General features: G+C 46.3%; 1 pseudogene; it reads left to right on the forward strand.

Annotated features, from left to right (window-relative positions):
* The first annotated feature begins 13,400 nt into the window (after positions 1–13,400).
* LOC144820130 (F-box/WD repeat-containing protein 7 pseudogene) lies at positions 13,401–16,441 on the forward strand (annotated as a pseudogene).
* Positions 16,442–72,089: the final 55,648 nt, after the last annotated feature.

Genomic DNA, 72,089 nt, shown 5'->3' on the forward strand with positions numbered 1-72,089 from the left:
CATGGATGAGGTGGAAAGAGCTATGGAACAAGCTCAAGATGATGTAGTTAACTTAGAAGATTTGGTGAAACAACTAAACCTTGAGCAGAAACAGATATATGACGAAGTCACAGAACAGATTGAACATGGATTCAGTCATGAGAAAAAAGAGTGCTCATGTACATCATTTAAGCCTGTCCAACTGTACGTGAGTGGAGAAGCGGGAACTGGAAAAAGTTTTTTGATTAAAGCAATTGCAACTTATCTGCAGAAGAGGACTGAATCACCGCTGTCTTGTGTTGTTACCGCTCCAACTGGGCTGGCTGCACATAACATTAAAGGGATTACTTTACATAGTTTACTGATGCTGCCAGTGGAGCATGATAACAAATTGCAATATCACAAGCTATCTGGAGATGCGTGTTCCGAAGTTTCGAGAGTCCTGAAGAAAATGAAACTTCTTATCATTGATGAAGTAAGCATGGTGTCAAATATAATGTTTGCTTTTGTGCATTTGAGAATGCAAGAAATTCTTAGAACAGACTATGATGTCTTATTTGGAGGAAAACACATTATTGTTTTTGGAGATCTACTGCAGTTGACTCCAGTGAAAGGACAACCTGTGTTCAAAATGCTCACGCATGAAGATACCAGGAAGTGCCTAGGAAGCATTGGAAACGTTAACATATGGCTAAACTTCAAATATGCAGAACACCTCCAAAATATGCGGCAGGCAAAGGATGAAGATTATAAAAATATTCTACAAGATGTAAGAATCGGAAAAATAAGTCAGCATGGGAAAGAAGCTTTACATGGACGATTAATTTCTAATTTGTACCCAAATGAAAACATTCTTCCAGAGAATATTTTTAAGAAAATTAACGAGAAGAAATCTGGCATATGTTTGATGCCTACTCTGAAAGAATGTTCCATGTTCAACAACAAAATGTTGAAGTTAGAAAATGAAGAGATAGTGAAACTGGAAGCTATAGATAAAATAGAGCATATGGGAGCAACAATTATTTTGTCTGAAAATTTGAAATCAAACTTGGATTCCTTAGAGAAGAGTATATCTAAAACTGCTGGTTTTGAAAAGACTCTGAATGTGTGTTTAAATTGTCGTATCATTTTGAGAAGGAATTTAAATGTTGAAAGAGGTCTGGTAAATGGAGCAATGGGTCATGTTGTTGGTTTTGTGAATTACAAAAATAGAGATGGAATTGAAATTTTAAAAATTAAATTTGATGGCATTGACGAAATAGAACACATTTGTCGTTGTTCAGCTAGATTTTTGCTTGTGAAAGACTTATATGTTCGCCGAAAACAGTTTCCTGTTTGTTTGGCATATGCGGTGACAATTCATAAATCTCAAGGTTTAAGTGTAGATAGTGCTTTGGTGAACATTGGAAGTTCTGTGTTTAAAGAGGGTATGGCATATGTGGCATTATCACGAGTCAGAACTTTATCAGGATTGTACTTGATTGAGTGTGATGAAACAAAGATTTCTGCTGATCTAGATTGTGTTAAAGAATACAATAGGTTAAGAAGAGAGTATGCTCCACATTTGCCTCAATATCCTCTGTTTGAAAAACGTGTGGTCAGCCGAAAAAGAAGAAATGAGATTAATTGCAGTGAGGTACTAGCAAAAAGGCAAAAAGTAGATAAAAGTGTAATTGTAAAGAGAAAGAAAAAGGATTCTGTTGAAGATGTTGTTAGATTTCAGTTTGAAAACAGTTCTGGTGTCAACTGCTATGCTAATGTAGTAGTTAATGTTGTTTTTTTTCTTCAAAATTTACAAAAACAGATTGTTGAAAATCGGGATCAAACATTGTGCTTTTTATTGAATTCCGTGTTTGAGAAATGTACCAGTGATCGAGCAAAAATAGAAAGTGTTTCAGAAATTCGAAATCTTCTAGACATATCTACTGGTCAAAATCAATTTTCACAGAATATTCAGCAGGATTGTCAGGAATTTTTAATGTATATGTTTGATGTATTGCAAGATGAAGGAGTACATATAAAAAATCTTTTTAACCTTTCTTATCAATGGCAACATGACTGTGATAACTGTACTTCATCAAGTACTACTAGAATAGACACTGAAAGATTTATATATTTGACTTTACCAGACTGCAAATCAGTGTCTTTCAATAATCTAGTTAAAGCAGCTGATCACAATATGGTGTGTACCCAATGTAAGTCTGCAATGCTGTCCACATTATTTCTACAAAGTTACGGTCACTATGTCATTTTAATGTTCCAACGATGTAGACCAGATGGAACGAAATTGACAATTTCTATTAAAAATTTTGTGGCTTCTCAGTTATCCATTTCTGGAAGAACATTTGGAACTGTAGCTATTATTTATCATGACGGTCCTTCAACAACATCAGGGCATTACACATGCTATTTAAAAAGTTGCAAAGGTTGGACCCTTTGTAACGATACTCATTTGACTTTTAAACAACGTTTGCCATTTTGACTTAAAAAATTCATATCTAGTGTTTTCAGAACCGAAATTTAAGTAAAGGTAATTGGCGTATGAAGACGGGAGCAGTTAATAAAGGTTAGTTTGCTATTTAAAATTATATTCAGAGTAAAAGTGATCAAGATAATATAAATAATTGATTTGTTATATAGATACTGTAAGTGGATCTTATAGGAAGTGATATTAGTATTATTGGAAATGATGAACATGAGTAAGTCACAGATGGAATTAGGTAAATTTAAATATTATGAAAATGTTGTTTCAGCCTTTCTTTCAGAACGTCGTTAGAGTTAATTTGAAAATATACTCATACATCTGACACTATTTGGCCAAAAGGAAAGGTACAGGAATGAGTAAAGAGTCATGACTGAAAAAAAGGAGTATATGAAAATATTGAAAATATTTCAGATGTTCTTGGAGCTTTTCTTCTAGAAAGTCGATGAAATGGATTTTTTAGTGAACAGCAGAGTACTTTGCAACGAGAAAAGGATCTCCATGGTATACTATTTGGCCTCAAGGAAAAGTAAGTCAATCAAAGATTAGTGTACATTTGTCATTTGTCAGTATCTACGTTTTTTTTTAAAACACAATCTTTTAGATTGTGTTTTTTCACGGTCATATGATGAGTAATTTAAACTCACTGTTTTAAGTGAAATTCAATATATTCTGAGAACAGCAAAAATAAACTATGTAACATGTTGTACAACTTAATCTATATTTTGGATTGTGTAAATTAAATTGGATTCCCATTCTCTAACACTCACTTTCCTTTTTCCTCTCTCTTTCAGCTCTCTTTACTCACTCACACTGCCTTTCTCTCACTCTGTTTCACACCCATTTGTTTAATCAACTTCTTTCACAACCCCTCATTCTCATTTCAACTGTCTGCATCCACGCTCTCCCTTGCATAACTATTCAGCTTTCAGTCTGTCTGCTTTACTTTCCTTTTCCTTGTTTTCCTCCTTTGCTCTTTTAGTAATTTCTCTTTACTCACTCACCAGTATTGTCGCACTCTATCAATATAAATCATCCACTCTCCCTCGCTTATCTTTGTTTCCTCCTTTCTTTTGACCTCTTCTCTCTATTTTCTGTTCACTACCTCTATGTACTCAGTCCCTCACTCTCCTTGTGTTATGTTCACTTGTGTTTATCTACCTTCTATCATTTCTCTTACAACAACTTCACTGCTCCTCTCTCATCGTTCTTCAACCTATTTCTTTTAGTCCGGTTCCATTGCTACCCCTCATTTCCTTTCTTTCAATGTCCTTCTCTTTACTTTCATCACCAAATTAGTTTCTCTCATTACCACTGTTTTAGTCGTTTTCTCCTCTGTTTTCTTATTTTGTTCCCTTACTCATTTCATTTGCTCACTCATTGTACTCCACCTCACTCGGTATTTCTCTTAGTGTGTCTCTTTACTAACTTCCTCACTCCATTTCCCTCAATTATTGTATATTATTCTCTCTCTCTTCATCCCTTCACTCTATGACTGTTCTTCACTTACTCTCAGTTATCTTCTATTCCTCATTCTTCTAAATGCATTCTTAATTAGACTCTTTTCCATCTCTGTCATTATCTTTTTACTTACTACTGTTTCCTGACTTAGTTTTACTAACTCACATTGTTTTAGTATCTTTCTTAACTTCAGTTCATTTCTCTGTTCTTGTCTTCCTCTCTGTCAGTGAATCTATATGCCTTACTCTTAGTAATTTGCTCTGCTTCTATTTCTTTTCCTCTCTTTTTTTCATTCTACCTTACTTTATTTCCCTTTCTATGTCCTTCACTCTTACTTTATTTCTAAATACACTGTTATGATTTTTAACCTCTTCATTTGTATCTTTTAATTTAAAATACATATTTTACTAAATATAACTTATTTTTTCTTCTCTCTTTCACAGATACAAAGTGTAGTAAAAAAATGTAATTACAGTTACATTTATTATATGGTAAGTGTCACTACAAAAATTTAGTTTGTCATCACCCTTTGCTTTAAGCTCACTAATATTTTCTCAACCAACCTCACTCCTGTTTCTTTACTCTGCTTCCCTCACTTATTCTTATTCTCCTTGTTTACTCCCCTTTCCCTATTTCCCCTCTCATATTCAACTTCTTTCAGTCCCTATTCTTTATTTCACTTACCCTCTGTTCCCTTCCTTTGCTTCTTCACTCATTCTGTTTTTCTTAATTATTTACTTCACTCCTACATACACACCTCATCCCCCTCCCAACACATACACTCACCTTTGACATACACCCCACATACACACCCCAGACACACCTAATACATACACACACCTCCCCCACATACACTACTCTCACACACATACACATTCCATACACACACATACATCCCACACACATACCCCCCACACCCATACACCTCTCACACATATCTCACACACCCTCACCTCCACTCGCACTGAAATACCCCACACACCCACACCCATAGACACCCCTTACACACCCAGACCCCGACCTACACCCACTGACTCCCTATAAGTCACACATACTGCATTACTTACCTTTCTTTGCTCTGTCACTCAGACCCATTCTGACAGTCTTTCCTTTACAGTCTCTGTCCTTTCTTTTTATCACTCCCCATGTGTTATCCTAATTAAATTTTTCACACTCTTTCACCCCTCTTTACTTATACTCACTGCTCTTTCCTTACCCTCTCTCACCGTTGTTCATTTATCCTGGATCCATCACTACTCTGCATTCCCCATTTTTTACTGTTCTTTATTTGTCTTTAAAAACCCATTCACATTCTCTCACTATGTCTACTTTAGTCTTCTTCTCTCTTCCCTTCTTTCGCTTCCTTATTCATTTTCCTTTTCTCACTTTCACCCTATTACACCTTTTCTATTTTTTACTATGTGATAAACAATTCCTCTGTGTTTCTTCCTCTAGCTCTCTTTCTCTTAACATTACTCTCTTTGTGTTCTTCCCTCATGCTAACTCCTTCATAAAAAAAATTTTCTTTTTTTTTGGGTACGCCCCCCGGTGCGCGTACCCTGAGGAAAAGAATTGACAGAGATTCTTTAAAAATATAGGTTTATTTTTATAAAGTAAATGTAGTTCTAAAAAGAACTGTTTTTTTCTTCTTTTTGTTGTTTTATTTTTTTTATGTTTTTTGGAACATTTTGTACTTTTTTTGGCTTTTCTGAACACTTTTATACAGGGAATTGTAAATGGCTCAACTGGAGCATAAAAAAAACAGGAAAAATTAGGTTTTTTTTGTACACTTGTGGTTATCACCAGCAACCATAATAAGTTCGATGCTTTGCTCACCGTAGCAAAGTGTCTTGTTACAAAATTTGCATAAAATTTTGTAATTGCCAAACTTAGGTTGGATAGTATCCAATGTGTCTCTTGCCCCCGAACCCGATGGAGTGGGTTGTTTTGATGTTGAGGGTCTAGACGTTGATGGGGGTAGTTTACTGCAGAGGTCCCTTAACTCTGCATTAGCATAATTATTTGGATGCCAACGCATCATGTGGCGAATCATGGTGTGATTCCCGAAGGAATACTTTTTGTTAGGGTTCCCCCTAGACAATTCAGCACCACAAATCAAGCAAGTTACCTTTGCCGCGTTGACTTTCTTAAAACCCCTTGGGATTTTATAGAACTCCCATACAAAGTGTTCTTTCGGTTTGTAGGGCTGTTTATCTTCAGGTAAGTACTGCCTTCTTTGTGCCTCCTCTTCATCATCCTCCTCCTCTTCCTCTTGACCACCAAGGTAATCTTCTTGTGATCTTTTAGATGGTGGTGGTGGTGGTGGTGGTGAGGCAGATGCTTCAGCTGTTGCTGCTACTGTAGCCATGTTATTCAAGTAAAGAGTACAGATAGAACTCCAAACAGGTCTTCCTCAGTCAAAAGACAAAGTCAGAATAAAGAAAAAAGATGGGGCTTTCATTATTTGGAAAACAAAACTGTTCTGAACCAATGAAAAGTGTTATTTTCAAGTCACATGATCCAGGCTTTAATCATTTGGAAACCAAAACTGATGTGCACCAATGAAAAGTGTTATTTTCAGATCACATGACCCGACGCGCTTCCGCTACGCGCCCCGGGGCGCGCCCCGGGGCGCGTGGCGTAAGCGCGTCGAGACATTGCGCGATCGTATGCGATCGCGTGCTTCCGAGTGCGCTTACGCAGTGCGTCATATGACGCATCACGCGACTACGCAAAACGTCACGATGTTGTTTTCGTTCGCTGGAATAACGCTAATGGGAAACTACCCGGTACGCGCCCCGGGGCGCGCCGTAACATTGCGCTTACCCGTGCGTTCACCGGTACGCGCCCCGGGAGCGCTCCGGGCAAAAAATATTTTTAAAAAATTAAAAAAAATAAAATTACATATTTATACAATATAAAATTCGGCATAAAAAATATTACTTTTCATACCTATAGAGATTTGCTATTACAAAACCATTGAAATTCACTGAAAAAACCATAGGTTTCACATCAGTTATAGTTAGGAATTAACATTAGAAAAACCTATTAAATTCACTGAAAAAACCATAGGTTTCACACCTGTTATAGTTAACTGGAAATTTTACTCGCATAAAACCATTGAAATTCCCACGTTATAGTTAGTTGGACTCACTATAACTTGCGCGCCTGCAATGCACTGCTGATGACGTCACATATTACATCACTCATGACATGGTCAGTGACATCACTCACACAGTGTCTCTTAGTAATTCGGACAAAATCTGGCGTCAGCATGAGAGCACTACCATCCTGTGACAATGTTGTGGCCACTTCCGGAGAGCGGGACAGCAGGCGTATCCCTCGGCCGATGCACTGAATCAGCCTCCCTCACGGCACCAGATGTGGATAAGGCGGCGGACACCCGTGGCAGCGGTATATCCATGGGGGATAGTCGAGCAACAGTGGCGGTTGCCCCCATCGGAAGCCCGCGGGAGTCGAGGGCCAACGACTCTCGTAGAACCTTTAAAACTGAGAGGACGTCTTCAAGAGTGGGGCTCGTGCCCGAGCAGGCAAGCATTCGAGTTCCAGGGTAGTCCAGAGTCGTTCTAGTGGACCAGGCCCAAATCCGGGGAGTCGGCCGCCATTTTGAGCGTTCCGCAGCAACAGCCGCTCTTCACCCCGGCCACCGGAGCGGGTCCCCGGCCATCCAACCGAGTGGAACGCCAATGGCAGTCATGGTGCAGCTGACCGGGGAGTGAAACGCTAAGGGTCGCCCTGCTGCAGCTGACCGCGGGGACGGGCCTTGGCGCGTGGTGTCGCCCCCGGGCTATTTGCACAACGGTCCTCCACCCCTAGGCCGCCACCTATGCTACCTCGACAGGAACAGCGTCATGCATTTGGATCGATGTTGCAGCAGGCTGCCATGTAAATAGTTATTTAATAAAACGTTTTACCCTGTTACTTTGCTGGTGTGTTGTATATATTTATAATATTTGCATAGGGTTTGTCGTTATTTTGGGCGGGGTGGGCGGCGGAGCCGAGCTAACTTCTCTTATTTAGTCAGCACATAAATTGACTTACTGGTGCGCATTATTTTGGGTGTACATTTGGAATATCGGTTGGGGTCGGGTTCGTCGTACTGAAATAACCCTTCAAGTTTCTGGTGTAGGCTACTCTCCCATTCACTAGCTCCAGAGAGAGTCGTTCCTAAGTAAGGAAAGTGCTATATTCTTTTTCGTCCTTCACATGCGGATACCATGTTCGGTTTTATTTTTCTCATTCCATTAACCGTTCGATCAACGCCTCAGTCATACAAAAAGCATTCTTTTATTGACCCAGTCGTGCGCCACACATACGCATTCATACCGTACAAATCAGGGCCCATGCGCACATTCATACCATACAATCTTTCACGCTCCCAGAGATAGCTCGTACATATAATGTACCGTCTCACAGAGCTAGCCTATTTTTCCTCGCGTGGAACACGGTGCGGTTTAGGTCTTCTCCATACTTTAGCTGAAATTCCAATGTAACCTGCAGAAAAAGAAAAGAGGGGGGGCAGCGTTCAAAGCACATCAGCGTGCATAAACACGAAAATGTTTTTATCTACCACGTACTTGACTTATCTCTCTGAGATGCATTCCCTTGTGTCTCGGCAATGGTAGTCTGTTCATTACATAGATCGCCCGAGGGCGGTAGTACAGACCGCGCGTAGGAAAGGGTCAAAAGCCAGGGGTATAGGAGTATGTAACAAGCGAGCCATTTAATTGAAAAAAATAAACGTGACAAACGGTTGCAGGATCAGTGAAGGTTGATTTTTTATTCGAAAGTATAACAGGATCAGTTACAATAAAATCGTCCATACGCACACCAAGGGCGAGTATCATGGGTAACATTACTTCGAAGCTTTAATAATACAATAATCAATAATGAAAAACCGACATCAATAGGGTTGTCCGTATGCCCAGTCAGTACCCTTCCCCGCCCGCCATGTGCACAAAGACCGCATACATCCTTCCATAACGTCAAGGCTAAGTAACTAGAACGTCATAAGGAGTTGCAAGTCGCTCCCATACTGGCGCCATTTTGGTCGAGGCCAGGCAGGTCCTTTCAAGTGGTGTGGGACCTGCCTGGCTTGGGGAATCTTTCAAGTGATGTGACTGAGGAGCAAATTGTGGACCTCTTTAAAGACTTCAACCCACTACATGTCAAGAAATGTCAAAGCCGAATGAAATGCTTTGCATTTGTAGACTTCAGTTCGGCGAAGACCCAGCAGAATGTTATAAGTAAATGTCATGGCACGAAGTTCAGTGGGCGGTCTGTCATTGTGAAAGCTTCAATTAAGTTGAATGGCTGCAAGAGCCCCGATTACACCAGCAGCCCTGTTAATATGCCGATCTTGGAAAAAGTTCCTCTGTTGGATTGCAATGGCTGCAGTGATGGTCTTGGGAAACTGCTTCCGAAAACTCTAAAGGCCATGAAAGTTTGCTATGCTGTTTCTTTGGAAATGCGGTGCTGGGTGATGGAAGTTATTGAAGAGTTGGCAGTGGTGTTTTTTGTAGATTTTGGATGCTCTGCCACAGTCCTGGCTTCGTCATTACGAGCACTTGAAAACAAGACATTCTGGGAAATACCACCCTTGACGCAGCCCTTTATGCTACAAGATGGTGTCTTCCATACAGAAAATATTGTTGGCAGCATTTTGAAAGGAAAGATAAACGGCCGTTCTCCTAGTGAGTCTCACATTCTTACATTTATGAAGAATGTTGAAGAGTAGTATGTTGAAAATCTGAAGCCATCGTTCTACAAACTCTCAACCAGCCTTGGATGGAAAAATCCTGAAGAATGTACAAACTGAAAACCAGTTTTTGTCTGCATAGCATCAGCAGCAACACTTGAGTCAGCTTTGTGTGAAGACGCCATCTTGATCCAATCAATACCGTCCCCCCGCACACATTCAGGAACCAGGCCGCATTGCGAGGGCACCGCAGGACGTGTCTTAAGGGCAAACGGATTGTGGGACAAGGTCCAGAATGGAAGAGTCACCAAAAGGCTAAAAGTCCCGCCGGACCCCGGGAGCCGGCCGCCTATGTCGGGGGCGATCTCAGGCCACACCAGGGCAACAAGACTTGGGGAGGGGGCAGGAGCCAAGCGCCCCCTCCGAGTCCGCGCCACCACACCGCCCCTCGGGGGCCTGGAACAGTCGCCCGGTCCGGACGTGAGCCATGAAGAAGGGCACCAGCCGCCATCTTGATCCAATCAACACCGTCCCCCCGCACACATTCAGGAACCAGGCCGCATTGCGAGGGCACCGCAGGACGTGTCTTAAGGGCAAACGGATTGTGGGACAAGGTCCAGAATGGAAGAGTCACCAAAAGGCTAAAAGTCCCGCCGGACCCCGGGAGCCGGCCGCCTATGTCGGGGGCGATCTCAGGCCACACCAGGGCAACAAGACTTGGGGAGGGGGCAGGAGCCAAGCGCCCCCTCCGAGTCCGCGCCACCACACCGCCCCTCGGGGGCCTGGAACAGTCGCCCGGTCCGGACGTGAGCCATGAAGAAGGGCACCAGCCGCCATCTTGATCCAATCAACACCGTCCCCCCGCACACATTCAGGGACCAGGCCGCATTGCGAGGGCACCGCAGGACGTGTCCCCAGGTCAAACGGATTGTGGGACAGGGTCCAGAATGGAAGAGTCACCAAAAGGCTAAAAGTCCCGCCGGACCCCGGGAGCCGGCCGCCTATGTCGGGGGCGATCTCAGGCCACACCAGGGCAACAAGACTTGGGGAGGGGGCAGGAGCCAAGCGCCCCCTCCAAGTCCGCGCCACCACAACGCCCCTCGGGGGCCTCCGTCAAGCGGCTCAGGGAGGCACCGCAGGCTGCGGTTCTTCAGATCAGTGGCTCTCACCGGCAAGGCTCCCCTCCGTCAGCAGCGATCGTTGGCGCTGTGGTTGCGGCCGGAGGCCCCGCCTAGTCAACGCCCCGGCCTCTCCATCTCGTAGGCCGCAGAGTAGTCGGGGAGAAATCCCGGGAACGGCGGCATGCATTACACATCACTAAGATGGCCGGGCCTACGACCCTGGGTTTAAGAGTCTCATGCTCAATCGATTGAGCTGGCCGGATCAGGCAACAAGAAGGTGGGGGGGGGGTGGCGGCATCAGCAAGGCATCCCCCCACACAACTTGCTGGACATCATCTCTGGGTGTATTGGGGACGAGCCTTGGCGCGTGGTGTCGCCCCCGGGCTATTTGCACAACGGTCCTCCACCCCTAGGCCGCTACCTCGCCGGGTGATGGCCTTTGTAGACTTTCTAAAGCCCACATCCTACTAAAAAGTAGCCCAAAGTAGCCCAGCATTGCTACTTTAAGGAAGGAGGGACAGGAACAGCGTCATGCATTTGGATCGATGTTGCAGCAGGCTGCCATGCAAATAGTTATTTAATAAAACGTTTTACCCTGTTACTTTGCTGGTGTGTTGTATATATTTATAATATTTGCATAGGGTTTGTCGTTATTTTGGGCGGGGTGGGCGGCGGAGCCGAGCTGTCTTGCAGCCATCATGGCATCGAGCTCGGTTCCTCTCACTAGTTTCATATTTCTCATGAGGGGTTGTTCCTAATGTTTCTGTTTTAGCGATGTCAAAAAGAGATCCCATCAGTGGCCTACTGATTTTGCTTAATTCCTTTTGTTTTTTCTAACGATTTTTATGTTATAGTTTGCTTGCACGATACAGCGGCTAGTCCGCATTTTATATATATGTCCTTTTTATTAGGGGTGTCCTCCGGTGGAGTCGGATGATCTACCTCTAATAAACGGTCCGGGCTGAACCAACTACCAACAAACGGGGCAGAGATAGGCATGACGGATTACAAAGGGAACAAAAGTCTGCACTACCTATCCTTCACTATCCGCAAAGACTAAACAGAGTATTGCGACTCTGTGCTTATTTGTGAATAGAGAATCACCCAAAGAGAACCAATTCTGAACGATCAATGTTCGGCCAAACAATCAATCAAATGAGGGATAAAAATAGGCACAACGGATTACAACGGGGGCTAAAGCCTGCGTTACCTATCCTTCACTATCTGCAAAGACTAAACAGAGTATTGCGACTCTGTGCTTGTTTGTAAATAGAGAATGAACCAAAGAGAACCAATTCCAAAACAGTAAATGCTTGGATAACAATCAATCAAATGGAGAGGGAAGCAGGCACGACGGATTACAACGGGGGCAAAGGCCTGCGTTACCTACCCTTCACTATCTGCAAAGAGAGAATACTCCTAAAAGAAAAGAGGGGGGGGGGCAGCGTTCAAAGCACATCAGCGTGCATAAACACGAAAATGTTTTTACCTACCACGTACTTGACATTTTAAAGCTTTTGATATTTGCTATTAAAAAACCATTGAAATTCACTGAAAAAACCATAGGTTATAGACCATATATAGTTAGGAATTAGCATTTACAAAACCTTGAAAATTCACTGAAAAAACCATAGGTTATAGACCATATATAGTTAGGAATTAGCATTTAAAAAACCTTATTTTACTCACACAAAACCATTGAAATTCCATATATAGTTAGTTGCACTAACTATATATCGCGCACCCGCAATCCACTGCTGATGATGTCACATATTACATCATTCATGACATGGTCAGTGACATCACTTTTTTTTAAATGCTAATTCCTAACTATATATGGTCTATAACCTATGGTTTTTTCAGTGAATATATATATGTACATATATTTCCGCCAGTAGGTAGTTATATAGTTAAAACTTAGTTTCCATAGGAAATCCACAACATTCTATTTGGAATAACTTTGGCGCCGGTGGACGAATCTTTGCGAATTTCTCCAAGAAAATGGCCTGCTCTGCTCCGCTCCTTCCCTGAAAGTTTGGGGGTGATTCGTGAAGCGGGGGCCAAGAAAAAAGGGAGGGTCCCAAAACGTGTTTTCCCCATGCAATTTCCCATAGGACCTTTAGCCAGGGCTACAGCCCGAACGGCTGAACGGAATTACACCAAACTTGGCAAAAAGGTAGAGTTCTGTTCGCAGATCAAGCTTTTTGTTGAATGGTGTAAATCCGTTCAGTAGTTCGTGAGAAAATCATAAGTAAAATCATAGATATATATTGGAGGTGTTACGTTAAGCTTACTGTAAGCTTACTCTACTCTGTACCTTCCCGAGCACGAGTTGAATGCTAATTGGCTGTCAACTGTCTGTCAACACTCTAAACCAGAAAGTGTTGGCAGCCATCTTGTGCCTCGGTAGACTGAGGCACAGGAAAGCAGGGAAACAAAGGTGGAAAACATGCAAAGGGGGCAGGGTAGAAACACCTTGACCCCCTAGGCCTGCTCAGGGGTCAGAAAAATCGCGGGGTTTGCGTAGGTACGCGTACCCTGCCGATAATTTTTTTTTGCATACTTTAAAAAAAAAAAATTTGTACATGGGGATTCCAACTTGGCATACTTAGGCTCAATTAAAACAAAATAATAATAAATGCGCACGGAGGCCTGTAGGTCCTCGGAGTTTCCTGGCTGCGGTCGGAGTAGATTCCCGGGTAGAGAGAGCATGGAGGATCCGGAGCCGCAGCGGAGGAGCGCGGTAGACATCAACCGAGCGGGCATCAAGGAGCTGGAGGGGGCGCTGAGGGGTATCGGCAGGAGGAGAGCCTGGGGCATCGTGCGGAAGAGAGAGGAGCTGAAGGGGTTCAACTCCTTAGAAGATCGCCTGCATGTGAAGGGGATTACCACCCGTATTCTGGAAATTAACAGTGACCGCCTGACGTGCCGGAAGAGGCAGTGCAGTGGTGATACTGGCCGGGGTAGCTGCTTGCACAACAACACACAGCCAAGGCCATCCAGTTTTATAGGAGATGCGTTGAATGGCAACGTGTCTCAGGAACGTTCCAGAGGCACGGGCAGAGAGGAGGAAGAAGAGTCAGAGTTTCAGGCCGTTTGGGGGGAGGAAGAGGAGGATGAGTCAGAAGAGTCTGACCGCTCTGGCGTGCGAGGAGAGGATGAAGGGGAGGAAGAGAGCGAAGATGGAGAGGATGGCAGTGACGTCTACTTCTATTATATGATGGATGAGCGCTGGATTGATTATCTGGAGCGTACTGAGGAGGGGAACCTCATTCGTCATGTTCGGCCCAAGATGAAACAAAAGTCTGAGAATGGTGTTGATGTGAGAGCCCTATCTCCTGGAAAGAAGTTATGCAAAGGCTCAGAGTACAGCAGTTTTAGGTCATTAGCACAATGCATAAACAATGCCACAACGTTTGGGGACCTGCGAAATGCCAACTACCATGGGCATCAGCGTAGACGAATCCCTTCCATCGCCCCTCCAGCAGAGCTGCAGGACTGGCTGCGAACCTTTCAGAAGTGGACCGGTCCCGAGAGGTTGCTAGCATTGGATGAGCTCATCGATCACTGTGAACCATCTCAAATCAAGTATATGATGCAAGTCATCGAGCCACAGTTCTAACGTGATTTACAATGTTATGCAAATGCTGGCCCCTGAGGCCGAAACAATATGTAATTTGTACATTGTTATTAGTTTGTATATGATCCCGCATTAGGCATTTAGTACACTAGTTATTTTTACCCACTAGGGTCAAATAAGCTGCTAGCTAGCCAAATCTCGATCAGTAATGTATTTGATTATTGTTATATGTCTAAATATCCAGACAGTGTCACATGGTAGGCTATTTTTTATAAGTTTTTATTATGGCCCACTTGGGCGTATCAATCATATGTTTACTGAGAAGTGCACTGGTATGTTTAGGTATTTACTCAGATCGGCTGAACCCACTTGGGTTGCATGCTTGTAAACCGGTCTATATTGCCTATCTGACTGCTTTTCATGTGAACGGGGGCGTAGCTCAACCAGTAAGTGCATCTTTTGCCGTGGGTTTCAGCTACTGACAAGAGTTCGCAGCTCACCCCGAGACTTTTTTGATAAAACTTCACACTAATTCATTATTACTATTATTTTTTGGCACAAATGAACTTATGATGCCACACAACAAGGTGATCATATACCGTACACTATTTATGTGTTTTCTTTATGTATTAGACACCATTACAGTCAGCAAGCCGATGATTTGTAAACATTGTATGTGTTTATTATTATATTTGCACACTTTTATAATGATGATGATATGAAAACAGGAGGCTCTCTAATGAATATGAAACTTAATGGCACTTGTTCTATGGCCCAGAATTTGAGACATTCCCACCGACTTTCATGTTCTTTCTCCATATGTTTCGCTATTGTATTGGATTTCATCTCTTTACTACCCAAAGAGCTTGCCCTATACCTACTTTCCTTCTTAGAGCCCCGGGACCTTCTGCGAGCCGCTCAGACCTGCCACTACTGGAGGATCCTGGCTGAGGACAATTTGCTATGTTGGGAAAAATGCAGGGATAAAGGAATTGATGAGCCCCTCAACCTGAGACGGCGGAGGATGCTGACACCTGGTTTTATGTACAGTCCATGGAAATTTGGTTTCATGAAGCAGCACAATATAGATATGAACTGGCGAAGCGGGACATCAGGTCCCCTAAGGTGCTAAAGGGACATGGTGATCACGTCATAACTTGTCTTCAGTTCTGTGGGAACCGGATAGTTCGCGGGTCTGATGACAACACACTAAAGGTGTGGTCTGCTATCACAGGAAAGTATGTTCAGACATTGGTGGGGCACACAGGTGCCGTCTGGTCCTCTCAGATGAAAGATAATATAGTGATTAGTGGCTCCACAGACAGGACGCTGAAGGTCTGGAACGCAGACTCTGACGAGTGCATCCATACCCTGTACGGGCATACATCCACAGTGCGCTGTATGCACCTCCACGCAAGCAGGGTTGTTAGCGGCTCACGTGATGCCACCCTGCGGCTCTGGGACATTGAGACTGGACAGTGTCTGCATGTACTTAAGGGTCATGTGGCTGCTGTTCGCTGCGTGCAGTACGATGGCAAGAAGGTGGTCAGCGGTGCTTATGATTACACTGTGAAGGTCTGGGACCCGGAGACGGAGACTTGCATTCACACTCTGCAAGGACACACCAACAGAGTCTACTCCTTGCAGTTTGATGAGGAGCATATTGTGGGTGGCATCTTGGACACCTCTATCCGTGTCTGGGATGTGGAAAGTGGAAATTGTTTGCACACACTTATGGGTCATCAGTCCATGACCAGTGGGATGGAGCTGCGGGACAACACCCTCGTCTCAGGAAATGCCGACTCCACTGTGAAGATCTGGGAAATAAAGACAGGACAGTGCTTACAGACACTGCAGGGCCCCCAGAAGCATCAGAGTGCTGGCACTTGCTTACAGTTCAGCTCGAAGTTTGTGGTAACAAGCTCAGACGATGGCACCGTTAAACTTTGGGACCTGAAGACAGGCGATTTCATCCGTAACCTGGTGGCTCTGGAAAGTGGCGGTAGTGGAAGAGTCGTATGGCGAATCGGGCTTCCAATACTAAGCTAGTGTGTGCAGTTGGTAGTCGAAATGGCACAGGGGAAACAAAGTTGCAATAATAAATGTGTAAGTTGACTGCCAAATTCCGTTCCTTGTGCCTCTACTATTGTGACCCCGTCCCTCTCTGCTGTCACTCCTAGACCGCCAATTTTCGATATCCATCCAGCAACAATTTAATTAAATCAATGATCAGCACTGGGAGTCGGAGCCGAAATATCTCTCATCGCATTTCCTCTTCCAATCTCTCTAGTTCAAACTTCATTCATCTCTCAACCCGAAGAAAGATACATCAATCTATCCAGCACTGTTTGCATTCCAAGCCGCGCTATCAAAATTAGAGCAACTCTCACAGGCCAAACGTCACCAGTGAAGAATCTCATTTGCTGTACTTTCTAGGGATACAAAAGGGGGTGGTGATGGGCGGAGCATCTGAACCAATCATACACTCACACCCAGTCAAAAGATCTGGGTTTAATCCATCTCCATTCTTTAGCCCACTCTGCCACCCCAGTTCAGACATGGCCATATGCAAATCAGTTTGACCCTGTGCCTCATGGGAACAGGTCAGCCCGAACTGCCAAGCCATGCCTTCCCTGGACCGGAAACAAGCTTCCGAGGACCGGTTTCTGGCATGACAGCCGTCTCCAGCCCGACTTGCTTGAATCCAGTGGCAAAGTGAGCAAGGGACTCACGTCTGAGCATACCCTGACACACTTATGGCGAACAAAGCAGTACAAAAGGGGGTGGCGATGGACGGAGCATCTGAACCAATCATACACTCACACCCAGTCAAAAGATCTGGGTTTAATCCATCACCGTTCTTTAGCCCACCCTGGTACCCCAGTTCAGACATGGCCACATGCAAATCAGTCTGACCCTGTGCCTCATGGGAACGGTCCAGCCCGAACTGCCAAGCTATGCCTTCCCTGGACCAAAAACAAGGTTCCGAGGACCGGTTTCTGGCATTACAGCCGTCTTCAGCCCGGCTTGCTTTCTAGGGAGGCTGACCTCTGTCTTTTTAAAATGGCGCTGCCCTGAGTTTCTCAGTAAATGCTAGAACTGTAGCCCAGTGATGCCAGATTTGTTGTCTGTTAGTTGTGAAGTGTCTGTAGGTGCCTCGCAGTCTGTATGCATGGCCCTGTGCAGAGTGTGAAGTGTGCCATGGGGGTCTCCGTCTGTGAGCCCACCCAATAGCTCGCTAGCTCTGTCCTAAACCTGTCCTGACTCCTGCTGCAGACACCTCTCCTCTGATGCGGACACGCTCTCCTCTGGTGCTCTGGCAAACACGTGCCTCTGTCAGAGGAGTGCCCCTCAAAGTGAGCTTTGTGGCAGTATCACGACATACCGTAACCAGATGTAATGATTCCCAGCCTATTTACAACGGAAGGATGAAGGGCTGAGACGGTCATTGCCAGATTCAGGCTCGACATCTGCAGACCATAGTGAGCCCTGAAGTCACTGAGAGCTATTGCCGGATTCAGTCTCGTGATCTGCACTCCCGCCACAGTGATCACTGAAGTCATCGAGTGACATTGGTGGATTCAGTCTCCTGATCTGCAGGCTACAGTGAGACCTAAAGTCAGAGTGATATTGCTGGGTTCAGTCTCGTGATCTGCAGGCCACAGTGAGCCCTGGAGTCACTGAGTGATATTGCCGGTTTGCACTGACGCCCCTTGTTTGCCTGCTTTAAATGGGCTGGTGTTGTCAGGCACTGGGTGCTTCCAGTTCTTTCGTTTGAAATGGAGAGTTTCACATCTTCACTGCAGTGACACACTACTTTGAATTGGTGACTACAGGCACCTCTCAATAGTGATCAGACCCCCTGGGACACCAAGTGCTGGCGCTGTTACATTTCCGCTTCAGCCTCGGGGTCTCAGCAACACTGCTGAGTTCACCAGCTCACCCACCCTGTCAGGCCAGGAATATACAGTGCTACTTTGAACAGCATCTCAATGCTTCCCTTGCTGACCTCCTTCGGGTCAAGTAGTTGCCACTCTTGCTTTTCTCAGTTATCTTCTGACCAGGTCAGGAATGTCCCTTTGACCTCCTTGTCACAGGTTTCAATTCCGACGTTACCACTCAGCCCTTCATACTTCTGAAGTCGATAAAGTAAGTGAGTACCACCTCTGGTACTCGGCACCAAGATGCCCCCAGGGGTTAGCGTGCCGCACTCTATCTTCTAACTCCCATCCTTCACAGCTATACAGAACTGCTGCATGTTTCAAAATCTGCAGAACTGCTCTCGCATCTTTACAAACTCTTTCTACCCCTTCTCAACTTCATATCACTTCCCCATCCTTCAAAAGTGTAGAGCATACTTCACATCCATCACAAATCTACACCTCCAAAATATACAGAAATTTCCTCCCATGTTTTACAACTATGCATAACTCCCCCTAACTAATTTGCAGAATGTCTTCTGTTTTCCCACATCTGCTGCCTTTTACAGCTCTTGAGTCACCTCCATTTGTTCAGTTTCCTTAACAGTTGCACAGAATTCCCCCGTCCCTCGCAACTCCACAGAACACCGTTAGCAGCGTTCTTGAGCTCCTCTTGCATCCTTTCTAGTTCCATAGACCTCGCTTCTATTCCTCACAAATCCAAATAACTTCTCTCACATCTTTCACAACAATACAGAAGTCGCTCGTGTGCTTTGACACTACAGAACTTGGCTCCTATCCTTCAGCAACCTACAGAATTGTTACACTCTTTACAATTCACAGAATATTACTTGCACGCTGCATAAAAGCTCCTAATGTTGCATACATCCTCCACAGCTTTCCAGAACCTCCACTATCATCCAGAGTTTCATAGAATATCCCTTTGTTCAAAATGTTGTCCATCCAATCTCTTATCTGAGGAACATACTTCTTGTACTTCGCTACTTTTCAGACTTTCTCCATATTTCACAACGATGTAAAACTAAACTCTTATCCATCCTGATTCTTTAGATAGTTGCTCCACCCTTTGCAAGTCTTGGTTTTGGGCTGTCATCGATGGTGAGTCATTCTCCTCTCTGTTCTTTGAGCAGGGGCTGGTCATTACGTGCAATCTTACATTTTCACCTCTCGCCTTCGCACCACCTAGTATACAGCACGTGTGGACATAGGCTGTGTGTTCCTACACACCAAAAAGATGATGCTACTACCGTTAAGAACATTTTTCACAAAGAACATAAGCAGGCACGGTCTCAGGGCGTTCTCTGGGTCACAGCAGAGGCACAACAGTGAGAAAAAGGTAGAGTGAGTTAACAGTACTCAGGCTAACATTGACTGGTTTCACATGGAAATTTTTACTAACAGTACTCAGGCTAACATTGACTGGTTTCACATGGAAATTTTTACTAAGTGTGGAGTTTTGGAAGTTTAAAAAATTCCTGTAAAATCAGCCGAACTACGAATTTCGATTTACTCACCTGTTATCACGAGAGACGTCAGTGCTGCATCTTTGAGCCTAGGACGGACCCTGAAAAGTAAATGTAACCATACTTACAGTAACTTGAATTTCCTTCCATAGGCTAACATTGACTGGTTTCACATGGTAATTTTTACCAAGTGTGGAGTTTTGGAACTTTAAAAAATTCCTCAAAAATCAGCCGAACTACGAATTCCGATTTACTCAGCTGTTTTGAGGAGAGACCTTATTTCTGCATCTTTTAGCCCACTACTGATCCTGAAAAGTAATTCTAATCGTAGTTACAGTAACTTGAATTTCCTTCCATAGGATAACATTACCTGCTATATAAAATATATATAAATTAAAAAAATATATAAAAAAATATATTACAATTTCAATATTTTAAAAAAACATTTATTTTTCAATTCATATAAAAAATATGTAATGTAATTTAAAAAATAAAATATCTAATAATAAATAATTTAAAATAATGTAGTAAATCAGTATAAAAAAATATAACAATTAATACATTTAAAAATGATCATTTACAAAACCTTTGAAATTCACTGAAAAAACCATAGGTTTCAGCCACGTTATAGTTAAAAATGAGCATTTGAAAAACCTTAGAAATTTACTGAAAAAACCATAGGTTTCACACACGTTATAGTTAGCTGGACATTTCACTCATACAAAACCATTGAAATTCCCCTGTTATAGTTAACTATAACTCGCGCGCCCGCAATGCACTGCTGATGACGTCATATATTACATCACACATGACATGGTCAGTGACATCACTCATGACATCACTCATGACATCTCAAATGACATCACTGATGACATTAAGAGTTGGTATTTACCATGGATTGAAAGCAGGTGGTAACCAGGTGCAGGCTATAAAAGAAGGTCACAAAATGCAACCGTGCAACCAGAATGGCGGCATTCTACGTCATAGCAAGGCGGCTATGGCTACAGGCAGCAGGAGAGACGGTATGGAGAAGCGAGGAGCAGGTCTACAGGCAGAGGATAACGCTCTTCCAACTGACTGAGCCAGAGATACTGCAGAGCTACAGGCTACACCCCAGAACCATCCTGGACTTGATTGGGGACCTCCACCCACACCTGGATGACCCAACACCAAGGGCGCATGCCATCCCACCCCATGTGCAGGTGTTGTGTAGCCTACACCAGCTTGCCTCTGGGAGCTACCAGAGTGTGATAGCTGCAGTTGGTGGTGTGTCCCGTTTTTTCAGGAAGTTCCTTGAGGCCATGATGCAGAGAATGCATCATTGCATCCGGTTCCCTGACACACCTGCGGAACTTGCCAAGACCAAAACTGATTTGTATCAACTGGCACACTTCCCTCACATGATAGGCTGCATAGATGGCACCCACATTGCACTCTGTCCACCTGCAGCCACTGAACACATATACAGGAACCGTAAGTCAACGCACTCCATCAATGTGCAGGTGATATGCAATGCTGGCAACATCATTACAGACATTGTGGCTAAATTCCCTGGGAGTACCCATGACTCGTACATATTCCAGAACACTGGGATATACACACGCCTTGTTGCTGGAGAGTTTGGGGACGGATACCTGCTGGGTAAATAACTGTGACACCCCCTGATAGTCATAGCAGATGAATGTATCATGAGTATGTAACTAATGGACCTCTCATTTCAACCTAGGCGATAGTGCATATGCCCTGCGGTCCTTTGTGCTCACACCCTACCTCAATCCAACTACCAGGAGTGAGAGGCGTTATAATGTGGCTCACAGGTCTACTCACAAAGTAGTGGAGCGCACATTTGGACTCCTCAAGAGCAGGTTCCGCTGCCTCCACAAGAGTGGAGGTGCACGCCAGTATACTCTCATCCTGTGCTGCAAGATGATAGCGACCTGTGCCATGTTGCACAATCTTGCCACCAAGGAAGGCACAGAGGTGGAGCTCACACATCACGAGGATATTGATGATGACCATGAACAGGCAGAGCCCCATGCAACAGGAACAGCAGCAACAGATGGGAGATTGGGCAGAGATCACACGTCGATATTTCTAAGTAAGTAAGGAGACACAGACAGGCGTAGTATGTGAAGTATGTAGTTTAATTGTCACTACAGCATGTAAAAGATTCAACACCATGGTCCTACAATGTCTATGTCCATGACTGGGTGGTCGCAGTTCTCCTCACTGTGACCTGTCCTGAGGGTTGAGGGCATTTTTAACGTTTGCGCCCATGCACTATAGTGCGGGATGTACGGGGCTGGGTCTCAACACTTTCGGTGGTGCCTGGGTCAGAAATTTGGTGCCTGCCGCTCCCACGCATCTCGGTGACAGGAGTGCTGGAGCCACTCCTGCTGGTGGACCCTTCAGTTTCATCGACACCTGTGTCTCCAGCAGTGCCTGCCTGGTTTGTGAGCATCTGCTCCATGGCAGAGGTGACTCTCCCCATATGCCTTGACAAATCTGTGCAGCAGTGCACAATTGCATCCTGCATGGCGACAGAACGCCGGCACAGCAGTGAGGTTGCTGTGGCAAAGCGGTTCAGGGCTTTTGACTGCTGCCGCATATACTGGCGCTCCCTGCGCCGCTCAGAGTGGTCTCTATCTCAGAGTTGTCACAGAGAGCACTCATGTACTGTGTGATGTCTGTCATCCCCTTTGCAATTGACTGCATGCTCTCAGCCATGTTGCCAATTCCATGGTCAATGTTGGATATTTTGCAATTGATACTGCGCACCTGCCTGTGCACTGCCAACATTGCCTTCGCCTGCAGGCGCTGCACCTTTACCATGGTGGCCTCTAGTCCCCTCTCCTTCCTGGCCTTCATCTCTCTCCCGTGCCCTTCGGCCAAGGACACTGGCCCGCACAGTGCCTGCAGTACTCTGCTGCCTAGCCTTGTCAGCCACAGGTGGATTACTTTGCATTTCACCCTCCTCATCCTCCTCATCTGAGGTTTGCAGGATTCTCAGAGGGGGAACAGCAAGCCTCCTTGCCCTTTCCTGCACAGATGACTGTGTTGTAGGTGTTGGGGAAAGTACTGCTGGCTCCAACTCTTGTGTCCCAAACAACAGAGGTGACTGAGGCTGTGGTGTTGTGGGTCGCTCAGGTGTTGTGGCTTCCTGCGCTGTGGTGTTGTCTTCCTCAACAGCGCTGTGACCTGCTCTTTCTTTCTTCTTTTCCCTCCTCTCAGTTGTTGGTGGCCTCTCCTCCGTTTCTGGTGCTGTACTGCGTGAGGACTCTCCTGTGGACAGATATGGACATTGGTTCAGTGGTGTCGTTCACCTGTGTGTCATGATTAAATTACATTTCTATCACACAATGCCTAGTCTACATCAGCTTCTCAAAGTTGTGTGTGGCATGCCTTGCTGAATTCTATGGTGACTGCATTGAATGTATGTACCTATGACTACGTCTCCCATGATCCATTGCTGGACATCAGTGAAACCTGTTCTGGAGTGTTATGCTTACACACACAGTGGGGAAGGGGGACAGGGAAATGGGTGGGGATTACTGTCCATGCATCTTACCTTGCTTCTTTGCAGCTCTGGCAGAGCTATCAGCGTCACCAATTCCATGGATGCTTTCTGGCTCCAGGGTGGATTCCACCAGCTCCTCGAGGTCTGTTAGTCTTGGTGCTCTGTTTTTTCCTCCACCAGTGTCTCCAGCTTCTTTTCTTTGTGCAGCAAGTTTTTTTTGCATGATGATAAGCAGATCGTACCATCTTTTCTTGAGGTCATCAATCTCCCTGTGCGTCACCCCAATGGCATTGACCTTTGTCTGGATGTCAAGCCATGTATTACGTTTCACAGACTCTGCAACATGCAGAGACTGTTTACTGAAAATCTGGGTGTGGTGCTTGACCACCTCTTCGACAAGCACCTACAGTTCTGCTGGGATGAATTTTATTTTTCTCCTGCGCTCTGCTGCATCCTTCTGCCCATCCTGGGACTCCATTCTGGTGATCAGGTATGCTCAGGGAAGCCTGCTACTCCCTGTTTCCTCCTGCTCTGCAAAAAGTTCAGTTGCTCTGCACCTGCATGGGTGTGGCCACTCCCAGGTACTTGGGAGGGGGGGTTGCATCTGATTGGTTGGATCCTCTGTAGCTTTGTTGTGGGGTGTGGTAGGTGTTCCTGATTGGTTCACAGGCTCACATGTGTTCTTTTTCAAATTTCCGATTCGGTATTTACCGATTTGGTATTTACTGAATCGGTAAATACCGAATCGGAAATTCCCATTCATTCCTATGGGCAAGGGGGACCATAGGAATGAATGGGTATTACCGAATCGGTATTTACCGATTCGGAATATACCTATTCAGTAAATACCGATTTCATTTTCCGAGTGATACCGAATCGGTAATTTTTCCCGATTTTTTCCCGACATCCCGTTTTCTGATTTTTAAATACCGATTTGGTATGAGTCGGTATTTAAGAGTCGGTAATCAGGATTTACCTACATCTGGCCCCAAATCTTTTATTACTTGTCGTATAATATTGTATAAAAAGAGAGTACAACGTTTAATCAATCAATCAATCAATCAATCAAAGCATTTATAAAGCGCACTACTCACCCGGAGGGTCTCAAGGCGCTAGGGGAGGGGGGTCCGCTACTGCTCGAACAGCCAGGTCTTGAGCTGCTTCCTGAAGGCGAGGTGGTCCTGGGTCAGGCGGAGGTGGGTCAGGAGGGAGTTCCAAGTCTTGGCGGCCAGGTAGGACCTTCCCCCTCTGGTGGCTCTTCGGATGCGGGGGACGGCGGCGAGGGCGTGGCTGGTCGATCGAAGCTGGCGTGTGGGAGTGTAGAAGTTGAGGCGGCTGTTGAGGTATCTTGGGCCTTGGTTGTGCAGGGCTTTGTGTGCGTGGGTGAGGAGACGGAAGGTGATTCTCTTGTTGACCGGGAGCCAGTGCAGGTCTCTCAGGTGTCCGGAGATGTGGCTGCACCGGGGGATGTCCAGGATGAGACGTGCTGAGGCGTTCTGGATCCGCTGGAGTCTCTTCTGGAGTTTGGCCATGGTACCGTTGTAGAGGGAATTGCCGTAGTCCAGACGGCTGGTGACGAGGGCCTGGGTGACCGTCTTCCTGGTCTCGGTGGGGATCCAACGGAAGATCTTGCGTAGCATGCGCAGGATGTTGAAGCACGACGAGGAGACGGCGTTGATTTGTCTGGTCATGGAGAGGGAGGAGTCCAGGATGAAGCCCAGGTTGAGTGCATGGTCTGTTGGTTTGGGTGCGCTGCCCAGGGCGGGGGGCCACCAGGAGTCGTCCCAGGCGGAGGGTGAAGATGCCAGGATGAGGACTTCCGTCATGTCCGAGTTCAGTTTCAGGCGGCTGTTCATCATCCACTTGGCTACGTCTGTCATCCCTTCGTATAGGTTGGCTCTGGCAGTGTCGGGGTCGTTGGTGAGGGAGAGGATCAGCTGGGTGTCGTCGGCGTAGGAGATGATGTTGAGGTTGTGTTGGCGTGCGATGGCTGCGAGGGGGCTCATGTAGACGTTGAAGAGGGTTGGGCTGAGTGAGGAGCCTTGAGGAACGCCGCAGATGAATTTGGTGGCTTCTGATCTGAATGGAGGGAGGCGGACTCTCTGTGTCCTTCCGGTGAGGAAGGAGATGATCCACTCCAGTGCCTTCTCCTGGATTCCGACGTTGCTGAGGCGCTGCACTAGGGTACGGTGGCAGACAGTGTCGAAAGCCGCGGAGAGGTCTTAGAGGATGAGGGCCGCTGTTTCTCCGATGTCGAGCAGGGCTCGGATGTCGTCGGTGGCTGCGATCAGGGCGGTCTCGGTGCTGTGGTTGGCCCGGAAGCCAGACTGCGAGTGGTTGAGGGATCCGTTCGTCTCGAGGAAGGCGGCCAGCTGCTTGTTGATGGTCTTCTCTATGACTTTTGCAGGAAACGGGAGCCGCGAGATGGGGCGGTAGTTCTTGAGGTCGGTGGGGTCGGCTGATGGCTTCTTAAGTAGGGCGCTGAGTTCGGCGTGCTTCCAGCTCTCCGGGAAGGTAGCGGTGTCGAAGGAGGTGTTGATGATGTCCCGCAGGTGGGGTGCGATGACAGCGTCGGCCTTGTTGAAGACGTGGTGGGGACAGGGGTCGGTCGGAGATCCGGAGTGGATGGAGTTCATCGTGCAGACGGTGTCTTCGGTGCTTATCGGGGTCCAGGCGCGGAGGGTGGTGGTGGGGGGCGGTGGTTCGGTCGTGGCGTGCGTCGGTTGAGTGCTGAAGCTGTTGTGTATGTCCTCGATCTTGTTGTAGAAGTAGGAGGCGAGGGAGTTGCAGAGGTCTTGTGAAGGGGTGATGTCGTTGATTCCGGCGTTGGGGTTGGAGAGCTCTTTAACGATGTTGAAGAGTTCCTTGCTGTTGTGTGCGTTGTTGTCCAGTCGTTCCTTGAATGCAGTTTTCTTGGTGGCGTGAATCAGTTGGTGATGTTTTCGGGTGGTGAGCTTGAGGGCAGTCATGTTGTCCGGTGTTGGGTCTCTGCGCCAGGCTTTCTCGAGGGCTCGGCAGTTCCTCTTGGATCTCTTGAGTTCGTCGGTGAACCATGGGGTTTTCTTGCTGCCGGGTCTGCTAGGTGGGGTCCTCAGAGGGGCGAGGTCGTCTGCGCAGTTGCTGATCCACTTTGTGAGGTTGGTGGCCGCCTGGCTGGGGTTCGTTGCGCCGTTGGGAGGGTTCTTGCTCAGGGAAGTCGCGAGCTGGTCGGCTGTGATCTTGTTCCAGCTTCTGCGTGCAACCTGTTGCTGGTGGTGGTGGATCGTGGTCCTTCTGAAGCTGAAGTGGACGCAGCTGTGGTCCATCCAGTGGAGTCCGGTGGCATGGCTGAAGGTGATGTCCTTGCTGGATGAGAACACGGGGTCGAGTGTGTGTCCGGCGTAGTGGGTGGGGGTGGTCACCAGCTGCTTGAGTCCGAGGTTTGTGAGGTTGTCCAGTAGGGAGGTGGTGTTGCTGTCGTTGTTGTTCTCCAGGTGGAAGTTGAGGTCCCCGAGGAGGATGTAGTCAGCGGAGGGGATGGCGTGCGGGCTGATGAAGTCGGCGATGTCTTTGTAATGTAAATTGAGACAGTCCTCAGGCCTAGTGCCTGTAACTGTTCTCCCGGCAAGACTGTTTAATTAAACAAACCGTTCCTGTTTTGCCAAACACCTCTTGTCTTCTGTTTTTTAAGGAAACTCGATTCAAGCAACATTTTGGCAAGCTAGAGAGGAGGATTGTGACCTAGAATCTGAATGCAGCTGAAGGAAGGTGGATTCACATTTGCCAACAAGAAAGGTGGGCAGACACCGCAATTGATTGGAAGATCTGCTGAATCCCTAGGGTAGAGGTCCATCCAGAAGCAGCTGTCACAGAGGGTAAGAGACTACACCTGAACCTACAACATAGTCTAAAGCATTGGGCGTATGGCAAACTAGGGAGAAGTGTAAAAAGATAACCTGAGCATTCTGCCACTGACAGATACTGGCATATTATCTATTTTATATGTCCCAACTGTATCAGTTGAAAGGCAGCCTCAGAGTCACCTTTGCTTAAGGACAGACTGCTAACTAAAGTGAATATAGTGTAATACTGTGTATAGCCCTTGATAACTCCCAGGTAGGCGATTTTTGTGGTATAGCAAATCCTGATTGGGCGGAGTTGATACCTCAGTCTCATGGTTTTTTAGTTCAATGGTTTACCATTGCTAAAGTGGTTTCTTAACACCCGTACTATCTGGAAGAAATGCAGGAGGTGCATCTAGCTTGACCCTGGGCGCTACAGGGCAGAATTCGAGTAGGGTAAAATTGGACCCAGGAAACTGGGCGTAACTCATGAGGGGCCAAGAGGGGCCAATGATTCCAGAGTTATTACTAAACTGTATATTTGATTACCACCTTTGTCTAGGAATGGATAGTGGTAAACTTTTTGCTCACTTAGGAAAGTGTTCCAAGCTAGTCTTCTCTTGCTAGAGGATAAATTGTGATGAACAGACTACATTCTTTTGACAAAATAATGTTTTCTTTCAATCATTATTGAAATGTATTATTGTATGTGATGACATTGCATTGCTTGTCTTTCAAAACTGTAATATGTGACACTTTGAGTTCATGCAGGTTTTATTCAAACATATACCATATTCACCCTGTGTTACAAAACTACTATGCAGTCTTACCTTGTTTTAGTGAAGTGTACATTTGAACTGTTTGATGTCAAAAGTGTAAGCGCTGAGCTCATAGTACAAAATGTGTAAGGGTGCACCATGTATGAATTGACCCTACTATTTGACAAACAAAACTAGGACAATGTGATTTGAATTATATCATCCACATTACTAAAATTGGGGATTCCTCACTAAAGCACCCCAAACAGATATAAAGACTCAATACGTGTTGCTAAGAGTGGCACTTATACACTAAGGCACACACACTTACCTGGCCTAAAAAGGGAATAATTTGACACCAATGCAATTGAGCACACTAAAACACATATAAAAACCAGCTATACAGGCATCAACACCTCCCCCACCATATGCAGAGATGGATGTGCTCACACCCGCTCCCTCTGCATTAGGGTATGCAAACCTAATAATAGTAGAAGCCGACAAGCCCCCCACTGGAAGATGGTTAGAGAGGTCTAAGCCAGGGAAATCTAAAAGCAAGAGGGCCCAGACTCCTCCAGCACAGCCTACATTTCTAGAGAAGGTCCCTAAAAGCTTGACACCTCATCCACCACACTCGACACACCACATCTCAAAGCCAGGTAAAATGAGCATTCCCACTGGAGGGACCCCTGGGGGTACAGAGGGTAGGCCTGTAGAGCCACCTAGCATGAAAGTGAGCCTGTTACTACAGAAGGGCGTGACAGGGATTACATACCTACCATGGGTCCAGATGGATAATGAGGGGTTGAGAACTGAGTTACAGCCATTGATGGATGGGACAGGGAAGTGGACTACATGCTTCGAGAAAAACACTGCTAATTGGGGAGCAGATGAACACATTATTCCCATTCCAGCAAACACGCTAACAGATACCCAGCATGATTTGACCGTATTTAATATGCACCGGATCTGGACCGCCCCCTGAGAGAAATATTCTCTGATATCCCCAATGTAGGAGGGCTAATGGCAGAGGCCATGAAACCTGAAGAAAGTATAAACAGTTTCCTGACATTAAGGAGGGAAAGATGTGGTCAAGAAACCGGACAGCCATTGACCGATATGGGCCCACAAGTCACATTTTTTTCTAAAATAATCTTAAGAAAGGGTTACCCACCGAGATAAAAGCGAGCTGGATAGTGTAGTTAGGCTTGATACAAAACCCTGGCCGGATATACAAGCTCATATACTCCACTACCATAATAAGAAGCAAGAGAAGGATAGAAAGAAGCAGGAGCAGGCCTAAAGAGACAAAGCAAACCTAGTTCAACACAAGTTGAAAAAGACCTAATTTGAGTGGGCAGCGATGGGCGCAACCATGCAGATGGCAGCAGTCACAAGGGGGCTCCACCACAAAGCTTTGGAGGGTAACAAACTGGCAGTCAAGGAGTATGAACAAATTATGGTAGTGGAGGTCAGGAAGACTGGTCGCAACCAGGCCCTAGAGAGTGCTACTATTGCCACAGACAGGACAAGGTGTCAGATAAAGGCATACTATGAGCAGCAGAAGCAGCAGAGGTCAGGGAGCAGGGCCATCCGACACAAATTCCCCTCCTCAGTACAAAGCACAAGGTAATCAGAATGTACCATAGGCTCAGTGACAGGGTGGTATGATGGTCGCCACACAACTGCAGCAGGGATCCAGCAATTGGGTTACCACATTGCAGCAGTAGCCACAGGCAGGGAACCCAGCTTAACAGGGACCGAGCCACAACCTCAGCAAGGAGGATGACAGTGTGGGTAGTTAGCGCCTTCTCGCAATCACAGAGCAAGCATACACAGTAAAATTGTCCCCCACAGTGAATAAAACAGGAAATAATAAATAATACCAATAAACTAACCCTCAGCAGTTCACTTCCGATAGTAAGGACCAACAGCATCCCACTTCCCTTTTTTCAGAACAGAAAGGACTACAAACAGCATTGGAGGTTCAAAACATTTTCTGGCTTCCAGGAATTCAGGGCTGCTGTTGGCTGTGTCATCAAGTGTCCACATTAGGTCCAGCATCAATGATGAGGCCATGGGAACACATAACAATCTGGTTGCCTAAAGCGCTTACAGAAAACAGGCCCCAATCTGCTGGTGAACCCCAGGGAGGGGACGATAAATGTAGGTTAAAAACACGATCTGTGTACTCCTTTTGAAGGGATCAATGGACCAAAAAGTCTGTGACCCCTTATGATGGTAATTGGAAAATATCTCACTTTAAAACAGGGCGCTACTTGCACCATGGGTCTCGGGAGGGGGGTAGGAGCGTGCCCGGCACATCCTGTAAAGAAAGGAAGGTTAGACTGAAACCTCCGTGCGAACGGATTACCACTTAGCTTGTTTTTGTAGGGTAGCGGCGTTCCTGTAGAAGTGGTACACTTACGCCCTCAGCGCTCACAACCCACTGCACAACCTAGTAGTTGCCTCGATACCGGACCCCGACGATGGGGAGCGGGGCCGGTTGCTCTGTATTAAAGGCGCCAGTGTTCCGCGTTGCGCCCTTCAGGGTGGGCGTGTCCAACCAAGACGAGGTTTGGAACGCGCCCGCCCCCTCGGGAGAGGCGCGGCCGGAGTCCAGAGAGAGGCTTGGACTTGGGGGCCAATCGGGTTAGCGTCAATGTAGTTACCGATTAGTTAGTACTTAATAGATGTCACATTACATGGTAAATCTATCCGGTTGGATAAATGATAGCGCTGTTGGAAAATATAATATAAGACAATTTCAGAGGATGATTTTCCAAATCGCCTTTGCAGTTTATGAGGGCAAAACAGAGTGTGTCTGGTTGGTTAAAGAGAGGCACTGTTAAGTTGTATTAAACATTTTCCTGCATAGATTGCTAATTCGCTTTTGAAACCTGGTGGCAACAAAAAAGGGGGAAAAAAACATATCTCCAGGATGTTAACTTTGGGAGAGCAATATGAGAAAACCTATATGGAGATTCACATTAGGTTTAAAGGAAAATCAATAGAAGTTATTTCAGAAAGTGTGAATCACAACAGAGTGTATTCAGGAAAGGACAGAGTTCCACGGGATGTCGTCGTTCAGGCCGTTAATATTGGTACCCAAGCGATACACCCAGCGTTGCTCTTTCTCAAAGAGTCTCTTAGTTATATTCGTGGTTCCCCTCACCATCTCAATTGTCACCTTTCTACATCTTACATTGCTCCGGTGTTCGCATATACGCTGTTTGACCTTGCGTGTGGTCATCCCGACATAGCGCAGTTGGCAAGGGCAGGTAATCAGGTAGACAACATTAGTTGTATTGCAATTGGTATGTTCTCTCTGAGTCCATATCTTTCCTGCTTCTAGAGACAATGTTTTAGTTGCTTCTGTTAAGTGATAAACGCTGCAGTCAGAGCAGGGGTAGTGTCCCACGACTTTCGGCATGCCCCATGCTGCAGTTACTGTGGGTATCACAACGGGTAGCTTCTCTTTTGGGCGAGTGTGCACCAAGGCATCTTTCAAACTTCGACCTTTTTTGAAAGAGAAGAGGGGTTTCTCCCAGTTCTCTTTGCTTGATGTTAAAATACTCCAGTGTCTATTGATTGTCTTTTTCATCATATTAGAGAGACTATTGTATGTAGTTACACACGTGAGGGGTATTGTGTCAGAGTCATTACTCTTTTCTTCCAAAAGTGCTTCTCTTGGTTGATTCCTTGCTCTTTTGAATCCTTTGTTCAGGATAGGTGCTGGATAGGCAAGCCCGTCTGCGCCCGTCCGCGCCTGGACGGGCCCAGGGACCAGGCTTCATGAGGAACCTATTAGGTATTCCTCCCTAGAGCTGCATTCTCTCCACAACCCCACTCTTCAATCCCTGGACCCAACCACTCTCGCTCGCCTTAAGGCAAGTAACATTCTCCTTCACCATCACTCACAGGAATCGGCACCTATTCCTTCTATAATACCTAATAACAGTAAGCCTGCCTCAAAACCTAATTCCCGGACCCTCCGCTGCCTTTACCTTAACACCAGATCCCTGGCCAAACACCAACTAGATATATTCCTGCTCCTGACTGCAGATAGTCCTGACATATTTTTTGTCACGGAGACATGGCTCACTACAGACTCCCTGCCAGATATACTCTCGGCTTTACCATCAGATTATTACATTCTGTCTGCTAATAGAAAATCAGGAAAAGTCGGAGGAGGCGTCGCCGCCATCATTCATAAAGACCTCAGGTTTTCCATCTTACCTCCCCTAGACCTACCAGACACGGATAACTTAGTTATCAAATCCGACACGGAGACTGGCACCATGGTGCTAGCACTGATATACCGGCCACCTACTTCTATGCCCTCCTTCCCTACCTCCTTGCCTGAGCAAATAGCTGGTCTAGTCGTCGACTATGACAAGGTCATGGTCATAGGAGATTTCAATTATTGGTACAACGACCCGGAAGCTGGGCCTCACGCCACAGAACTTTTTGAACTCCTCTCCAATTTAAACCTCCACCAACATGTCTTGATCCCCACCCATGGAAAAGGACATATCTTAGACCACATCTGGTCTCGCAATATTCCCATCTCCTGCCCTATGGCATCACCATGCATCTGGTCTGACCACCACTTATTGCAATTCTCGATCACCATCCAGGGTCACTTTAACAACCATGCACCTCCGGGGGGGTTAGTCAGGAAATGGAGATCCTTAAATCTCCAAGATTTCCTCCTCACCCTGACCAACTCCATCCCTACCCCCGGTCCAGACATCAATCTGATGGACAAAGCACATACCGAATGGCTCTTCTCTGCATGCAATGATCATGCTCCCCTTACCAATTTCTCCCGCGCCCGCCGTATGGACGCCCACAAATGGTTTTCTGCCGACCTAAAAAAGCAGAAATTAGAACTCCGTCAACTGGAGAGGAAGTGGAGACACGGCTACCTCGCCGCTGACAGAGCACTTTACAAGACAGCTCGCAAAAACTACAACGTATCAATCCTATCTGCCAAAGCCTCCTTCTTCTCTGAAAAAATTTCCAACGCCAAAAACAAATCTCAAGAAATCTTCAGAGTCGTCAACGACCTATGTAATGACACCAGAACCTCCCCTTCTCAACCTGCCTCACAGGACATGTGCAATATGCTCAACAACTTCTTCAAGGAGAAAATTGACATCATAAAAACCAGCATCCAAATCAACCATACTGTAATAGACGACTTGGATATCTGCAGAAATCCTAACACTCTTCAGGATATCCCCCCCATCGAACCACCCAAATTACTGGAGCTAATGAACCGAGTAAAATCTGGCTCACCCAACGATCCCTGTCCTCCGCACATCCTAAAAGAAGTCTACACTGCACTCCCCCAGGGCATTCTCCCTATTCTGAACACCTCCCTTTCACGGGGAATAGTACCTGACTCCTTCAAAAAGGCCATCCTGGTCCCTCTTATTAAGAAACCAGGCGCCGATCCCTCCAACCTCTCTAATTACCGCCCCATTTCCCTTCTCCCTTACGGCGCTAAGCTACTGGAAACTCACGTAACCAGTTGCTTATCCAATTTCATCGAAATGTCTGATTATTTGGAACCCAACCAAGCGGGATTCCGCCAGGCACACTCCACCGAGGCGGTGATCCTCGCCGTGCAGAACACCCTAAGGACCAATGCCGATAGTGAAATCCATCAGGCCCTCGTGCTACTCGATCTATCGGCCGCGTTCGACACGGTGGACCACACCATACTTTTACACCGTGTCGAACAAGCCGGCGTCAGCGGCGCGGCTCTCTCTTGGATTAAGTCATTCCTGGCGGATAGATCCCAGGCTGTAAAGCTGGAAAATTTCATAGCCCCCACACTCCCTACCACATGCGGTGTCCCACAGGGTTCCTCTCTGTCCCCCCTCCTTTTTAATCTTTATCTCAAACCCCTACTGCACTCCCTGAAAGATAGGAAGGTCACCATATTCAACTACGCAGACGATTTGCAGCTGGTATTCTCCCTCAACTCTCCGGACTCTGTCGAGGAATTCCAAGAGACCATGCTGCACATCCAGAGCTGGATGGATCGGAACCACCTTAAATTGAACCCAGGAAAAACTGAGTTAGTACTCCCTAGCAACAGTGCACTCAGTTGGGGGCCCCACTTTTGGCCACCCTCGCTAGGTGCTCCTCCATCCCCCTCCCAGTCTGCCAAAAGTCTTGGGGTTACTCTCAGTGCCGATCTCTCACTGAAGACCCAGGTTGGAACTGTGATCTCCTCCTGTTTCTATCAGCTAAGAAAGATCAAAAAAATTGCTCACCTGCTGACCAACTCTGCCCTCATCCAGGTGGTAATCGCACTGGTTCTTTCCCGGTTAGATTTCTCCAACTCTACCTACCTGGGCCTTCCCCTCACCATCGCCAAACGCCTGCAGATTGCTCAAAATCAAGCAGCCAGATTAATATTTAAGAGCAATCGCAGGAAGTCAGCCAAACCTTTGCTGGCCTCCCTCCATTGGCTCCCCATCACCCATCGGATCACTTTTAAGACAGGCTGTATAATCTTCAAGGCTCTCCACGGGAAGAGCCCCAGGTTCATCAACCAACTTATCAACAAATATGAACCTACCCGTGAGCTTCGCTCCACCCATTTGTCCCTCCTCACGGTGCCGACTTTCAAAAAGAAACGACTCGGCGGATCCAGCTTCGCACATCTTGCCCCTAAGACCTGGAACTCCTTGCCCTTGTCCATCCGGAGCTGCACCAAGCTGACAGAGTTCAGACGAGCCTTGAAGACCTGGCTATTTAAACAAGCGTACGGTTAGGGCATTACACCATCTGCTCTCTCACTTACCTTTTACCATCTGCTTTCTTCAGCGCCATGAAACCCCTGGGTGACCGTGCGCTTAACAAATTCCGTATAGAATAGAATAGAATAGCCTCTGTCTTTCAGTTTTTCTGTGAGATTTACGGATTGTTCTTTAAAGTCAGAAAGAGTGCTGCAATTTCTCCTTAGTCGGAGATATTGACCATAAGGGAGATTCTCTTTTAAAGGACGAGGGTGGAAACTACTGAACTCGAAGAGGTTGTTTTTTGCTGTAGGCTTGTGGTGAGTTTTGGTTGTGATTCCAGTTCCATTCACTGAGATTACCACGTCGAGGAAGACAATGTCTGTTCTGCTTTTGGTATTAGTAAACCTCAGGTTGTGGTCTAAAGTGTTTATCCATGTCAAAAAAGTCTCCAGATCACTGTCATTCCCTGTCCAGAGAAGCAGGATATCGTCTATGTAGCGCTTCCATAAGAGCATTGACGATGAAAAAACTGTGGTGGGTGGTAGGATGTACTTGGCCTCGAAATCAGCAACATATAGCCCGGCCACACTAGGGGCAAAAATACTGCCCATAGAGGTACCTGAGCATTGGAGAAATAACTTGTCTTTGAAAGAGAAGAAATTCTCTTTTAGGGCTATGGTGGCACACTCGAGGATAAAAGACTTGGGTGTCTGATAATCCCATTCGATGGAATCCAAAGATGTCTCCAGGATTCTGATGGTGTCGTTCTGTGGGATGCTCGTGTAGAGGCTTTCTACATCTAAAGTTACTAGAGTGACCGAGTTCTCTGTGAACGTCACTTCCGATAGTATTCGTAGGAGGCTCTTGGTGTCTTTGAGGTAAGTGGGAGTTGATTGTACTAGGGGTTTCAGGAAATAGTCACAGAACTGTGACAGGGGCTCGAGGAGAGATCCAATACCTGACACGATGGGACGCCCGGGAGGTGGCAATCGGTTTTTATGCATTTTGGGCAGTGTATAAAAGTATGGTATAACACTGCTTGTGTTCATCAAAAACGCGGCTTCATTTTTAGATAAATGACCCCGTTCCTCTGCATGTTGGACCAAAGTCGTGATTTTTCTGGTCAGTTCTGCAGTAGGGTCTGTTGTGAGTGGGATATAGTTTCTAATATCCCCCAGCATATCAATGCAGGTTTTTTCATAGTCCGTCGTATTTTGAATGACAATGCCCCCTTCTTTGTCCGCCGGCTTGATGGTTATTGATGAGTCATTCTGCAGTTGTTGTAGTGCTTGGTATTCAGCAGTGCTGAAATTCCCAAATGTTTTAGGATTGTCGCAGGATTCCAGATCTTTGTATACAGCCTGTTCAAAGGCTATGATAGCCGCAGGTACAGTATGTGGAGGAGGGGTGAAAGTTGAACACGGTCTGAGTCCAGTATCACCTTTCCTGATTGCCTCATTTGGGTCGTCTTTCCCTTCGAAAAAGGCTTTCAATTTAAGTTTTCGAAAAAACCCAGCAAGTTCGCAGTGTAGCTTGAACTTGTCAGGTCTGGATTTAGGTACAAAACCTAAACCTTTCTCCAATACCAAAGTCTCAGTGGAGGTTAGTACTCGTGTAGATAGATTGGTCACTAGACTCACATCCCGCTTGTTCCTGGCTGTTGGTTGCTGCGGGTGTGATTCGCTACTGAGTCGTCCTCTTCCCAGGATACTCTGTTGTTTCCTCTCCTTTTGCCACGGCCCCTCCGGCCACTCTCTAAAAAAGGCTGTCTGTATTGGTTCGGAAAATTTGCTGGGGGCATGAAGCCCGGATTCCAGCCCATAAATGGGAATTGAGGTGGTTGGAAGGCATAGGGTGGAGGGGCCATCATCATTTGTGGTTGGTGCCATTGTTGATGTAGACCCTGGTTACCTTGTCTCCCCCTATTGTTCCTATTGCCGCGATTACCTCTTCCCTTTGTTTGTTTGAACGAGTTATTACTAGAGCCACTACTGTTGGAAGAGTCGTCATCTGAATGATCAGATTTACTGGCATTTTGTGTTGGTGGGGTAAAGGTTGCAGCAGAGTAAGGGTACACCTTTTCAAAGTCAAATTTCTTCTGATCTTTTTGGAGTTTGGTTGCTTTTGACTGCATAAGGTTGTCTTTATACTCATTGAGTTCTTTATTTAGTTCGTCCAGCCGTTTCTTGAAACCAGTGATTGTTGCCTTAAAGTGGGATTCAGTTTCCCTGATTTCCACCATTAGTGCCTCCGATAGTCTGAGTGCTGTTTTGATTATTAGGACCAGCCAGTCGCGTGTACAATGCCACGCGATCATGGCCCAGTCTTTTCTAAAGGTGGCGTCATTAAGAAAGATGCGGGGAGCATTCGTGACAAGCAGACCTTTAGGTGCTGAGTTGGATACCAGATATTGCTTAAGAATAGTACCGTGAAGAATGGTACGTATGTGCTCTCTTTTTTTCTCTGTGAGGTTCTCCCATTCAGTGGTATTGGCTATTGCTTGCGATATTTGTGGATCTGCAAATATTGCAGGGTCCGATATTAATTCCTCTATTTCTGATTCAGAATATGTCAGGCCCATGTTCGCCATGGTGAAGTATAAAAGTGAGAATAAAGGAGTATGGGACTCTAAAAAGCAGAGATTGAAGGTTTATCTTGCTTTCAGTAAAAAAACTCTCACAGCTATGCGCTGCTGGGATACATAACAACAAAGGGAGAGGTAGGGAGAATCAGGACACTCTCTCAGTCCCCGGTTAAATGCAAATAAACAAAAACAGAGAGGTCAAATCAGTTTCAAAAAACCACAAAGCGGAGTCAAAATGAGGATCACACACCCACTTTGGGTGGGAAAGAAAGCCCTCACACACCGACCTAGTCAGTGTCATGCTTCATCATCGGGCCCCACCAAAGAGGCCGAGTGCCTCTTTAGTGTGCTGCGACGCCAGAAAGACTGCGGAGCTGGTTTTGTGAGAAGGGCGTGCTGTGAGGTAAATTTCAAATTAAAATTAAAAATGCCTGAAAGGGTATCGGAAATATAAATTTTAATTAATGATCCGTAAGGCACAGAAAAAAAGTATTTATGTGTATGAATTTAGCTGCCAAGGTATTAGGATTGGTTAAATTCATAAATACATTACATCAGTCAACATGTTTCTGCCATATGGGTGGTTTCAGTTTACCAAGGCATTCATCAGGACTAAAAAAGGAGAGGAAACAACAGAGTATCCTGGGAAGAGGACGACTCAGTAGCGAATCACACCCGCAGCAACCAACAGCCAGGAACGAGCGGGATGTGAGTCTAGTGACCAATCTATCTACACGAGTACTAACCTCCACTGAGACTTTGGTATTGGAGAAAGGTTTAGGTTTTGTACCTAAATCCAGACCTGACAAGTTCAAGCTACACTGCGAACTTGCTGGCTTTTTTCGAAAACTTAAATTGAAAGCCTTTTTCGAAGGGAAAGATGACCCAAATGAGGCAACCAGGTAAAGGTGATACTGGACTCAGACCGAGTTCAACTTTCACCCCTCCTCCACATCCTGTACCTGCGGCTATCATAGCCTTTGAACAGGCTGTATACAAAGATCTGGAATCCTGCGACAATCCTAAAACATTTGGGAATTTCAGCACTGCTGAATACCAAGCACTACAACAACTGCAGAATGACTCATCAATAACCATCAAGCCGGCGGACAAAGGAGGGGGCATTGTCATTCAAAATACGACGGACTATGAAAAAACCTGCATTGATATGCTGGGGGATATTAGAAACTATATCCCACTCACAACAGACCCTACTGCAGAACTGACCAGAAAAATCACGACTTTGGTCCAACATGCAGAGGAACGGGGTCATTTATCTAAAAATGAAGCCGCGTTTTTGATGAACACAAGCAGTGTTATACCATACTTTTATACACTGCCCAAAATGCATAAAAACCGATTGCCACCTCCCGGGCGTCCCATCGTGTCAGGTATTGGATCTCTCCTCGAGCCCCTGTCACAGTTCTGTGACTATTTCCTGAAACCCCTAGTACAATCAACTCCCACTTACCTCAAAGACACCAAGAGCCTCCTACGAATACTATCGGAAGTGACGTTCACAGAGAACTCGGTCACTCTAGTAACTTTAGAGGTAGAAAGCCTCTACACGAGCATCCCACAGGACGACACCATCAGAATCCTGGAAAAATCTTTGGATTCCATCGAATGGGATTATCAGACACCCAAGTCTTTTATCCTCGAGTGTGCCACCATAGCCCTAAAAGAGAATTTCTTCTCTTTCAAAGACAAGTTATTTCTCCAATGCACAGGTACCTCTATGGGCAGTATTTTTGCCCCTAGTATGGTCGGGCTATATGTTGCTGATTTCGAGGCCAAGTACATCCTACCACCCACCGCAGTTTTTTCATCGTCAATGCTCTTATGGAAGCGCTACATAGACAATATCCTGCTTCTCTGGACAGGGAATGACAGTGATCTGGAGACTTTTTTGACATGGATAAACACTTTAGACCACAACCTGAGGTTTACTAATACCAAAAGCAGAACAGACATTGTCTTCCTCGACGTGGTAATCTCAGTGAATGGAACAGGAATCACAACCAAAACTCACCACAAGCCTACAGCAAAAAACAACCTCTTGGAGTTCAGTAGTTTCCACCCTCGTCCTTTAAAAGAGAATCTCCCTTATGGTCAATATCTCAGACTAAGGAGAAATTGCAGCACTCTTTCTGACTTTAAAGAACAATCCGTAAATCTCACAGAAAAACTGAAAGACAGAGGCTATCCAGCACCTATCCTGAACAAAGGATTCAAAAGAGCAAGGAATCAACCAAGAGAAGCACTTTTGGAAGAAAAGAGTAATGACTCTGACACAATACCCCTCACGTGTGTAACTACATACAATAGTCTCTCTAATATGATGAAAAAGACAATCAATAGACACTGGAGTATTTTAACATCAAGCAAAGAGAACTGGGAGAAACCCCTCTTCTCTTTCAAAAAAGGTCGAAGTTTGAAAGATGCCTTGGTGCACACTCGCCCAAAAGAGAAGCTACCTGTTGTGATACCCACAGTAACTGCAGCATGGGGCATGCCGAAAGTCGTGGGACACTACCCCTGCTCTGACTGCAGCGTTTGTCACTTAACAGAAGCAACTAAAACATTGTCTCTAGAAGCAGGAAAGATATGGACTCAGAGAGAAGTCAAGTCAAGTCAAGTCAAGATTTATATAGCGCGCTACATACCCATAGGGTCTCAAGGCGCTTGAGAAAGGGTGGGGAATTACTTGTCGAATATCCAAGTTTTGAGTTGCTTTCTGAATGCTAGGTGGTTCTGAGTAAGGCGAAGGTGGGTGGGGAGAGAACATACCAATTGCAATACAACTAATGTTGTCTACCTGATTACCTGCCCTTGCCAACTGCGCTATGTCGGGATGACCACACGCAAGGTCAAACAGCGTATATGCGAACACCGGAGCAATGTAAGATGTAGAAAGGTGACAACTAAACTAAGTCGTCACTACCTGGAAAATCACCACACACCTAATGACATGAGGTGGACTATAATTGAGATGGTGAGGGGAACCACGAATATAACTAAGAGACTCTTTGAGAAAGAGCAACGCTGGGTGTATCGCTTGGGTACCAATATTAACGGCCTGAACGACGACATCCCGTGGAACTCTGTCCTTTCCTGAATACACTCTGTTGTGATTCACACTTTCTGAAATAACTTCTATTGATTTTCCTTTAAACCTAATGTGAATCTCCATATAGGTTTTCTCATATTGCTCTCCCAAAGTTAACATCCTGGAGATATGTTTTTTTCCCCCTTTTTTTGTTGCCACCAGGTTTCAAAAGCGAATTAGCAATCTATGCAGGAAAATGTTTAATACAACTTAACAGTGCCTCTCTTTAACCAACCAGACACACTCTGTTTTGCCCTCATAAACTGCAAAGGTGATTTGGAAAATCATCCTCTGAAATTGTCTTATATTATATTTTCCAACAGCGCTATCATTTATCCAACCGGATAGATTTACCATGTAATGTGACATCTATTAAGTACTAACTAATCGGTAACTACATTGACGCTAACCCGATTGGCCCCAAAGTCCAAGCCTCTCTCTGGACTCCGGCCGCGCCTCTCCCGAGGGGGCGGGCGCGTTCCAAACCTCGTCTTGGTTGGACACGCCCACCCGGAAGGGCGCAACGCGGAACACTGGCGCCTTTAATACAGAGCAACCGGCCCCGCTCCCCATCGTCGGGGTCCGGTATCGAGGCAACTACTAGGTTGTGCAGTGGGTTGTGAGCGCTGAGGGCGTAAGTGTACCACTTCTACAGGAACGCCGCTACCCTACAAAAACAAGCTAAGTGGTAATCCGTTCGCACGGAGGTTTCAGTCTAACCTTCCTTTCTTTACAGGATGTGCCAGGCACGCTCCTACCCCCCTCCCGAGACCCATGGTGCAAGTAGCGCCCTGTTTTAAAGTGAGATATTTTCCAATTACCATCATAAGGGGTCACAGACTTTTTGGTCCATTGATCCCTTCAAAAGGAGTACACAGATCGTGTTTTTAACCCCCATTTATCGTCGTATTTTAAAGACACCTCTAGCACTGCACTTCCCAGAGTTAACGCTATTATCCATACAGGGCTATTTGGATGGTGTTAAAATTTAGCGTCTACTATGGGAACACCTCGTATGCCACATTTTTATGGAGCACCATGATCAAACATTAAGGCTGATACTGATTGTTTGTTTGTTGGTCTATGTTTGTTTGTGTTTTTCACTTTACAGGTGTTGTTTGACTCTACAATTTGGAGTTTTTTGGGATTGAGCAACCTGCTCTCCCCCTTTTTTTCAGCACTTTTTCACCTTTTTTTAGATTTTCACTTTCACGTCCCCAGGTTAGGGTGGACGATTAGAGAGTCCATACCGCCGGGGTTTAGTCCTGATGAATGCCTTGGTAAACTGACACCACCCATATGGCAGAAACATGTTGACTGATGTAATGTATTTATGAATTTAACCAATCCTAATACCTTGGCAGCTAAATTCATACACATAAATACTTTTTTTTCTGTGCCTTAGGGATCATTAATTAAAATGTATATTTCCGATACCCTTTCAGGCATTTTTAATTTTAATTTGAAATTTACCTCACAGCACGCCCTTCTCACAAAACCATTACCCATAGTACTCCTACTAAAAGCCACAGTTCCATTCCTCCCTTTACTAATGCAAACAACCTCACAAACATGGATCTGATCACCCAGAATAGAAAAGTTGAAGGTCCAAAAACCACCCAAGTTGGATTGGGAGGGCTTATAAAAATAAGATTGACCTATAGAATAACAATAACCCTCACTCCTCGAATGCCTAAAAGAAATTTTTGAATAGGGTTTGCTTAGAAGGTGGATGGGATTCCACCCCTGTGGCAAAATAAAGGGTCTCCGAAAATCATCAATAACGGAGCACGTTTGACAAGCTGAAATAAAAACCAGCATAGTTCTTTTCGTTCAAAACAGGTAACAATGAAATCAGCAAGTGCACCAACACCATTTTCTTTGTCAGCTTCCATGACCCAAAATGAAAAAGGAAATTTTCAAACTTGCGCCAATGGAAGGAGGTAAAACCCATGGGCCATCAGCGAGGGGTCTGCTTAATAGCCGCCTTGGTGCACTGTCCCAACACACAGTTGGACCCTTCAATGACAATAACTTCTTGGACTAAATTCTGCGTTCATTTTCATACTGGTCAGAAGAGGCACAGCCACTGGAGGGGCACAGAGGATGGCCACTGGATCCACATCTCAAATTACAATATTACGACAAAAGTAAGAATATGCAGGCAGGCAATGAAAGCATGCTTTGAAGGTGGGGATGTTCAGCTAGCCTGCCATCTGGTCCGGTTTATGTGTATAGCAGTAAAAATTTTAAATGCTGGCACTCAGGTAACCAAATGGGCCTCCATAGCAGGTACTATACCAGGCATCTAAGTTTCGGCCACTGCTATGGTAGCACCCAAGAGACTCACTTTGCCCACTGATGTTTGTTCTAGCTGCTGGTAGCCCTGTAGTTTTAGACCCATTTAATTTTAACAAATCCTTTTATAAGTATTACAAAGCAGCTTAGGCTAAGACTAATGGCAAATGTTGGCACACACCCAAGGGTTTTAACTCTGACCCTGTGTTTTGTACTTTTTTATCTATGCAAAGGCTTTATTTTTAATTTACGCTACGGCCCTGTAATTTGGAGAATTTGATATGGAAAATATGACTTACTTACTTACGACAAAAGTTATGTTTATTTCTGGGTATATGTACTCTCTGCCTACTATGGGTAGCCTCACACTTGAGGACTGCCAAGGAAATTCCGAGTCAAAAAAGATTCACTAATGGGGAACTACAGCGCCCGGGTAAGGACTTTTAATATGTCACCTCCAATTACACTAAAAAGAACACCAGCATCCCACATGCCCTGCACAGTGCCCTTTTACATAACGCCTGGTAATTAGATGTTTGCTCATTGATCCCACACATGGTAGTCACAGATAGGCTTTAACTGTCCCAAGACGTAGCACCGGAGAAAGTAAAATGCCTCATTCACCTTTACGAATGTAGGAAAAAAGCCAAGACCCAACCCAACAAGATAGAACCACACACAGTAGTTGTCAACCTGACCCAATACAACACCAACCCAACACTGTTATACCTCTTCACTGAGCCCACGGATATCCAAACAAAGCTGGACAGGATGTGCAGGAAGGGCAACATAGAGGAAGACACTATTTGGCCCTGAAATTTCCTGGAGAAGAGATTCTTGAGGTAGCAAAACCCCCAATACAGTGTACAAACCTGTCGGCTCCAACATCCATCTGTGGAGCAAGAGGGGCTCGTAGTGTATCTGGGGTGATCTTCTTTAACAACAAGTGGTCTTCCGACATGGAGTTTCTGAGTAGGGCCATCCAGCTTGGGGATAAACAAGGGTCACACGGGGGAGGGTTTAATGAAAGCATGGCTAACATATGTCAGGAAATCTGGGTCACTGAGGTGGGTTGGTACACTTGGTTAAAAGGGAAAGGTTAACCCCTGATTGTATGAAAACGTACACTGTATTCCTTATGTTTCATATGAAAAGGAACGCTTCCGATGGGCATGAATGTTAACTGCGGAGTGATTCTACATATTCCGGATATCCAATGGAGTACATTCATGCTTATGGATTATTATTGGCAGTGTGGCGAGCATGCCTATACTCAGATGGTTCCTGGGTGGAAAGGCTTATGCTCCTTGGTAATGCTGCACACCCCAATCCTGGTCATTCCTGGAGAAGAGCTAAGAAATGTACTAGCACCATCAAAAACTGGCCTGCTAGCACCTTGAAAGAATCCGGAGGAGGGAGTATACCGATATGGAACAAAATGAATACAAACTAGGCTTAGCTCAGTATGAACAGTTGCTGAAAAAATTAACTCAGCAAAAAACTCCACAAAAGAACTGTTTAAAACTGTAACCACCCTAGCGTACCCAGCCCCTCACTCTTCCGGCGAGACAGAAACTGTGAGAAAATAGCAAAATGTTTCTTCAACAAAGTTGAGGCTATTATTTTGACTTTCACTGGGTCAATGATTAAGAGGTCTTCGGCCCACATAATAGACTCTAAGTCAGGAAAAAGCTCTCTGCAACAGTTTGATACATTTGCCCCAGTTACTGCTATAGACATCTGTAAGCTTCTCATGACGGCAAAATCGGGCTCACCATATGACCCATGCCAACACTCTATACTAAAACTAGCACCCGATCCAGTTACAATGTCACTGACTTCCATCATAAATGCAAAATTTGCGGAAGGGTACTGCCCCAAAATATGCAAAAGTGCATCCATACTGCCACTGCTCAAAAAACCGAGTCTGGATCTTAAAGACTTTAATAATTTCAGACCCATCTCTAGACTCCTACTCCTAGCAAAAATTTACAGACAAGATCATGTATACACAACTTAGTCTGTTCCTGGAAGAAGCTCAGGTGCTGGATCCCACCCAATATGGTTTCCAGGGAGGGGGCACAGCACGGAGACCGCTCTTCTTAAATCCACTGAAGAAATCAGGGCTATACTCGACCAGGGAGGAAAAGCTGCCATGATCATGTTGGACCTCTCAGCGGCCTTTGAAAATTATGCTATTTCTACACATAAACAGACAACAAACAGCTATCACTGCTCTAGCCATGTCTAAACTGGACTATTGCAATAGTCTCTATATCAATATCCAGGAAGGGTTTATGAACAAACTTCAACTTTTGCAGAATGCAGCTGCCAGATTGCTTACTGACATTCCAAAATACGCTTCAATCTTGGCTGAGATTAGAAGGCTTCATTGGTTGCCCGTTAGAAAGCGTGTTAAGTTTAAAGCCCTATGCATGGTACATAAAGCCCTTCAAGGAACAGAGCCCAATCACCTAAAACTGCTATTCCACTGGTATACACCAAAAGGAGCACTAGGCACCACAGAAGCAAAATTGGTGTTGGTACCCTTTGTAAAGAGAGTTACCTGGGGTGGCAGAAGTTTTGTGGTTGGTGCAGCCAGGGCATGGAACAGCCTCCCGTTGCATCTCAGACACATGACAAATCTGCTTGCCTTTAGGAAGGCCCTCAAAACTTGGCTTTTTACTGGTTGATCATCTTCATTACTCGTCCCCTGCTTAGACCTCGGTAGGACTTCAATTAGCGCCAGGACACCTACGGGTAACAGTTGCGCTCTAGAAATATCAATAACATTAACATCCTCTAAGGAAAAAGACCATCTTGCTGCACCAGGCTCCTGAAAGGAGAGAAGTGGACTATTTTGGTTGGGCTCAGTTCATGGACATCCCAGAAGAATTGAGACTGTTCACAGAGGCACAACTGAGGGCAATTGAGTCAATACCATTCTTCACCCTGAAGACAAAAGCTAATGCTCACTGGCTTCATATCACCTGGTGGGAAATTCTCAAAATGAAGAACAGCACTGAGCACGACCTCAATTCAATCAAGGAAGAAAGGCAAGCAATCCGCCTCATGGTAATGCAGCACCGTTATGAGTTGGACTTAATGACTTCAATGGAGGGAGGGGTCAGAGCCAAGATCATTGCCGCCCGCTACACATTCATCCCAGGGAATGACATGGACAACGGAACATTGACACTTGCCACCCAAGCACTGCATAATTTACATAGAAGCATGTGTGAAGAGGGAGGTGCCCCTGAGCAGGAGTGGTTTTCAAATTGGTTCTTCAGGCTCCCTTGATTGATACCCGGTCTATGTAAATTACTGTTGCCAGTTATCATCGTGCTTCTATTGGTTTGCTGGGTTATACAATTGGGGATCACCTGCAGTAACAACACAACCCTCAAACTACATAGGGAGCAGCAGGACCCTAATAAAGTAATGGTATAAACGCACGAGCTAGATAGTGTAGTTGAAGAATCACCTTGAGGGGAGAATGTTAACATGGATATCAATACATTTATCGATAAAAATGAACTATTGCCCTTAATAATATAAGTGCTTGTTGCGAACCCCACATCTACCTCGACACACAAGTATGTAGTCAGGTAGGCCCTGCGACCTAGGCCCAGGATTACAGATTAATGGGTCACAGGTGGGAGGGTGCATAGCTTACAGGCACACAATTGCACAGATATGTGCAGAAACATTGCAGTGGTCAGGGGAGATCACCCCAATAAAACTCACATGGCTGAGAGGGTAGGTGCATTCCTAAAAACAGCATAAAGTAAAATGCCACATGAGTTAGGAACACATAGCCAATCAGGGCCTAGCACACTTAAGGTACTATTATACTGCCGGTCAGACAAGCGCCCGACTGGCACCGTAGCAGAAGCGGGACTGCCTGACAAGGAGTCGGCAGACCCGCTTCCATTATTTGTTTGTGACCACCTTCATGGCAGTCGGAAAGTGCATACTACTGCAATAGAAAATATACACTTACGAAACATCCATGCACCGTATGGCAAGCAATATGTGAGTGCCACACAATGCATGAATGTTGTACACCCCAGGGCCCATAGCAACGGGACTCGGGGGACAGGGGCCCTTCTAGGTGCCACAAAAAAGACCCTTTCTGCCAGCCTTTTCATGTCGTAATGACTGCCATGAAAGTGCTGGCGGAAAGGTGGATCATGGAACGGGGATGATGGAACCGCCTCCATTGTGGGGATTGCAATTAGACAGACTGACTCCCCGACCGCCTCCTTGAGCCTGCCGGAAGTTGTCTAACGGTCCCTCCACTAAAGAGAGCCGACCGGCAGCATCGTAATGCGGCGGTCTTACCACGGCCTCAGCTTTCGGTGGGACTGACACAGCGGTACCATCGGTCGCGGTCTCACCAATATCATAATGAGGCTGTTAGTGATCACGCGCTCCCCATGCAGAACATCTGGACACATTCACCACTGGCCACACTGTGTCCACGAAGGTTAAGACCCACCTGTACTAACCATTGACCATTAATGTATGATTCTAAAGGCAACAACCAACATTCCTCACCATATATGGTACGCCAGAAACCTTTTACTGCTTGTTGTAATATTGTATATAGAGAGAGTGCAAAATCATGTACATTGAGACAGTCCTCATATCTTGTGCCTGTAACTGTCCTCCCGGCCAAACTGTTTGATTAAACAAACTGTTCCTGTTTTGCCAAACACCACTTGTCGTCTGTGTGTTAAGGAAATTCTGATTCGAGCAACAAACATATGCTCGACTGATTTCAAGAATGAGTATGTCTGGTGGAAGATATCCTTATAACAAATGCCATAGCACATTTCTCCTCCATGGGAGTCACATTAACCACTCCCTGCGTGAACAATGCTTGCAGAATTTGTGGTTAGTGTGTGGTTCCTAACTAGGCCTACATGTGCATGCTTCTTTTTCTGCACTGGCCTAGAACTGCAAAGTGACACTTGTCCACTCTTGCTACAATCCTCAGAGTTGTATGATACAACCTATGAATGTTTACTGCTTAAACCATAAAAACCTAGGGCCTCATTTATGTTTTTTTGCTGTAGGGCAGCACAGCAGCCCTTGCTGCTGCGCTACCCTACGGCAAAATAAAAGAGCAGGAATGCACCGTCTCTACTAGATACTGCTCATTTCTGTCTTTTTTCCCTGCACTGGAGCACAATGGGCTGCCGTGCGACTACTCAGGCACCTTTGCATCATGGTGCAAGTGTGCCTGAGTTGCGGGGTGATTATTTTTGTGTAGTAAGGGAAACCTTCCTGCACAAAAACAATCACAAAAGGCTTTTTCCTCTTTCTATATGTGCTGCAAAAGGCAGCACACATAGAAAGAGGAAAAACGAGGAGAAATAAAAATGTTTCTCCTTGTTGTGCCTCCCTTACACCTCCTGTAAGTTTTTGGCTCGCCTCAGACTTATAATTTTTTTGCAAATCAGGGGCAGTGTCGAAAAACTATGGAAGTTGCTGTGAACGCCACCAGCAACACTCCTGAACTCCCCTTTCATGCAGTATTCTGCGCGAAAGGGCCGCATATTCATAAGGCAGTGAAAAGCCACGAAAATTGGCTTTACATGGCCTTATAAATTTCCCAGTGGTACATTGCACCACCTGAACGTCCAAAAAGTGTCGTTCTGGTGACGCAATAGTGCCGGTAGTGCATCTAGGATACCGAATGACGTCAAACTGAGGATTAGAGAAAAAAAACAGTGTGGTTCAGCAGATGGATAATAGACATGTAAATAAGACACCCAGCCATCCACTACCGCTTTGCAGTCTCAGGCACACGGTACTTGTGACATCACTGCTTATAATAATGAGGAAAAAGATCCTTGCATTAAACTGACAGGCAGTAGTAGAAGGAATGAGAAAGGAGGTTACAGTATCACGTCTGGCTGAGGCAACTTAAACTTGCCACAGTTATATATATCACTTACAATTGCCAACAGGTGGTACCAATTTAAATCTGTACCTGAGCAAAAGGAAGCCCAGACTCTGTAGTCATAACATTATCGCACTATAAGCAGGGCCTATTCCCTTTCTCTCGTTTTCATTAAGGCAGCATGTCATGAAATGGCCGTCCTCCAAAAGCTTATGAATACACACACATCGTGCTCAACGGTTTTACTGAGGGCTTTTGTGATAAAAGCAAAACAATATACACTCATATTTAGCCGGTTTAATGTATACGTAGATCTACATTGCTTGCTGCACAAACAGCATAGGCATGGCGAACGGTTCCAGGGCACACACCACCCCCCTCCCTGCTCCCCCAAGGCCAGGGCCTAATGTTTCATATCACCGTGCAGAGGTTGCACTAACCAGAAACATCTGCTCAATGCTTCAGTTTCAATCCACGGGCCAGGCAGTGAGTACGGCTGGCTTCACGTGGGTTAAAAAACAGAGACAACTGACGTCTCTCTGCTGTTTGCTGGGACTGACTGAAACAGGAAGGCCATTTGTCAATGATCATAGATTCCTCGACCGAACGTTCCTTTTTCATGAACCTTCGTTTAAGTAACATCTTACATTGTTCTATATGTGTTTATAACTGTCCTGAACGTGCAGAGTCGGCCGTTTCTCTCCTAAATATTAAGGAGAAAGACCGGATTTTTGATTTCGAAGTTGCTATATCCAAAGTAGTTAAAGTAGCTGAAGATTTGGAGTAAGCATTTCTGGACATTAAAAATATCCAAATTTGAAGGACGTCATTGACATGAATGCCCGCAATTCAAACAGATAAACACGATGCGATGAAGAGTTGAAAAGGAAAAAAAGATTCCGAGGGCATCACAAAGTTGCTAAGTTTTCAGTTTGCCGTAGTGTGACATTATCCTGTTTTCAGCGTACCTACTACCTATGTGTGATATTTACTACATTATGGGGGATTAGCTTAATGCACCTCTTCTTATCGCAGACTATTGCGGGAAAATAAATCTCTGTTAACGTAGCATTTACAACACGGCTCTATCATGCGATAGGCCCACGATAACGCGTCAAATGTCCGCGATAAACTCAACGTGACGCCGCAAAATGCAAAACATGAATGCAATAAAAGTTGTGATAAGGCCAATCGCTATACAAAAATCAACAAAAACCCCGACAGGCCTGCAATACACACACGTCCAGGGTGGGAAAAATCACTATAAAAGTAGAAAAAATGCCAAACAACAGCGAAGCACAATGGATGCTGCCGGAGCAAGTACGGAGGACAACCAGAACCTCACAAGCCCCCTGGAGGACCAGCCTGGGACCTTGGGGTCAGAGAAGGCCAAGGAGAAGAAGAGTAGGAAGGAGCGGTTCAGTCTGCAGGAAAACAGGATCCTGATAACGGAGGTGGTAGAACACCATCAACAAGTGTTCGTAACCTCCACTGTTTCATTGGCAACAAAAAATGGACTATGGCAGTCCATCATGGACAAGGTGAATGCAATCGGAGTGTTTAAGAGGACAATAGAAGAGGTCAGGAGGTGCTGGAATGATGTCAAGCGCAAAACCAAGCTGAAACTCGCCAACAACCGGAAGGCAGCAATGCAGACTGGAGGTGGGAGTCCTGCACCACAGGAGGAGCTGGACGAGATGGAGGAAATGGTGTCCAGAGTTATCAGTGGGGAGAAGGTGGCAGGAGTTGGGAGACCGGACACAACAGCACCAGGGTGAGTAACGACCAGGGACTGGGGAGATGGGGAGGGATGGGCACAATGGCAAACACTTACAATTAAGTAGAGCACATCTGCGGACAAACCATGCCCCAGCCCCCAACTCCCACCAAGAGACAAATGTACCCAAGTATGCAACATCTCAGCACTGTGCAAGCACAGAAGTCAAAGGCACACCTCATGAAAGGGATAAGGGGCAGCAAAATCAGAGCTGCAGGGGCGCCTCTCCCGATATGCTGCACACACATACATAATATGCAAAGCACATCAACGTAGACAACAATGTGGTACAAACCGTAACACGTCCACAACAGAGCACAGGACACAACTGGTGCCTCTTGTGTGTAGAAACTGGCCAATCACATTTGGCATTGCAGGAAAATGTCAGTTGATAATGTACAAGTAAAAACACACATCCGTCATGTTGCCAAATTGTCCTCTGTCCCCCATCAAATAGGCAGCTCCTCCCAAACAGCTGCAATGTACTCAGTCATGTAGTCTGTATGAAAACATGTACAATGCGACAACATAAATGTGAACAAATTGTTAAACTGCATCTCCCCTTCACATTGCAGAGAGAGAATCAACACCTCCTGTAAAGCAGCCCAAACCTCTCTTCTCTGATGACGTAGAGGACCACCACAGCTTTGACTCCGATGCCCTCCAACAGCTCGTGGAGAGCCTGCGCAGCACACCTCCAGGAGCAGGGCAGCCCAGCTGTTACGAGGAGACCCCACCCCCTGCACAGACCACACAGCAGGCAGCACCCACCACCACGGCTACCTCCCAGGACCCCCATGACGAACACATGGCCTTCCAACGCCGTGCGTTGGTGTGACAGGAAAATCTGGCTGAATGTGTGCGGGTGGCCTTCGGCCACATGGCAGCCAAACTAGGTGCCATATGTGGGTGTCTAAGTCCCATCAAGGAGCACTCACAGTCCCTAACGGACACCCAGAGTCCACTCCCTGCTCTCCAACGGACCATGGCTGACATCGCTGGAGCCCTGACTCAGAGACTAGAACAACTGTCCAGTTGGCGTGGCTCTAGCAATGTCAACCGGGTGTTGGGACACATGCAGCGGTTAATGGAGACCATGGAGCAGATGCAGGCAGAAAGAGCAGCTGCCATGGCTGCACACCAGCGAGAGATAGCTGGGTTTCTCAATGACCTCAGGATCATTCTCATGCCATTGATGCCACAAGGCCTGGCGCTGATGCATGCTGCTGCTACTACTCCATCCACATCTCCTCCCCCTGAAGTGTCAGTACCACACAGTGTGGCAGACATTTCACCTATGGCCCCTGAGGTATCACAGTCACACAGTGCTGGAGACAGAACACCACCACCCACACGTGAGGCACATGAAACAGCAGAGGACGAAGATGCTGATGAAACCGCCTTACCGGTAAGAAGAAAACTGTAGCATTCATCTCCACCATATGGCCTGTTTCTGCTTGGTTCTGCCCTATGCATCATCATCTTCCACTGTCCCCCGATACACTCTGCGACACTCACCTTGTACCTCGACATGGACTGCCATATTCTGTTTGATCGCCAATGACACAGCAAACAGACTGTGGACTGAACTCTTTCTCTACCTTTGGACTTGTCATTCCCCGAAGGACTCTGGCTGGCCCTCCATGGGGCAACATTGTAAAATGGGGTTTACATGGCCCTGTACTGCTTCCAGTTGCAACACTCCACTGAATGTGCATTAAACATTCATAATCACACAGATGTGTCATGCCTATGATCTTTTAAGTGTGGAAGTATGGATGAATGTAGGGTCAGTGATTCCCCCTTACGTCTATGTTGCTCATGTCGTTGGACTTGGGTCACAGGGTGCAGTCCAGGTGGACCTTGCACAACAACAGGGACACACACATTAGTTACTTCCTTGTCCAGCCCAGTATGGAACCACACCCAGAGCCCCGGAGTCATTATTCAAACCCTTACGCTGGACTGGCATACGCCAGGCCAGCCCACTCCGCTCACACTCACAGGGGGGATGACAACGCTACATGTCCCAGGTCTTCCCTGTAGTGATCTGCTGATCTCAGGTCTAGTTGTCAGCATGTCACAGCCATTCCCTCATGGCTGGGTTACACCCACACCACACCCATCCAGCACACGTGTCACAGGACATGTGACCCTTCCAATAAAAAGGGCCGGGTGTACGTGCTCGACGCCATTTCCACTCTCTATCTGGGTGAATCCGTGTGCTGTTCATGTAGGCATGAGGGCCTAGGGCCCTGCAACATCACAATCCCCAAGGTCGGAGGTGTTATGATGTTGTCCGCACCACAATACTCATTAGTAGAGGATCCATGACTTTCGTGACACAGACTTGGTGGCACCGGATACACTGCGGCCAGCACAGGCACACCACCACAGGACGGTGACTTTCGGAGTACTGTGGTAGGGGCACCTTAAGTGCTGAACGGGTGTGCAGCCTGCGATGATGCCCCGTCCTGGCGGTCCGGACTGGTGACGATTGTTGTGAGCCCTGATGGACCGCAGTATAGGCCTGACCCAGAGGGCAGTGTGGGCCTACCGCCACGTGACGTTGCCTAGTGCGTCACAGAGTTAGAGGTACTTCAAGGGCTGAGCGGGTGTGCAGCCTGCGATGATGCCGTGTGCACTGGTATGTCCTCTGAAGTGAAGTTGATGTGACATCGCTTTGCCCAGGGGATCCCGAGGGGGTCCTGGGGGTGGTGGCAGTGGTTGTAGTGGCCCTGTTGGGGCTCCCAGCTGCATGATCAGTGGGTCCATGGCATCTGTTGCCCTTCAGGTGTGGCTCTGGCCTGGACTTCCTTTTCTGGTGCAGGGTGTCGTCCGACTTTACACCAGGTCAGAGCAGGTGTTCATTTCCTGCTGCTAACGCAACTTATCGACTGTTTAGGATCGGATCGCCAATCTGATTGGTCGTTGAGAATGTTGCGGAGTGGTGCTGTTGCGGCTTTTGGCACGGGAACACCTACTCTGCATCTCATTAGCGATAGTTGCCGGGGTCATCTGTGGCGATGTTTTATAAATGGGGTGATAGTTTTATTGCCACTTTGACTGCAATAAAGTGCCGTTAACTCGGCGATAAAACCTTGAGAATATGCTCCAATGTGTGACACTGGGGGATAGTTACAAAAAAAGTCAGAGTGCGATATTACTCTACAATTGCTAACGCCACGCTCCGAAAACATTTTAAGCACAGGGATGCGCGGTAATTCTAAAAATACTGCGCACCCCTGAATTTACCCCAGCGCGGACGCTAAAAAAGCTGCCCAGCGCCAGCACAGGTACCTTTGCACCATTTTGCAAGGGTGCCTGTGCTGCAGAGGTGATTGATTGCAAAATAAAGGGGCCCCCTGATACTGGTGAGAAGTAAACCTAGACAGGGAAAATACATTCATGTAAATATTCTAGGGCTACATCAGACCATTAAATACCTCAAACCATTATGAGGAGAAGAACAAACAATGGTGACACTAAAGAATTAGAAAAATATTAAAAAGTTTATTTGTTATTTGTCTTTTATCTTTTTTTTAGTTAATTATAAAAACATATATTAGATGTACAAAAAATTCATACAGAGACTAGCAAATATACACAACATTCTGATCACATTCATTCACAACCACACACATACTACATACACATAATCATATTTTCGTCAAACATGATAGAATTTATAAAGGATGTTGCGAACAAACAAGAACAACACATTAATGAATGATTGGCTCTTTTAGGTGGTTTCCAAACTGACTCTACGCGCGTTTCAACAGAAACTCTGCCTTCATCAGGAGCTCCACCTCAGAAAGTTGTGCTCAAGTAAAGATAGTTAGCGTCCCTTAGTAGAAGATGAAAAAAGTATTCTCCAGGATATATGTTCAAGTCTGTCCTGCATATGTATGCAGGCAAAAGAGCTGTTTGAATGATACAAGTCGGGAAAGGATCTTGTGGCGCCAAGAATATATATTTGTCACCCAAGAAGCATCTAAAGGTTTCTTGTGCAATAATGGCCTTTCTTAAAAAGAGATGTTTAGTATGGTAACAGATTCTTCAAAGACGAAGGCCCCGCTTGATAAATAGTGTCCAAACAGGACAGACGAGCTGCTAGTCCTTACCTTTTCTGCCGCTCAAGTAGATTTTTACTCGAACAGCAGCTTTCTCAACGCAAACGGGTAGTTTCTCAACGTGAGCGGTGGCGAGCATACAGGACCACTCCCAATGAGAAACCTGACCCCCCCCCCCCTTGTGTTGGGAAATCTCGCTGGGAGGTTTATTTTCCACGCTTGCGCTTGCCAACATCATGTTGGCGAGCGGGGAAAAATCTCGCCGGGAGGTGGATTTTCCTCACTCGCCAACTTGACGATGGTAAACGCAAGCGAGGAGAAAAACTCTGTTCCGCTGAGCGAAGCGTAGTTTTTCGGAACTCCGCGAGCTCCGTGTATCGCAGAGTGTTAGAAACTCTGCAAACTCGGCGAGCGGAGCGGAGTTCACCGCCTAGGGTTACTTTTTATGGCATTCTGTTGGCGATAAGCCCTTTGCTTCATTTACAAGGCAGCGTTAAGCCACTTACGGTGCCTTAACACCAGCTTGCAATTAATGTCCCTATTCATGCGGCACTTAGTGTGAAAGGGGCGTGTAATGGGTGTTGCTGTGGGCGGTCCGCCGTAACACCTATTGCTTTAGATGCTGCCCCCTATTTAAAAGGGTGTCGTAAATATCGGGCAGCACCAAAAATAAAACCAGGGAAAACCTGGCCTTAACCTGGCGAAACGAAGAGGAATGATTACTTTCTCCTTGTTTTTGCTGTTTCTATTTATGCTGCGTTATGCAGCACACATAGAAACTGCAAACCGCCTTTAGTGATTGTTCATGTGCAAGAAGGTTTCCCTTCCTGCACATAAACAATCATTTCAAAGAGCTGCAACATTTATGTTTTGTACAGAAAGCAGCACACATAGAAATTACGAATCGCCATTGCGCTTTGCATGGTGCTTTCGCAATGATTGCACAGTGCGGACAAGCATCTGGCACTGGGCAATCACTGCAAACAGCATTTGTCTACCATACTATTCCGCTTGCGAAGCTCCTCATAGTGCGGCGGAGTTTTTTTCACTTTGTGTAGCTCCGCCTAATGCAACTCCGCGAAGCCTAAGGTTAATAAAAATTGACATTCTAGTAGTGATAAGCCCTTGTAAATATGGCCCAGGTATTTCCTGGTCTTATTTTTGGCGCTGCCCACTACCTTGTAAATATAGGGCAGCGAAAAAAACAATGCGTGTTGCTACGGAACAGCAAATTCAGGCATTTTCCCCCTACCAACAGGTTTTTCTAACAGGCTAAAAGCTTCCTCCAATGCATATCCCCTTTGCCATGTCAGTGCACATGATATATGTTGGAGTCAAGGCCCAGATTTACGCCAAGACTGTTCTGTCTCATCTGCCTTTCTGCCCACTGAATGAATGAATGACCACAATCCATAAGAACAATCCTGATGCTTCGGGCCAGAAACCGAACCTGAAAAACATTAACGAACAACTGGCAAATAGCATTGATTCAGCATTCCCCTCTAACATACCGCTGGAAACAATTAGAAGACCATCTACCTAGACCCATAATACATTCCCTACTCCAACCTCTCCTACCTGCTTCTGTTACCATACTGATGTGGAATGAATGCGCCCATGATCTCTTGCATCAGCTCCTAACTGTGCCCGTGTATTGCATAAAATGGTAGACTGTTGGAATGCTGTTACCGGTCTGCCATTTACGTGCTGATAGATTTTACCTACCACCAAGTGATTCCGAGCCCGCAGGGAGGGATCGAAGGGTACCGGGCAAAACCTGTCCACTGGATAACCTAAAGTAAGACTGTCCTATGCTACCCCCTCTGATGTGTCTTTGACTTGTATGGCCAAACTTGGAGACCCTCCTCACACTCATGCACTTCCTCCCACAGTACCCCCCTTACCCACTTTTGGCTCTGATACCCGAAACACACCAAAGAACAGCCATGACATCAAAGTAGTGAACAGCACAGTTTCATACTACCCCTGGTAAATCCCAGGCAAAACTAAAAGCGCTTCTCATAGCAGACCCAAAGTCAGAGGCACCCTCTTCGGCCCGTCTCGAACTGCCTCCCTGGACCAACCTTCCAACATCCATCTCTCCAATCCTCCCACTGATTGCATATAGCCCCATGGGAGATTCCCCATAAAAGCTATGCCCGATAGCTTTCCTGAAATCGTGACCCTCGACTGTCCTTTCTAAATTAATGCCAACATGAAATAAACCACATCTTTCACTCTGGCCCATTACTCCTACCTCCTCTGTGCCCCCTAGCTAGGAAATCAGCCCAGGCAGGAGCATACACCTTCTTGTAGATACCGCCAATGAATCTATCATCAACTGGAGCATCCTCCATCACCTTCTGTCCAAAGCTCCTGAGGCACCTGGGTCCCCTGTCTGCCCGCCTCCATGGACAGTCCATGGAATCTCTCCAACCGTGAAGAAGGCAAAGCATCCGCAATGTCATTGTCCAAGTCCAGCACGTGTTGAGCTCTAAACACTGACATATTTCAAGACAGGGGCGTAACAAACTCCCCCGCAGCCCCCGCGGTGCAGGAGGGCCCCACTCTCTTCAGTAAATGAAGGGGCCCCAGGGCTCCCTCAGCTCTTCAGAGAGCTGTGAGAGAGGCTTGTGCTAAAGCAAGCCTCTCTCCCTCCAAAGCAGGTGCAGGCTGTCAGCAGGATGCTCTGAGCCCCTCCCACTGACTGAAAAGAAACAATGTAACAAGTTAACATTGTTTCTCTTCAGTCAGAGGGCAGGAGGCCAGAGAGAGGATGGGATGGGGGCTCCAGAGAGCAGGAGGCAGCACAGACCACTGTTCAGGACCCTGACAAGGGTGGGAGTGGGGGCCCCCCAGAGAGAGCATTCTCCAAGGCAAAGCTCATATATGAGAAAGGATGAGTCAGCAAAATGGTGTCCTCAGGTAAGCACTCTTGTTAGAATGCACCATGGGTGTCTGCAGGGGGGGGGAAGGGGACCGAGAAGGGTGTAAGGCAGAGGGGAGAAGGGTGCAAGGTAGAGAGGAGAAGTGTGCAAGGTAGAGAGGAGAAGGGTGCAAGGTAGAGAGGAGAAGGGTGCAAGGCGGAGGGGAGAAGGATGCAAGGTGGAGGGGAGAATGGTGCAAGGGGGAGCGGAGAAGGGTGCAAGGCAGAGAGGAGAAGGGTGCAAGGCGGATGGGACAAGGGTGCAAGGTGAAGGGGGAGAAGGGTACAAGGTGGAGAGGAGAAGGGTGCAAGGCAGAGAGGAGAAGGGTGCAAGGCAGAGGGGAGAAGGGTGCCAGGCAGAGGGGAGAAGGGTGCAAGGCAGAGAGGAGAATGGTGCAAGGCAGAGAGGAGAAGGGTGCAAGGCAGAGGGGAGTAGGGTGCAAGGCGGAGGGGAGAAGGGTGCAAGGTAGAGGGGAGAAGGGTGCAAGGGAGAGGGGAGATGGGTGCAAGGCGGAGGGGAGATGGGTGCAAGGTAGAGAGGAGAAGGGTGCAAGGCGGAGGGGAGATGAGTGCAAGACGGAGGAGAGAATGGTGCAAGGCGGGGGGAGAAGGGTGCAAGGCGGAGAGGAGAAGTGCGCAAGGTAGAGAGGAGAAGGGTGCAAGGCAGAGAGGAGATGGGTAAAAGGCGGAGGGGAGAAGGGTGCAAGGCGGATGGGACAAGGGTGCAAGGTGAAGGGGGAGAAGGGTGCAAGGTGGAGAGGAGAAGGGTGCAAGGCAGAGAGGAGAAGGGTGCAAGGTAGAGGGGAGAAGGATGCAAGGGGAGGGGAGAAGGGTGCAAGGCAGTGGGGAGAAGGTGCAAGGCAGAGGAGAGAAGGGTGCAAGGTAGAGGGGAGAAGGGCGCAAGGTAGAGAGGAGAAGGGTGCAAGGTAGAGAGGAGAAGGGTGCAAGGCGGAGGGGAGAAGGGTGCAAGGTAGAGGGAAGAAGGGTGCAAGGCAGAGAGGAGAAGGGTACAAGGTAGAGAGGTGATGGGAGCAAGGTGGAGGGAGAAGGGTGCAAGGTAGAAAGGAGAAGGGTGCAAGGCAGAGGGGAGAAGGGTGCAAGGTGGAGGGGAAAAGGGTGCAAGACAGAGAGGAGATGGGTGTAAGGCAGAGGGGAGAAGGGTGCAAGGTGGAGGGGAGAAGGGTACTAGGTAGAGGGGAGAAGGGTGCAAGGGGTAGGGGAGAAAGGTGCAAGGTAGAGGGGAGAAGGGCGCAAGGCAGAGAGGAGAAGGGTACAAGGTAGAGAGGAGATGGGAGCAAGGTAGAGAGGAGAAGGGTGCAAGCCAGAGGGGAGAAGGGTGCAAGGTAGAGAGGAGAAGGGTGCAAGGCGGAGGGGAGAAGGGTGCAAGGTGGAGGGGAGAAGGGTACAAGGTGGAGAGGAGAAGGGTGCAAGGCAGAGAGGAGAAGGGTGCAAGGCAGAGGGGAGAAGGGTGGAAGGGGAGAAGGGTGCAAGGCAGAGGGGAGAAGGGTGCACGGCAGAGGGGAGAAGTCTGCAAGGCAGAGGTGAGAAGGGTGCAAGGTGAAGAGGAGAAGGGTGCAAGGTAGAGAGGAAAAGGGTGCAAGGCAGAGGGGAGAAGGGTGCAAGGCAGAGGGGAGAAGGGTGCAAGGGGGAGGGGTGAAGGGTGCAAGGCAGAGAGGAGAAGGGTGCAGGGCAGAGAGGAGAAGGGTGCAAGGCAGAGGGGAGAAGGGTGCAAGGCAGAGGGGAGAAGGGTGCAATGTAGAGAGGAGAAGGGTGCACGGCAGAGGGGAGAAGGGTGCAAGGCAGAGGGGGAAGGGTGCAAGGTAGAGAAGCATGCAAGGCAGAGGGGGAGAAGGGTGCAAGGCAGAGGAGAGAAGGGTGCAAGGCAGAGGGGAGATGGGTGCAAGGCAGAGAGCAGAAGGGTGCAAGGCAGAGGGGAGAAGGGTGCAAGACAGAAAGGAGAAGGGTGCAAAGCAGAGGGGAGAAGGGTGCAAGGCAGAGGGCAGAAGTGTGCAAGGCAGAGGGGAGAATGTTGCAAGGCAGAGGGGAGAATGGTGCAAGGTAGAAAAGGGTGCAAGGCGGAGGGGGAGAAGGGTGCAAGGGGGAGGGGGAGAAGGGTGCAAGGGGGAGGGCGAGAAGGGTGCAAGGCAGAGGGGAGAAGGGTGCAAGGGGGATGGTGATGAAGTTAAAAATGTGCCCCCCTTGGAAACATTTCTGCGGACGCCCATGACAACACACTCTACTTTTTGAGAGAGAGTGGGAGAGAGTGGGAGAGAGTGGAGTGAGAGAGAGAGTGGAGTGAGAGAGAGAGTGGAGTGAGAGAGAGAGCGGAGAGTGGAGAGAGAGAGTGGAGAGAGAGAGAGTGGAGAGAGAGAGTGGAGAGAGAGAGTGGAGAGAGAGAGTGGAGAGAGAGAGTGGAGAGAGAGGGAGTAGATAGAGAGAGTAGAGAGAGAGCGAGGAGAGAGAGAGTGGAGAGAGAGTGGAGAGAGAGAGTGGAGGGAGTCAGTGGAGAGAGAGTGGAGAGAGATAGTGGAGAGAGAGAGAGTAGAGAGAGAGTGGAGAGAGAGAGAGTGGAGAGAGAGTGGAGAGAGAGTGGAGAGAAAGTGGAGAGAGAGAGTGGAGGGAGAGTGGAGAGAGAGTAGAGAGAGACAGTGGAGAGAGAGTGGAGAGAGAGTGAGAGAGAGTCCAAAGAGAGTAGAGAGAGTGGAGAGACAGTGGAAAGAGACAGTGGAGAAAGACAGTGGAGAAAGAGAGTGGAGAAAGAGAGTGGAGAGAGAGTAGAGATAGACAGTGGAGGGAGAGAGTTGAGAGAGCGTGGAGAGACAGTGGAGAGAGTGAGCGAGAGAGACTGGAGAGAGAGAGAGTGGAGAGAGAGAGTGGAGAGATTGGAGAGATTGGAGAGAGAGAGTGGAGAGAGAGTAGAGAGAGAGAGAGAAGAGAGTATAGTGAGAGAGAGAGAAGAGAGGGAGAGAGTGAGAGAAAGAGAGTGGAGAGAGAGAGAGTGGAGAGAGAGAGAGTGGAGAGAGAGTGGAGAGATTGGAGAGAGAGTGGAAAGTGGAGAGAGAGTGGAGGGAGAGTGGAGAGAGAGTAGAGAGAGAGAAAGTGGAGAGAGAGAGAGAGAGTAGAGAGAGTGTAAGAGAGTGTAGAGAGAGTGTTGAGAGAGTGGAGAGAGAGAGAGGAGAGAGAGAGGAGAGAAAGTGGAGAGAGAGTGGAAATGGAGAGAGAGTAGAGAGAGAGAGTGGAGAGAGAGAGTGGAGAGAGAGTAGAGAGAGAGAAGGGAGAGAGAGAGTGGAGAGAGAGTGGAGGTAGACAACGGAGAGAGAGTGGAGAGAGAGTAGAGAGAGAGAGAGAGTGGAGAGAGAGTAGAGAGAGAGAAAGTGGAGAGAGAGACAGTGGAGAGAGAGACAGTGGAGAGACAGTTGAGAGAGAGTGGAGAGAGAGACAGTGGAGAGAGAGTGGACAGAGTTGAGAGAGAGAATGGAGAGATAGAGTGGAGAGAGAGTAGAGACTGACTGACTCAGAGACTGAATACTGACTGACCGAGAAACTGACTGGCTGAGAAACTGACTGAGAGAGAGAGAGAGAGAGAGACTGGCTGACTGACTAAGAGAGAGAGAGACTGACAGACTGACAGAAAGAGAGAGATAGAGAGACTGACTGACAGAGAGAGAGAGAGACCGACTGACTGACAGACTGACAGAGAGAGAGACAGACTGACAGACTGACTGACTGACTGACTGAGAGAGACTGAATGACAAAGAGAGAGAGACTGACTAACTGAGGCAGATAGACTGACTCACTGAGAGAGAGAGAGAGAGAGAGAGAGAGAGAGAGAGAGAGAGAGAGAGAAAGAGAGAGAGAGAGAGAGAGAGACTGTGATGGAATTGGGGTCACAGTGTGTATGAAGCTATGCAATGCCTCTTAAGATTGCTATTGTCTACTAATAAAAATGTATTATCAAATTGTGCTCTTTGTAGTTACATCTGCTTCTGAAATACAGCATTGTCTAATGTTTTAAAACGGAAACGAGAAGGAGCAGTGGATGCACTTTTGTCAAAACTGAACGATGAGTGGGCCCGATGTTGTATATAATGACAGAAGTCTGCATCAGGAAACCCACCTAAACTTGAGCAAACTTCCCCGGCCTACTGATGGCAGGGACCCTGTAATGAATGGACCACCACCTATGATACCCTGCGGGCAGACTAAGCCCAACCTTTGACTCCACCATCCAGTTTTACTTATAACAGCTGTATTGGTGACAGTGGCGTAACAATAGCCCCGCATTCCCTGCAGTATGACGGGTCGCTGGCCTGAGAGCTCTAGACTGGCACGGAGGATGGGAGGGGGACCCCTCCATGTAGTTTAAAGGGGGGTCCCCTCAAGTTTCGTTACGCCACTGTTTCAAGAACCCCAGTACAACCCCCCCCCAGAAATTTTAGCACTTGGGAATCTCCGTCCAACTGTCTATTCAACACCTGAACCATCAACATATTGTCAATTCGAAACAAGACTCTCTTGAGTGCCAACTGCTCCCCCAATAAGGTCACTGCCACCACCAAGAGAAAGAAATCAGAAAAAGCAATACTATGCAAACCCTTTTTCTATTCCAGTGGTCATTCCTCCGCACACCGTTTGGCCTGCTAATAAAGTCCAAACCAATTTCTCCTGCAGGATCTGAAATAATGCCTGTGCATCCCAGTCCACCTCCTTTAATGCCACCAGCAGCACTCCATTGAATGATTCCAGAAAAAAATCACCAAATCCTCCCTGTCACCTGCTGCCAGTCTCACATGCTGATATGGCAATGGCAAGCCAGACAAGGACATCCCCAGCCTCCAACAGAACGTCCTCCCTGCTCTCACCATCCTGCATCCTAGTTCAAATGCCCAAGTGGCACCTGTACCTCCTTCACAGTTACCTTGGCTTCAACTAATATAGAATCCAAAAGCAGTTGCATTGTATGTTTTTTATCCTCTGGCAAGCGGGCTTCCATTGCCCCATAATCAATGTCAATACCTAGGAATGACCGCACCATGCTGGATCTAACTGTCTTCTCCGGTGCTAAAGGCAACCCTAAATCCCCCATGATATCCTGGAAACTTACCAGCAGCAGCTGGCCGTCCCTGGAACTGGGATAATCCACAAAAAAGAAGTTGTGCAAATAATGTGTGACATGCTCATGTCCTGCATTCCAAGAGAAGAACCATTGCAGGAATGCACTAAAGCACTCAAAGAGAGCACTACATATGAAACATCTCATCGAAATTGCCTTATCCACGTCCAGTGCCCTTTAAATTGTATGCGCCGAAGCTGAAAATCGGCAGGGTGTACTGGCAGCAAACGAAAAGGTGACATCGCTCTTAGCAATTAGTGCCCCCATCCCACTCTTTCCACCAAGGAGAGAGCCATGTCTACTGATGAATAAGACACTGACACGTGATTCTCTGGGATTAAGTTATTAACCAAAGTCCCATCAGGCCACGATAAGTGCTGTATCAACCTGAATTGCCCTTTCTCTTTTTTTGACACCACACCAATAGGGGGCACAATCAGGGTCTCAATTGGCCAATCATCGAAAGGGCCATCAATCCTGCCCACCTGTATCTCTTTCTTCAACCTGTCCTTCACCACCTATGTGTGCACACTGACCAATTGTTAATTGTTTGTATCCCAGTTTGAACCCCCATTTCAATCCTCCCCGCAATAGCCTAACATCATCCCTTCAATCGTAAAGCATGAGCCAAAATTCCAGCCTGTCCAGTTTTATTGGTGTATGAGTCCTTACCCTCAGGTCCTAGTGCGCCCCTTCCCTCCCTGAAACCTGCCATTTGACCATTCTGTTGTGCCACTTTGATCTCCTGCTGTTGTTGTCACTGTCCTGTTAAGAAACTTGTGTGTCCACCCGTCCCAAATCAGTGTATAAGGTCATGTCTTCCGGCGCATTTTAAACATGTGTGCCAGAATTTGGAATACTCTCTGGTGCAGCAACATGTATTAAAGTCCCAGCATGCTCCTGCCTGACTACAATGCCCTTTGCTTTATTCCTCCACCCGCTCTCGGGTAGGGTGCCTTGAAAGGGCCATATGCTATAGGTAACTTACTGGCTGTGAAAATCATTTTGGCAAACTTAGCAGGCCCCATCGTATGCTTCCAAAGGTCAATGTCAAGTTCCCCCCATTGTGCATCAGGATCCAGGGCCATATGAGCACGAACATCGTAATCATACTGGAACCACACATATCTGCCATAATTAATCTGTGCTTTCTGGATAACGTCCTTATACTGAAAAATCCCACGGCCCTCTCTGGATAATTTCACAGTGTATACTGTGAAATTATAAGGACATAAATGGGAGAGGCCACCGTACAGTTTTCTATTGTGACAAGCACTTTTGGCCACTTTGTAACTCGTATTCTTCCTCCTTTGAACCCTCTTTGGCCCTCACCTCTCTATGCAGCAGCTTTAGCATCTCAACGTACTCTCCTTTCCATATTTCTTCTTAAGCTGCGAGCATGAGATGTGGCCTCAAAGGCTTGGACAGGCCCTATTTGAGGCAATTTCTTAATCTTCAATTATTTGCTTTCCGGGCCATCTGCCTTCCTTTCAATGTTCACTCCCAGGTGTCCCCTCACATGCCCTTATCTGCTTTGATCATAGCCCCAGAAGCCGTCATTTCTTTCCCTTTCCCTCCTCCTACAGGTATAGAGACCGCCTGCTCACTATACCCTTGGCCTACCGCTGGCTCATCCTTCTCACTCGCACAGTAGTCCTCTGTACCTACACCTGTACCCTTACATATAAACCTTTTTTCAGGTGGGCCTCCCTGCTCTCATTTGATTCTAACCCAAAGGACACCATTGTGGCTGTTTTTGCCTCGTCCTGCACTTTCTTACATGGTGCCAAGGTTGGTACCCACTCTGGAGCTCGCCACCTCACCAGCTGTCCCTTTTGTACCGCAACACCATATCCATCCTGCCGACTCGGAGCACCTGAACTCTGAAAGACACTAATTACAGACTCATTGGTGTGTTCCCTGCCCTGCCCCCATTGCCACCATCTTGACTTCTCCACTTGAGTGTCATCCTCTTCCAGTACGTCACCTTCTTCCACATTTATATCCTCATAGTGCAACAATGTCATTTCTAACAACTCAGCACCCATAGTCCGTTGGACACCCTTTTGTGCCCACCACTGGGCAACAACATCCAGTTGAACAACTGTGCTCTGTTCTGTGCTGAGGGGCTGTACCTTACCCACCCTTCCTCTCCACTGAGGCAGGATGACGCATCCTGAGTTCCGTGCTTCTGGAGATTGCACAGAACCCTCCCTCTGGTTGCATGGCCGAGGCCACTCTCGACCTTCTTAAGGCAGTGATGGTGATGTCCATCACAGCCTTACAGCTTGCCACACTGGGCCTTTCCTACTCTTCACCTCAGGGCCGTGGAGTCACACTGTGCTCTCCTGAGTCTGCTAGTCCATGAGTGTGCTGTCCATGCAATAAAGAAAACACGCTCAGCCTGGTGGTAACTCCCCCTTGCTTCGCCTGAGATGACCCCAGCTATGATGACCAATGGCAACTGCCTTATCCTTTGCTCTGACTTGTTTGTGCTCTGTCATGTCCTGCACCACTGTTCCCATATGCTGCCATGCCCCTTGCGATAGCCCACGTACCACCTCCCCACCCCTGTAGCCCCCACTTATACCTGCCATGTCATATACCCTTAGCCGGGGTCTCCCACCTTTTCCCACCGATTTGCTTCTAATCCAATCCCTCTTCTCTTCCCCTGGTTCACCCACCTTCCCCACCTCCTCCTTGTTTCTCCATTCCAGCATTGCCACAACTAAAGCTGAGGCCAGGCCCCTACGGGCCCCGTGAACTGCAGCCCTTGGTAACCCCTTTGCTCCTCCTACCTTGCCCATGGCCTTCAAACACATCCTGGTGGCTTTACCCCTGCTGGCACCTTCTCTAGTTATCCCTTATCATCCCTCCCTGCCTGTTGCCTACCTAGTGACCTTTGCTGCTCACCTGTATGGAAGCCTGACTCTTCCATTTCCAATAGGGCTGCTTCATCCTCAGAAATCTGTCCACCCTCCCTTCTTTCAGCCTCCCAGCTAAGATCTGCTTCCCTTTTGTTCCTGTCACTCCAACTCCCTGCAGTCACCACTTTTCCCCATGCCACGCAGCCCTTGCGGCCTGTGTGTAGCAAGCCTCCATTCCTGCCTCTCTTTACTAGCTGCTGCACATGCAGTGCCTATTGCCCCACCTGCGATGCCTCTCTCTGAACTAGAGATGGCTCGTGCACCCAAACAGCAGTCCGACTTCCTCCTCAGCCCCCAGTGTCTTGAACCGGTGCATTTTATGTGCACTGTCACACTCACCAGGCCTATCTTGCTCAATTTGTGCCCGGCGGCCTGCCGTCCAAAACCTCGGGCCACTCTCCTCACTTGTGAGTGGCCCCGAACGCTTGCCATCTTCAAGGCAGCAGCAGAGCTCTGGTGCCCTGGTCGAACACAGAAAGACCGCGACCCCCTCCAACACCATATGTACCGGGTGGGCTTGTCGCAGCTGAATGCCCCCCACCAGGAGATCGAGGCACACTGCCTCCGACTGCAGCCTCATTGCCTGTGCCACCTTATCCTCAGATGAAATCCTCACAGTAAATGTACCCACTTGTAACCAACTGAACCACATCAATACAAGGTACACAGGGAAACCAGCAGCATCGGGGTGAGAGCCACGCTCAGCGGGTCCATCGAACTCTATCAACCAGGCTTCTCTGCCCAACCGCCACATCATACACGTAGTGCCTGGAGGTGCATTAAAGCTCCAGCAGGTCTCCCGCAGCATGGGACACGAGGAAACCAGCAGCATCGGGGCGAGAGCCACGCTCAGTGGGTCCATGGGACTCGGTCAACCAGGCTCCTCTGCCCAACCGCCACGTCATCCACATAGCACCTGGAGGCGCATTGAAGCTTCAGCAGGTCTACCACAGCACGGGAGGCGCGCAGGCGCACCCGGGCCAAGCCCAATCCAAGGGCGGGTACCTCCACGCCCATCACAGCCAGGAAGAGGCAGGGCTGGGCAACCCCTCTGAGCTGTTGTGCATGAGCTGGAGCAAGTCTGGACCAAGGAATCCAAGCACTTTCTTATCATCCAGGTACCCTGTCTCTTATTTTATATGTTAATGAACTGGGAGTGTATGTAATGACTAGTGGGGAGAGTTTGGCAGGATGAGGAAACATAAGGCCAAAGAAAGTCCAAATGGAACAATAAAGCTGGCTAAGAGACTATCAGTAAGCGATGCTGCCAATTGAGTAGTAGACGACATAGACTCGCTTATTGAGGAAGAAGAGAGCCTGTTAAGTGGCCGAAACAAGAATCTGCAAGCGGGCCCCAAAATGGCATCTATCTTTTCCGACAAGACCTCTAAGAGGAAAGTCACAGATTCTGGTCCTCGACCAAAGGATATTGCAATATGCCAAGCATTGACCAGCGATATAAACAACCAAGAGCACCAGGAAGTAAGTCGAATGATCCAGTCTCCTTCTGCTGCTCCTCCTAATAACATGGCAGAGAAAATAGTGACTGTAAATATTGTGTGCTCTAACCGCTTTAATCCCCTGGCCAATAAAGACAAAGATTCTATTGACATCAATAATAAAAAGGTAATCACTTCCTGCTTGGATTGTACTATGGTTAGGCATGTTGGAGGAGAAGTCGAAGTCCCGCCAAATGGAGGCATTGAAGCCCTATGTTCTGAAATACATGAGCTCAAGATAAATGTCAAGGATCTAACCTCTGACGTGTCTGTACTTAGGGGAATCACAAGGGGCCTGATAGATCAGCTCAATAGCTCGCACCCCATACTATTCATTCAAGCACAATCCTTCCTAGTACAACCCATGGGGCTGGTGAGGATGTTGAGCACAAATACATGCCCCATTACAGTAACAACAGGGAGACCCACCATGCAAAAAGTAGAAACAGGAGTATGGGCCACATCACGCATTTTAGAGTCCCAAATTGTCAGCAGCACACGAGTATCAACCCGAATCTCCAAATACACCAACAATCACCTATGCCCTTGTTACCCACCCAAAGAGATATTTCAGATTATTCAAAAATGTATTACAACTCAACCAAGGCGGGTTGCTACTATGGATAGGGTCAAGGGCTTCTCCATTTGGTATAATCGGGCTAAAGGATCCTGTCCCTAACTATTCACACAGAGAAGGCGAGGGGTGGGTTACGGGAGGTGGATGTCTTAAAAGTGCCCCAAAGGAGGCTAGTAGTAGAGTGTACCTGACGAATGTACCAAAACTGACCAATGACCAGAGAGAGTCAAGGGACTCCTTGTTGAACAAAGCAATCCATTGGTTTAGGCAGGTGAGGCATTGTCGCTCTATTATAAAATCTAATATTCAGAATGCCAAGCCCTATCCCACCAATAAAGATTTGACCACATTGAATTGGATCTGGTCTTTAACGACCTGGTCATGGGACTGGTTAATCTGGAGCAACGCTCCTGCCTTTAACGGAATCGCAAATCCAGATCAGGTTCTCATCCCCAAGAAAGGTCCCCGGTATTGGCCAAAGTCAGATGCACTCATTAACTAACACTTCCAACAGCAATGTCCAAGCCATAACGAACGTAGCCCCTGCGAACAGGCCCACCTGACTGGTTGAGGGATTGTTTCCACACAGCACTGTCTCAACTACACAATAAGCAAGTAATTTCCATTTTATCCCGAATTAACCATCAGGGGTCATCACGGCTAGCATTGAGGGGAGACAGTCCCTGAATGTAGTAACTATACAACCCCATTTAACAAACAAACTGGCACTTAACAAGGCAAGGGTCCAGCAATTAAACAAAGAGATTGGTGGAGAACTCAGGTTGTTGTCCTGAAACCTAGCAGGACTAAGGGCAAAGATTGCCTGTGATGACTGGGGGAGGCTGATAGACAGTTATGATATCTGCCTCTTCCAGGAGACATGGGCAGTTGATAAATTTCACAGAGTGGGATTCACCAACTACAGTGTAGAAGCCATTCCATCAAAAAAGGGTCATCCAGCGGGTGATCTAATTATCTGGATTAAAATCGACTTGGAAATTCATATCAGCAACCTTTGATTTGATGATCCTAACTTAATGATCCTGATTCTGTCAAAGAAACCCGCTCGAAGATGTCTTTCTTACTTCCTAATATCTACAATAGGTTGCCTCACAACATCATGACTCTCCAACCATTGCGCACCTAGATAAAATAATTAAGAAGGAAAGAGCACTCCATCATATAGTAATAGCAGGGGACTTTAATGTAACATTCGAACCCTTAGAAGTCACCAAAAACATCAATGATGAAGAAGACATGGAATTCGGCATTCCATCCTTGGGCTACGAGAAGTTAGATAAGAACGTTAAAGTGGCTCTCCAAGTCTCCTCCCTTACCTATAAACATAGGTTATGAGCTGTGAATGGCCGCTCGATCTCAGACCTTGATCTACACCATACTTACAAGCTGGTGAATTCCAGAACAAGAATAGATTATTTCCTGATCAACATACAATTATGGCCAAGCCTTGTTGACATGCGGGATCTAGAGAGGAATGATAGTGACCATAACGCCCTCTCTCTAGAATTAAAAGAGGTATTTGGCTCCCGTTGTCCACTAGCAACAACAAAAAAAGAATTAAATGGTAACAAGTAAAGAACAATGCTGAGACCCTGTCAAAAATGTACACCATTGTTGCCAACTTCTTGGTGTCCTTAGGGCCTAATGACACGGAGTTGCAAACAACTTTAGATGCTTTCAGGATTCTATTAAATAACGCAATACTTTTTTTTACAAAACCTATAGTAAGAACAAAACCACAAGGTCCAAATCAAATGTGTGGTTTAATGGTGACTGTAAATTAGCGCATCAGTCCTTGATGGGTGTGTTAAAGTCTGGCCAAAGAGAACCCATTATTATGTATAGAAGAGCCTACAAAAAGGCCCAACAGGAGGCACACAGGGATTGGCATAAAGGGCAGTGGGAAGACCTACTTGTTGCGGCCCAGACTAGAAATTACGGGCACCTAATTGCAAAAGGGACAAAAAGCTTAGTTGCAGAAGACAGTTTCCATATCGTCCCTCAGGTTTGGGAGGACCATTTTTCGAGACTATATGCAAGACCAGAGGGAAATGAGGTACCTCCCATGGAATCTTTTTTCCAGTGAGATGACACCGTTTGTCTTTCATTTTGGTAGATGAAATCTATGCGGCAATCATAACCATGAAGTGAGGAAAGCTCCAGGCCTAGACCTAATACAGGGTGACCTTTATCTCTCTGAACCCCTAATATAGAGTGTGATCCTAAATTACACCTTTAACACCATATTTGGAGGAGGAGAGATACCAGACACATGGTTGGGCGTGGAAGTCGTGCCCATCCACAAAAGAAGAGACAAAAGCGACCCAATAAATTACAGGCCGAATAGTCTTATTGATATAGCACAGAAAATACTCTGCAGGCAATTACTGAAGAGAGTCAACAAATGGATCATCAAGGGGGATTTATTATCACCCCTACAGGCAGGATTTCGAGAAAAGACAAGCATTTTTGATGAGTGGCTTTGATTTCTCCTGATCCTGTGGAAATATGCAAAAATAGGTAAAGGCTCTCTATACGTGGTGTTTGTAGATCTCAGGGCTGCGTTTGATTTAGTACCACGAGGAAAACTTTGGACAGCTCTGACTAACCTTGGGATGCCATCCAACCTTTTGCAGATCCTCATTAGACTCCACACAAACAACTATGCCCAAAAAAGATGGGGCAACGGCAAAAGATTAACTAACCACATAGGGGTGAGCCGCGGAGTAAGACATAGATGCATGTTGGCTCCAACAATATTAACGTTTTATATAAATGGCCTGATGGATCAGCTAAGGGATTGCAGGGGCGATCCACCCAAGAGTGCAGGTTGTGAGGTGTCTGCACTACTCTTTGCAGCTGACACCCTGCTTATTTCGAAGTCACTGATGGGGCTCCCAAACTTAGTGGACCAATTTTCGAGAGGCTGCGAAGAACAGGGCCTGGAAATAAATCACCTAAAACCGAAATTTATGGTTTTTAATCACCACAAGTCCTTTAACAGAAGTATAAAACGGGGCTCAACTGTGCTAGAGGAAGTTAAACAATTCGACTATCTGGGGTGATGTTTTTTAACACACTATCGGGGTCACCTCAAAAACAAAAAAGCCAATTTTCACTATAACACGTGGGATCGGCCTTATGTAAAAAGCTAAAAAAGCCAAGCTTCAGACCACTGATCCCAGTCACCCAAGTCATCAGGCAAATAGACTAGGGGCAGCGATGTACGGCTCAGAGCGATGGGAGCATGTACATGTATCTGCCATTGAGAAGGTTGAAAATAATTTAATTAGATCAATAATAGAACTTCCTCGAAATGCACCACTGACACCCATTAGCCTAGACTTAGGAATGAGGAGAATTTCTCACGTAATTGCTCTCCGACCATTAGTCTATTGAATGCGTATATGGGCGAATGATTCACCACTACCCTTGAAAGAGTCAATTAAAGACATATTATCACTAGACACCAAAGGGAGTATTGAGTGTTTCAATTACATCACGACTTGGTTAAATAACCTTGACATGTTTGACCTGTGGCTTAACCCCAGCAAAATTGAAAAATATCGGTAAATCACCTTAAAAAGAATTACTGGAATTATGTCATGGATAGCTGGCTTAATAAGAGTTCTGCAGGTGATTTGACATGTAGGTTCCTCAATTTCAAAGATAACATGTTACAGGAGGAATTCCTAAATCGAATAGGGTAAACAGTCAAAATATCGAGTAAAAAATATCGAATGGACATAATATCGAGTTTAAAATATAGAATGGACAAAATATCAAATGGACAGAATATAGACATCAAAAATATCGTTTTTAAGGTAAGTAATGTAATATCGAAAGTTAAAAATATAGAAAGTTAAAATATCGAAGTATATAATATAGGTTATTAAAATTATCGAATTTTTAATAATATCGAATTTTGTATAGTGTTTTTTATGTTATTATATGTGTGAAATGTGTGTATTTATGTTATAATTTATTTTAATTAATGAATTTTGTTTTTTTAATTTTTGCGTAATTTAATTCCGTAGAGGGTTGTGGGTTTATAGGGGAATAGGATGGGAAGTAATTTAATTATAATTAATTAAATATGTAAATTTATTTATTGGTATTTATTTTTAATTAATTGTTAATTAATTTATATTTGGTAATTAATTAAATTTTAATTGGCAATTAATTTTAATTAATTGATTAATTGCTAATTATGTTAATTTTACTAATTTATTTTCTGTAGCGGGTTGTGGGTTTATAGGGGAATTGGGTGGGAAGTAATTTATTTATAATTAATTAAATATGTAAAATTATTTATTGGTATTTATTTAGAATTAATTTTTAATTAATTTGTTATGGGTAATTACTTACATTTTAATTGCCAATTAATTTTATTTAATTGATTAATTGCTAATTATGTTAATTTTACTAATTTATTTTCTGTAGCAGGTTGTGGGTTTATAGGGGAATAGGGTGGGAAGCAATTTATTTATAATTAATTAAATAATTCAATTTATTTAATTGTATTTGTTTGAAATAATTGTTAATTAATTTTTAATTGTTAATTAATTAATTGTTAATTTGTAATTAATTTGTAGTAATAGGTAACTAATTGTAATAATTAATTTTAATTTGGAATTTTAATTGATTAATTATTATATTATATTAAATTGG

Source organism: Lissotriton helveticus, chromosome 2_1 (assembly GCF_964261635.1).
Source record: "Lissotriton helveticus chromosome 2_1, aLisHel1.1, whole genome shotgun sequence".
NCBI lineage: Eukaryota > Metazoa > Chordata > Amphibia > Caudata > Salamandridae > Lissotriton > Lissotriton helveticus.